Raw genomic sequence first — 72,089 nt, forward strand, 5'->3', positions numbered from 1 at the left:
TGGTGGGACTTTGTATTCATTTCCACTTCTCATGCTAGGATTTTGTCTGCCTTGAACTTGTGTAGACCTTGAGTGCTGTCATAGATTCTGTGAGTTCATATGTGTATCAGTTTTACTGTCTAAAATCCACTGTTTCCTTGGAATCATGCACCATCTCTGGCTCTTACAATCTTTCCGTCCCCTCTTCTGTATAAATCCTGAAACTTGAGAGGAGGGGTTTGATAAAGACATCCCATAAATCATAGCCATTACTTAGATACCCGATATAACTATGCCACAGTTCCCAAATACGGAATTTTTATTACCATGTTAAATTTTTTTCTTCTGCAAAACTTGAAGTGATTCTTCTTCTCCAAGTTTGTACAGAATGGTCTGTTTCAACTCAAAAATACTTACTTTTTTTTTGGAGTGTGACTAAATTCAAGATGAAAAAATGAAAGGAAGTTAAACTACAATGATTGCATATAGACATTAAAAGGTTATTTGTAATTTCTGCAAATGGACAGCCATAAGAAAGCATGTGCTGATCTGAAGCTGCAGCATTTGATTGGGTGATTAAACTCAGCAATTCTAATCTCATCTTGCATTCTGATGTTGATTGCTGTTCTTTGTGTTATGGCTACAGAGTCCCAGAATAGCAGTTGCAGGATGAAGATGCCATCAGAGATTATAAAAATGAATGTGACTTTATATAGTATCTTCATGTGTCCCATGTTTTAAAAATGGAAAAATGAACTCATGAATGATATTTCAATGACAGTGATGAAAATGAACACCAGTGCTTTCAGAACTGGTACAGTCCAGTTGAGTAGCAATGGAAACAGTCTGTCATAGAGGCATTTCTAAGTGTTGAATGACCTCTACCTTTACATAGCTTTGGACTGCATTCTCAAACTGCTAATACAAATGCTGAGTCTCCTGCCTGACTTCGTTTTTAGCTAGCAGATGAAAACATCAGTGCTGTTGCCCACCCTCCTTTAGAATTCACAATCTGAAAAAAGGAACCAGATGACAGGCCCCACCTTAGTAATCTTTATGACATTCTTCAGGAGAAAAAATGTAATATTTTGCCATTTGGCTAATCGTGTCAATATTTGATAACAACAAATCAAAATATATTTAATTCAACTGGAAGCTAAAGGACTAGAGAGTTTCAGGGTCATTAAGCACTTGCTATTAAGCCTATTTTAGAACATGCCCAGAAACAAAGAAAAGCGTGGTTAGATAGTAAAATGTCTTATCCTAAAAAATGATGGGATAATATTAATTAACTCTTACATCTATGTTTTGGGTATGTCTTTTAAACCACCACCAATCTTCACTGAGGTCAGGGTACCTGCTGTTTTCTCCCATAATGCTATGCTTCTGCATGGCATGGAAATGATTTTTACATTACATCTGATGGAAGTCTATCTTGCTACCAGACCATATAACCTCCACGCTCTGCTTTGCTATTGTGCTGTAAGTAATTAGTACAGAGTACATTCAGTTAATATTTATTGAAATGATGAATAAATTATTCTAGAGGAAAAGCAACCTTATCTCCTGAAAACCACAAGCACCATGTGACTCCCAATCCTTAAGTATTATCCATTTCAGAAATAAATTATCTCCATTTCAGATACCAGACTTTAATCATGCTAATTGGAGCAAATTCTGTGAACAAAGGTGTTTAAGGCTTTAAGAGACTGGATTTTTAGGCAGCTCATTTCCCTTTAAGATCTTCATTGGCACTTTCTGAATACCAAACTCAGAAAGGTCAAGTGCCCTAATCCAGCTGCTTCCCAAGGGGAGACACTGCTTTGCTGAGAGACCATTTGCAGATCATTTAAAACACTCCTGGACAGAGGGGGAGAATCAGCGTAGCCAGAGGGGGCTCACCTACAAAAAGATTTCCCTGTAAGTAGGGAAAATGTGAGGATAGTACTGCAGTAATAATATTTTAAAGATGTAATTATATGGTGCTTTTCTGCCTAGGGGTTCAAGACATTATTACATTTGTCGTTCCAGGAAGGTTCCTGAAAATTACAAATGGCTTGTCATATAAAAAGCCAAAGACAAAAAGCACAATATTAACACTGAGGGGACATTTCCTTGATTCATGGTTATTATTTATCCTCCCATTAAAGCGTCATCATTCAAAAGATTTCAATAGAAAAACCACAATTATTCCCACTGTTTTTCAAATAAAAATAATAAGAATCTGTAGTTAATTTTTACTGGTGATTTTTCATCATTTTTTGTTTATAGGATGCACATCTAAGAAAAAAGTGATATTGACAGTAATCATCTAGAAATTTAAGATCATTTAGAGGGAAGGGTTGATAAGAGATTTTTTAGAATTAGAATTTGGTACACCTTCAGAAAGGCTTGTGGGAGCAACACAGAAAAGACCCCATTTTTCTGTTCTTTTGTGGTGTGCTTTCTATGAGCGACAAAAGGATTACTTGGGGGTGCTGCTGCAATTTACAAAGGAAACAAATTAGAAGAAGATTTTTCCTTGCTTGAGTCTTTACCCAGGAGGGTACTTAGCACCTTTCCTTATTATTTAAGTCCTAAACTCCAGTGCTTTCCCAAACTCATCATTTTCTTCCAATGCATGAGAGAAAATATTTTTTCCAGTTATTTTATACATGTACCTTGCTCTATTGTCTGATTCTTTAACTTGTGTAGACTCTGAATGCTTTATCCAAAACTATGAAATCTAAAGGAGACTCATGATGGCACCATCAGGAACACAACGTCAAGCTATCCACCTGAATATATAAGACCTACTACACTCACTATGGCAAAAAACCTTTGTCATGACATTAAAAATAACCATATTGTTACCTTCTTCTCTGTAAAATTTGTACATAGTTTGTATTCATAGTTTTTCTGTTTATCCAAATCATCAATGCACAAACAACTTGTTTTTATACAAATGAAGAGACAAGAAAATGTGGTCTAAGTTGAGTAATAGGCAAAGTTCATCTTTTTCCTCCCTCGTGCCCTCCCCATTTGTTTTGGCTCTTTTCTCGGAATTATCATCAAGTGCTCTTAATTACATCCATCCTGTGTTATAGCATGTTCTTTATAATCAGCATCAGCTCTGAGAAATAAAAAAAAAATCATCTCCTTGCTAAAAATTAACCAAATGCATTTGAATCTATAACATTCAACTGTGAAATAAAAGGCAAAAAAGTAAAAATGAAGGAAAACAAATGTGAACTTTAATTAAGATTGATATAGTAATCTTCTTTGGAGAAGACATTGTTATAAAATTGACATCCATGATCACAGTAAATACTTATGATGATCACGGGTAGTGGCTATGACATTTTGAATTTTTCAGATAAAACAAAACCCCTAAAATTCAGTGAAAGTAATTCCCAAGGGTAGCATGCTAGAGCAATGGTTCTCATCCTGTGACTTGCAACTCACCTGATGGGTTACATATCAAATATCCTGCATATCAAATATTTACAATATGATTCATAAAAGCAGAATATTACAAATATGAAGTAGCAGCAAAAATAATTTTAAGTTGGGGGTCACCCCAACACATAGAACTGTATTGGACGGTTAAAACATTAGGAAGATTGAGAAACATTATGCTAGAGGATTATAGTATATGGGAGCGAGTGAAGAAAACTTGGCAGCATTACTCAAGTCTGTACTTTTAGACACTGGTTCATGCTAAATGTGTCAAGGGAAACAAGCATTCCTCGTTTATTTAGCCTTTCACTTTCAGTTGCCATCCCTTCTAAAGAGCAAAATGTTGTCTTCTGGGTAGAACCACAAGAGGCAACCAGGACCACACAGCAGTTGTATTGTGCACTGGGTCTGTAAAAGACTGAACCCCCCCCATTAGACAGGCATGGGTGGGGAATAGCTTCAGAGGGGCCCTATGCCTCACGGCTGAGCCATTGGCTACTGACAGATTCCATGAGAGTGGGAGTCATTTCCTTTAATTGTTTATTCTCTGGTGAGCCCAACAGGTGTCAATGCATAATTCAAATCATTGGTCAGAAGGATGGAAATGGTTAAATTCCATGGGTCCCAAAGCAAAACAAAAAAGGCTTGGATCTGGGAGGCAAGCATCTAGTAGAGGGGAAGGGGTTTGGTTGTGATGAGAGGGGAGCAAGAGAAAATGCGAGGGAGAGTAATCAGAATTCATATACATATATGAAAATGTCGAAGCCCTGTATTCCACCTGAGCAGCACAAAAGTGCTGACCCTGTTGTAGGGGGTGCAAATGAGACAGCCATGAAGGCATGAGAGGAAGAGAACTATCCTCATCCCTGTTGTATTCCCCCTACAGCAATCAGGAGAGAGGGCCCTGTACATTGCCTGAGCAAAACAGTAGAACTGGTCCTAGTGATGTAAGTATGGGGGACTTGGATCTGTGGGTCTAGAGCAGGGGAACTGTCCCTGCTCCTTGATGCAGGATACCTTGGGTAAGCTAACCTAGGCAGTGCTGGAGAGCTCACGTGGGTAGTGACCATGAGTGAAAACTGGCAGGCTGACCAACCCAGCTACCACCAGGCCCAGAACCTGAGTTATGAGTTGGTCCACCTAACATCCAGTGAATCTAAGAACTGTTGGAGCATGTGAATGAGACAAACCTACAAATGCAAAATAGCAAGATCTCCAAACAGAGGACAACGGGACATCCAAGAGAAGCCTGGGTAAGAGTTCATATTTGATAATGTAGTAGAAATCAGAGGTCTTTAGACACACCAATTGCTTGTCCAATGAACGCTTGCAAATAATGATGAATGGACCATAGGGTAAACTTTGTGACACTACAGCTCCAATACCAAGATTATAATTCTTCTTCTTCTTCTTCTTCTTCTTCTTCTTCTTCTTCTTCTTCTTCTTCTTCTTCTTCTTCTTCTTCTTCTTCTGTTTCTTTTTTTCATTTTTCTTTTAATTTTGGTTTTGATTTTGGGGGAGGTTGCAAGACCAGAGGGTAGAGTGAGGGTTCAGGGAGATAAATGGAATCCACATGCTTAATGTGAAATCCTGCTTGATGTGAAATCCACAAAGAATCAATGAAAGGTTTTTTAAAGAAACTGTCAAAGAGCATTCTTAATGAAAACACAGTCTTACGATTGAGAGGCCTGACCTGCTACAAGACAAAAGAAGCTCCAGATAAGAGTTGAAGACTAGACAAGCAGTAGGCTTCCTGCAATGGCGTCTCCTCTGGGCCTAGCCTACTTAACTCTTTGGATTGCACTGAAATGCATCAACACTACTCAGTCAACATCTTTATTACCCATCATAGTAAAAAATGTAGGGAAATGAAACTGGTTTAAAAAGGATTGAAAAGTAAACAATCATCTTTGTATTTCAAAATCAGAGTGAATGCTTTTCATAAAATGGATCTCAGTTTGCTGGAGCCTGATCTTCATTCAGATTCTAGCACTAATGACAGGATAGTTTGTGGACAGCAAGAAGGAGTCCCAAATTATCAGAATGTGTCAGGGGTCAAACTCAGTTCAAATTCATCTCTCTTCAACTTTAAAGCCAACATTAAAGTGGCTATACATAAATAAATATTCGGGAAACAGTATATTGGAAGCTTGGCAGGATACTTGATGTAATATGCAGTCTTTTGCTGTCAAAATTGAATGATAGTGGATGTTAAAGAAAAAAATTAAATAAGTACGTAGGTGAAATAGTGATTGTATGTCATTTGAAAAAAAATGTCACCTGGAAGTTCTCCTGACTCTTGTTAGGCACAGGCATTACAAAAATGATCTGAGTTTTTATTTAGAAGGCTGAAGACATATCTATCAAATTTATCAGAGAAATAATAGCAAGGTGGCTATTAAATAAACTGAAGAAGAGGTAATCTTATAGATTATATTGATTAGAGAATTCCAATAGAATCAGGATAACAAGAATAAAAGTAGGTCTACAAATTGAATGCTATAATTGTAGGATTGTTAGACTGTGCCTAAATGGTGGCATCTGGAAAACACAAGTAAATTTTGTCTCTACGCACTCAGTAATTTGAGTGAAGAATAAGGAAGGGTTACAAAGTATCTAAATGACCACAAGATCCATTAAAAAAAGCCAGATATCTAGAGTATTGTGTGTGAGGGCTCCAGTGTTTCCTGTGCCATTCCAGCACTTCATGGAACTATGAAGTTAGTTTAGAGTACTACACTTTAAACAAGACTTGACTTAACACGGAAATCAAAAAGAGAGTATATTGTGGAGAAACAAATATTGCTAAGGAATTTGCAAAATCAAGTTGCTAAGCTGGGAGAGAAAATATACAAACTGTCTTCTCACCACTTGATGATGTGTTGAATAGAAGAGGAATCTGTGAAGAAATAGGAAATGGTGTGCATAAGTTATAGAGCTAAACAGAGTGAGAAAAGGGGTGCTGATGCTTAGGGAACACATGTCTACCTGACCATTTTCTCTGCTCTGTGGTTGTAACCGAAAGAGTTGAAAAGCCAGCAGTCTATCAGGAGGAATACTTCCGTCTAATGTAGGGGGCCACTACAGGGTATTTATAACAGGTAATAATTAAAACCAAAGATGCAATGGTATTGTTTACATATTTTTCAACAGGAGCATTATTGGCTTTTTGAGAGAGCAATCTTTGTTTCAAAAGACTGTCCTATAGTTCATACTTTGGTGCCATCAGGTTCTAGAGCTTTAAATATCAGTAGTATTCTTCCGCTTAGGCTAGCATCCAAGAATGTAAATGCTCATTTGCAAATTTGCCCCACAGGAGAATTTGCTTATGCTTCAGTACTATTATTGTTTCTGATTCCAAACCTGATTACAAGCAGATAATCCACTGATATTCCAAAAACATAAGTTCTTATAAGTACTTCCTAATATGCTTACGTCAATGTGCTTTTAGTTATGCCCTTTCATGCCTCAGGTACCTGTGAAGTATTTGTTTTGTGAAATCACTGCCCCCAATGATGGTGACAATCACAGTCAACAAAGCAGAAAATAAAAGCTTCCTATTAGAATATATAGTCTAGTCACCTATATGACAGCATTTATCTCAATGTATACACACTACAAGTGCTGAAAAACTAGCCTTGAAACTCACTAAAATAAAATGGTCATGTGTGAAGATCTGGAGCCTGTGAGGGTAGTTGCTTTGATAGATAGCAGTAGACTGAAGAAGCATGGTTGACAGGAGGTGGATGTGCCCAAATCTGAATGAATGGAAATGATAGGGGCCATGGGAACTGGTGTACACAGATTGTATACTAACTGTTCAGTCTTTGGGAGATTCAGGTTCCTTTGTATTTAGGAAAGACCTAGTTTATCCCTAGTGCTAGGAAAGACATGGCTGTTTCCAGAAGGAGCTTGCCCATCTAAACCACATGTAAGAGTCCAGACAACATGTGTAGTTCCTTAACACCAAAAGCAGTTTTCCATTTCTTGAACTGTGTAAATTTTGTTTCTTTATTTCCTCAAGACTATGAGGACAACCTGTTCCCTGATTAACACTGGACTTAATGTTTACCAGGAGAAATGGCACTATGCCAGATTTTATTTTAATTGAAATGCAGCACTTACATACTTGCGTATCTTGAAGGTATTGACTATCATTTCATTCCATTTATTAACTATTTAAAATTTTATTAGGCTTTTGAGATTACACCTTTTATAATGTATGTTTTGATCAAATTCAGACATCTCTACCAACTCTTCCCTCTTCTCCACTTACCCAGATTTGTGTCTTTTTTATATCCTCTTCAAAGACAGTTTGCAGCGCTCAAATACTCTTGCTGTGTAGCCTTTCACTAGCCCAGTTGACTTAGTAGGGGATAAACTCTTGAGAAAACCGACCCCTCTTTTATCAACTAACACTCACCAATAGCTCCACTAGATCTCCTCTCCATGGATTTAATATTTTCCAGCTGTGTCTGCCTCCAGAATGCTGTGACTAAAAACATGTGCCATCATTCTTGTTTTGACTGTCATTGTAAACTCTAATTTTTAGCATGTATTTCTTCTTAGCAAATGAATTTCAATCAGTAGAGATCAATGAGGAAGAAATTATCTTTTCTTTCTCTTTAAATTTTATGATGCTTAAAACTGGGCATGGAAGCTCATTTGTCTTCTTAACTAATGGCTTTATTTTCTCAAAGGATGTATATTGTGGGTTTAGGATTAACTCAACTGCTTTGTTAACTTATTACATTTTAAGTATTTTAAATAAAGATAGGCATATATGTGTGTTCAAGATGAGGGGAGGTAAAAACATCAATGTAATAAAGGCAGAAAAGCAGTCATGTTGGAAATTCTTAATTAAATTATCATTGTTAAACACTAAATTTAGTTCCATTGACTGTCACTCAGAATTGGTAAGAAGATAAAGATAACAAAGATGACAGAAAAATTTTTGGTTGTTTCTCTTGTTGGTTTTATATATGTTTGGAATAGATGATGACAAAAACAAGAGAGTAATTTCATAAAACTACATTTAATAGCATTTCAACATTTTTTACAAGTTTTATGATATATTTCCTGAATTACTTCAACCTAGTCATTCTACACAGGATGTTTGCCAGTCATAGTTGGGTATTTTAATGCATTATCTTTTTATTGTAAGGTTTATAGTGACTCTCTTTCTTATTTAAAATTCTGGATTTAGAACTAAAAAGTAACAAAAATGAAAACCTAGTGACTGATGTTGAGGTTTGATATAGAAATGAATACTTTTATTGGTGTGGATTTTCATTTATTGATACAAATTTAAGATCAATTTTGTTCTATGTATATTTCTCTTCTTGTTTGGGTATTGTGTTTATGTAGCTCATTTAAAAATGTAATGTATAATTAAGTACAGATCAAAGATAGTTACTTATAATAGTCAAAACTTATAGTTAAGTTAGTTAGGTTTTCTAGATTTATAGAGATATATTTCAAATGGATAAGCATTCTTAGACCCTTCAAAGACCTACAGAATATGGCATGTAAAAGGGTTTAGGGCTTTTCAAGAAAGTGAGACATAACTGCTCCTGGCAACACCAACTGCATCAGAAAGGAAGATGGGCATTGAAGAAACTTGTTAGGAGTTTGCTTTCAATATGGCAAGACTAGCCATTTGGGCAAGAAACCACTCTTGCCTGAATTGTTTGGCTGTATGCTGTATAAACTGGACATGCAGGAACCACAGGAAAGTGGCTGCTGAAACAAGGTGGGCCATTGCTGCTGGGTTCCTGCTTCATGGAAGAGTCTGGCAGACATTCTGCAGGGCACAGAAAAAAGTGATTTACAAACTGCCAGTGCAGGCAGACAGTTTCAAATTTCCTGCTTCCCTGGGAAGTCAGTCACACACTAGGCCTGTAGGCTAAAGATGGATACACCAACATTACAGAAAAACTTTGGATGACTATCCAGGTAGTGAGATGTCTCTGTCAATTCTAGAGTTTATATATGACCCTACTGTGGTTTTTGATGGAGTTAAAGACAGATAGTTATGATTATAGTTTTCCTTAGTTATGATAAAAGATAAGTTACATATAAGACTTTAGACTCACAAAGATAGCATAGATGATAGGATATTTTCTATAAATTTTGCCAAATCTTAGTGAACTAAATATTGTTAACTGTAGTTCTTGATTAATAACTGTTTTGTTATATGTAATATTACTTTGTTAAAGTTAAAACCTTTCTTTCTATTTTGATGGAAATGGGGAGACGATGGGGATGTCTTCTGCACATATGTTTCTCTTATTGGCCAATGAACAAAGCACTATGGCCAATAGGGCAGAAAGATAGATGGGTCTAGGATATGTGGAGGATTCTGGGAAGTGTAAGCAGAGCAGAATCATCATGTGAGCCAGGGGAAGAGAAGATGTGAGTGAGGCGTTCTCTGGTAAGATAAGACCATGTGGAACTGCACAGATTAATAGAAATGGGCAAATAATTAAAACAGAGCTAGCCGATAAGAAGCCATAACTATTGGCCAACAGTTTCATAATTAATATAGCATCTGTGTGTTCATTTTGGGGCAACATGGCTACAGGACCAGCCTGGCAGGAAGAACCATTCTGTAACAGGGGTTCAAACTTCAAGGTGAAGATCAGAGAAGCAAAGCAACCAGCCACTAACTCTTACCTCCATCAAAGCAGTGATCCTCAGACTGCCCCTGACATCATTGCTCCTCAGATTTACTCAGTTCTCAATGTCTCTAGAGACTAATTCTAATACTGACTTTGCTTCTTCTTTATATACTTCTCTCTGCCCAGTCATACCACTCCTGTCCCTACCTTCCATGTGATTGGATTAAAGGTGTGATTCCAAGTGCTGAGATCACCTTTGTGTGAGCTATTACTCTTTTAGACTAGATCAATTTTCTGTAGCCTTGAACTAACAGAAGTCTATTTACCTCTGCCTCCTGAGTACTAGGATTAAAGGTGTGTATCACCACTGCCTAGGTTCTATAGATAACTAGTGTGGCTGGCTTTGCATTCTGATACTTCAGGCAATCTTTATTAAATCATGAATAATATACAACCACATTAAAAAAAGTAAAACTCACACTGAATTGCCAATCTGGTCAGCCACATCTTTATTAACTTTCAACTTTACGTCTAGACAACAGAGGATACTTCTTGGGGTTGTTTATTATTATTATTATTAAGCACTGGAAAAATAGCCTGCATTAATTATTTATGTCTCTAAATATTTTATTTCATTTTCCTTCTTACATAATTTTGGAGTTTTCAAGAACAGAATCTCCTCAAGGAACTCTTTATTTGTTTTTTGTCTTCCATTAAAAACTGGGTTCAAAGCTACCTCTTCATGCTAACTCCCTTAACACACAACTCATTTAAGAGCATAACTGCTTAGCTTGTATGTCCTTTACCTCAGTAAGGATGGTGTTGTGTGTTTGGTAAACATGATAGCTCTAAACATTCAGGGCATATTGCATTGCCTTATTTCATAATCTCTTTCACCTGCAGACATGAACAAAAGTTAGCTGACTAGTTCAAATGTATACCAAGCATTTTTTTTTATACTACAAAAATAAACTTCCCATTTCTATTCTATGAAATTATCCAACAAGGATAGTAAGATCTCTTCATAAGGAAGATAATTCTTTTTTTTGTATTGCAAATCTATGGAGAAATAATTACAAGTGAGTGAACAAAGCATATTGACAATAAGTCAAAATTAGATCTAGATGAAACCCATATCCCTTGAAGCAACATGTTATCTTAGCATGAGGCTGAAAAAGAAATGCTAATGAATTAACTGTATTGATAACCGTAAACTAGCACAAAATTTTAAAATGGTCAATACTCTTTTCACATTACCTAGAGAAATTATTCTTTCAATACCAGACAGTTAACTCTTACTTCACTACATTTTGCTACCCTGATGATCTGAAGAGCTGATCTCAAGTTTCTCATTTTATGGCAATGGAAAATAAGTTAGAGTTTTGAGCTTGGAATTTAATTTTGGAAGTTCTTATGAAGTGTTGAAGCTAATTCTGTGTTAAATGTAATTGGAATATAGGAAATTACAGTGCATGGTACCACGTTTATAAGCTCTCAAAGGAATAAGATCTGCTTAAAGTAATTACACATAAACTGATAGGACATATGGAAAAATCTGATACCAGGAATATTTTAGAAAATCTAAACTTCATGAAACAAGGCAGTCTCAAAGGGATGTCATCATGCTCATAAGTAGAAACAAGAACCAAAACAGCCAGTACTTCAGGTGTAGAAAGGTTTGGAAGGTCGGGGGGGGGCGGGGGAAGCAGTAGTGATACATGGTAGGAAAATACAGGAAATTATAAAGGTCTGAATTATATTAAAATAACCGAAAAAGAGTTAGAATCTGATCTGGGAACAGGTGTCATTCTGGAAAGGTGATGGCTTGTCTGTGTCAGGATATTCAGCATCTGGATTCAAGCCCATGTCTAGGCCACAGAGCCTGGAGTAGTGAGATCCAACTAGAAAGAGTAATCCCCCGGCTCCCTATCTCTCCAAATAGACTTTACATGATGTCTACAAAATATGTTGTCAAAGCTTTATCAAATGATTTATGCAACAGAAGGAGACCCATAAATATACTTATGGTTCTGGGCATTTTTACTCTCATAGACTTAAGGGAGAAGATGAGGTCAGAGGGCGGGGATAAGAGAGAAGTTAACTACTTTTTGGCAATAATAATATATGGACACACCATTTTTAAGACAGAACCTTCAGACAATAATAAAATCTGTATGAAAAGACTTGTACTCCTTACTTGTACTCTATATTGCATAATAACTGTGTGTTTACATGTATGCCTTCATGTGTGTGCCCATATGCTTGCACTTATGGGAATGTTAATTGGGTGCATTTGTATGTGTATACAGATAGAAACAGAGAATAGAGAGGAAGTTTAGAAACTGAAGTATGCATTAAGGAAGAGCTATAAAATTTTCTTCTCTTTTTCTGTATTGGGGTTAACTCATTATGTCAAAAACCATCTTTTCCCAATGGTATCATGGTGGCTGAATAAAATTTGTCAAGTAGGATTATTTGTTTTACAAAAACTGATAAATTGTGCAAATTGTAGTTACTTTATTTGGAAGTTAATGTGAACATCTACATTCTGTAGGCAGACTTCCCTTTCTCGCCAGCCAGTTCCCAAATAACCACATGGAAATTTAGCATTAATTATAAATGCTTGGCCAAAAACTCAGGCTTATTGCTAAGTAACTCTTACAACTTATTAACCCATTTGTATTAATCTATGTTTTGCCATGTGGCTTGTGGCTTTACCTGTCCTCCAGCATCTCTTGCTCCTTCTGTGTCCCCCTGGCAGTTCCACTGACTCTGCTGTTCTTTGTCCCAGCATTCTCATTTTGTCTGTTCCACCTATACTTCCTGTCTGGCTATTGGCCAATCAACTTCTTATTGCACCAATCCAAATGACAATTCTTCACAGTGTACAAAAGGGTTATTCCACATTATTTTCACCTCTTGTCTAATTGAAAAGGAAGATTTTAACCTTAACATAGTAAAACTATATATAACAAACAGAGTTATCAAGTAAGTATTGCAGTTACAATATATAATCCCTTTGTATTCAGCAAAATTAGAGAAAATACTCTATTATCTATTCTATCTTAGTGAGTCTGAAGTTTCATATTGATTTTGTCTTTCTGTAATAATTACGGAAACTATAATTATAACTATCTGGTCTTCAATTCCATCAAAGACCCCAGAATGATGTAATATCGCCTGAATAATCAGGAAGTGCATAGCAAATGACCTATAAAAATTGAAATGATAGAAACAGATGACTGTCTGGACAATCACCCAAGTTTCCCCTAGAATGCTGGGGCATCATTCATTGGCCAACAGGCTTAGAGTAACTGACAGACTCTTTTGAGAAACAGGGAATCCTTGTTTTGGCAAAGTTTGGCCTCTGTATGTGTGTGTGTGTGTGTGTGTGTGTGTGTGTGTGTGTGTGTTTGTGTGTTTGTGTGTGTGTGTGTGTTTGTGTGTGACCTAATGGTCCAATTTGTAACTGTTAGCAATTGAGGCAGGGCCACAATGGCTAGCTTTTGCCATAATGAAAACAAACTCCCTACAGAGTTTCTTCAATGTTCTTCATCCTCTCTGAAGTAGATTGGTGTTACCAGGAACAGACATGTCTCACTGTCATGAAGAGCCTTAGGTTATTAAACGTATAATTGCCATTTTCTGTGGGTCTTTGAAGTGCTTGAAGTCCATCTAAATATCTGTGAATGATCTTGAAATTGAAAACTACATAACATGACTATATGTTTGACTATTATGGATGACTATTAATCTATATTTCCTAATTATATATTACATTCTTTTTTGACAATATAATCCATACTTTATTCCCATCAATCATAAAATCTCTTACAAGATCAGTTTTTTTTTCAAGTCTCAAGTTCTAAACAATTAGCCACCCATTCTGAAAAACAGAATGAAAAACTATGACCTAAAGAAGACAAATGAAGTTTTAGCATGTTATCAAACTGAATGGTCTTTTGTTAAAAGCCATACCATTTCTGTCAGTAATAACCATAGGGAGGCCAATGGTTGTGACCATATTGTCTATACTGTTGTTGATAGTAAGGCTATTGTCACTGCTGTGGAATAATGTCACCCCATGACAATCCATGCCACTGATTTGCTCTATTGTCACTTGGCCACCCTTGTCTGTTATCCCTACCTCTAAACTGTCCGTTATCTGTAGCCAGTTGCCTCTATTTCTTTGGTTACCACCAGCTCTGCTATTCCATTCCTCAACAACTGGAGGGGATTCAGGTGGACGTTTCAATTATTCCTGGTACTCTTTGCCATCTTGTGTGAATCTGCTTGCAAACATCTCTTCAAAATTTGGAATCACTTTGGAAGTGGAACACACAAACAAAAACACTACATCTCACACACATACTACACAAACAATACAAACACCACACAGTACACACAGACACTACACATACACATACAACGCACCGCCCACATACCATGCACATATCTAACACAGCATACACACATTACACCACCCACACACAGAAAGCACAACACACACACACCACACCTCATATACACCACACACACACAAAATATAACACAGCATACACATACACACCATACACTACACACACACTACACACCCACTATACCACACACGTCACAAACACTCACACCACAAACACACACACACACCACATACACCTTACATACACACACACTGCACACACATACTACACACAAAGGTCACACACATACAACACACTACAAACACATACACACCACACACACATTGAAACTCTGTCTCAGCTTAGTGAAAATGGCTGTCATCAAGAAAATAAAAAACAACAAATGTTGGAAAGAATGGGAGAGAGGGAAGAGCCCTTACACAGCTGCTAGGAAAATAAAATCAATTCAGCCACTATGTAATCAGTATGGAGCATTCTCAAAAATTAAAGCAGAACTACTATTCAGCCATACCACATCTTTGTATGTACCCAAAAGAATAAAAGCCAACTTACCCAATATACAGAAAGATATAGACACACCCCTGTTTACCATTGCACTGGTCAAAGTAGTCAAGAAGCAGAATCAGCAAGGGGTGAACAGATAAAGAAAATAAACATAATGGAGTTTTGTACAGCCATAAACAACAAAAAAACTATGTCATTATAGGTAAAGAGGGACAAATCTGGAGATGACCATGTTAAGCAAAATAAGTCAGATTCACAAAGACAAATGTTATCTCTCAGACTACAATGCAGTGGAGAGAGGGAACAAAACTAAAAATGGGACTATTAAGGTTGAAGAAGGGAGGGTTGTAATTCCATGCTTCTACAGTGACATAAAAATATAATCTAGTACATTATATAGCTAATATATATGTACACATTGTAAAATATAAAAATGATGGAAATGGACAATTATCACAAGCAGAGCAATTCTGAGAACTCTAACAATGTAATATGACAGCAAACATAAAAATCAGAAGTGAGGTACGGAGACAATTAAAGGGTCAAATGACAACAAAATCTCTGCAGTCAGGTACACTTGGGTTACCAGAACTAAATTCCATGTTGATTTTATAAGCAGACTGTACTCAGGATCCCAGTTCAAATCAACAGCTGCCAACAATTTATCTATCATCAATAATAAAGGAATGAAGGAAAATGTTTATGGATCGTGTTCACTGTGTCATCTCACCTATGCTCCGAATGCCAGCATAACTAAGTAAACCCTTAGGCTGTTCACATAGTTCATTCCTCATGTGCTACCTCTCCCACCTGCTGTCAGTGTCTGCTGCTTCCTCGGGGCACAAAAGGAGCAGACACATATAGAAAAGGGAGCGAACTTATTTTTTATGTGCCTTGGAGCTCCTGGTCGTGCAAACCGAAGCTGTCATTGTGTAGGTCCCTTTTTGCAATTTCTCAGGGTCTTCGCATTTTCCTGTCCCCGTGAAATTAGGAGTAGGAGACACGACTGGCGCAGTGTGCCTGGCCACTGAGGTATGAGCAGAAACTTCATGTTTTACCTTTATCTCGATGCACTTCACTGCTAGTAGGAAACTTTCTGGAGATCTCATCACTCTAACCGTGTTCGAGACCGCTGACTCGCAGGTCCTCTGAAGCTGAGATGCTGTGTGGTATGTAGAATCCTACGATGAATGAATGAAGTGCAGCTCAGAAATGAAACAGTGAGCCACTGAAATTTTAAAATACTTTATTATTGCCTCTTAATCCATTTTTTAACTTACTGTTGTTTATTTCATGGGATAAGATATGTGGTTCACGATCTGTTTCCTCTAGTCACTGCTTGAACACCACACAGTCTATGTTGAAAAAAGTTAGCCAGGAATAGCCTGGTATTAGATGTAATCGTGAGTTCCACTTATTCATGTATGAAACTTCAATATTACCTTTTATGGAACTGGTTATTTTATTACATAAAGTTTCTTTAGCACTTAAAACGTTTTAAATTTTCTGACATTTTGTTTGTAATATATCACTTGAGTATAGAAAATTAAGTATGCATAAGTATCTTTGAGAGAAAAATTGTAAACACTAGTGCTTCACCAACACCCCTCTCGAATACCCTCACCAAACAAAAGCAGACAGTGAAATTTAGTTTCAGTTTCACGGCCAGTGCTGATTGTTGCATTTAATAAAAGCAAATACAAAGTAGTAATTTAGAATAAGTGGAAATACATTAGCATATGAACATTAGTGAAAAGGAAAGGAGTGGATGGAAATAAGCATTCAGTATAAAAGATGGCATCAAGGCCTACTTAGGCATTTTATGACAATAGGTATTTCTTCTGTTGTTTGGGAGTAGATGACCCTAGTCATAAAACGACAAAGTTATTTTGAAAAATACTGGCATTTTAAATACAAGAAACAAAATCATTATTTCAGTCACTTATAAAATATTTAGGCCTGGAAGATTTTCCAAGAATGAAAATATTTAGGTTTGTAGAAACTTAGCAGAAATCACAGCTTAAATAATCGATTTTTGAAAGAAAAATTAGTTCTAAGTACATAATAAAAAATTCAAAGCTGTTCAGTTACCTAAAAATTATTCTGATAATAGCTGATATTTGCAATTTCACATGAAAACATTTGTTAGTAAGAATTGCTTTCTTAGTGTTTAAAAAATCAAAACAAAAACAAAAGACATCGCAGGATGACTGCCAATGAACTTGTTAGGTTTTGGAAACTAAACTAAAAGGTATGGCAAAAAAAGAGGTAAAGAATTTAAGGGCTCCTAACTCTGAACTTCAATTTTGTAGAACATAATTAAGAAAACATTAAATAATTAGGTAACTTCAGCTTTTTAGGACAAAATTACTTCTTTTCGTTTTCTTTTAAATGAACTGATTGATGTAGCTGGCAGAAATGCACATGGGCACGTATATGTGTAAATATGCTATGCCTGTAAATACATAGAGATGAAGGAATAATTGATTCTCACGTGGTTGCTGGACTTATATAGCAGATAAGCTACTTTTATCCTTACTGTACATGAAACAGAGACAAAGAGGTAATATTTGCCTCAGATCAAACAATAACCTTTGATCACAGAGCTGAGTTAAATGCTCTGTTCCCAGAGTAAAATGAAGGTTTTCACATGCTCAGAGGAGGGAGTAGTGACAGGGAGAAAAGCTGTGCCTGACCAATGGGTTTAGAATACCTCTGTTGTTTTAACTTCAGCACAGTGGCTGAGCCTTAATCTACTGCTATTGCAACTCCTCAGGAACTCTAGCAGCGGCCAGGCCACTCAGGACAAAGCCTGGAGGGAATTCTGTTCCTGTAGGCACTGCTCTGTGACTGCTGCTAAAGGTGGTGTTAACTAAATCTCTATTGTTCTATTTATAAATAACACTCAAGCTCATAAAGGCTGGGTCACAATTAGCTAAACTGCTCTGCTTCCTGGAGTCATCAAAAGACCTGTGCTTCTGCTTTCCCAAATCAGAAAAATCTCACCACTAAAACCCCTCCCTACTACTTTCAATGCTTCCCTTTATCTCTTCCAGATGCAAATACTAATTCTGTGTTGACAGTGTTATTGAATATCCCCAACAAATCTCATTAAGAAAAGAGGCTGATGATAGACTGTGGAGATGATTGTAAAACACCAAGAAAGTATTTGGTCCCACTTTACTATACATTAGAAAAAAAATGACTAAGTTCTGTGTTCCATATATCTTACTCAAATTAAAATAGATAAGCACATGCTTGAATGCAGACACTAACACACATTGTCTTTCTTCCATTCAGTGATTTTCACATTGTATTTTGCAGAGAATTACAAGAATTTTAATTTGTTTCAAATTTAAACAAAAAGATAAATGCTGGTCTACAAATTGCCCCCTTACTCATAGGGATGACTCACTTGCCCTTAACCTTTGTGGAGAACAGTCAGATCAGAGTCATTAAAATCCAATAAATCCAATGGGACTTGAGCACAGTTCCTGCCTACATTCCATGTCCATAGTTTCTTTTTATTACACATGTTAATCAACTTCCCAGTGCAGTAACAGAATATTTGAGATCACCAATTTGAAAAGAGGAATGATTTATTTTGACTCAGTTTTCTGTACACAATTTCTTGGGCCTGGTTCTTTGGGCTTCTGGTAGCCCAGCACATCATAGAAGGTACACTGATGAAAACTGTTGAATTCACAGCCAAGTGGAAAGCAGGGGGACAAAAGATACAGGGATCCCAACATCCCCTTCAAGGGAATGGCTCCAGTGACCTAACTACCTTAACTACCTTCTTAAAACTTACAAAGTTGCCACCTCCCAGGAGCACTACAGGCTTGTGACCAAGAGCTTTCTGTATGCCATGCAATGACATTTGCGATCTAAACTATAACAATGAGGAATGAAGTGCATGTGCTCTGTATTAGAGTTTAAGATACATGAAGTATATGACTTGCTTAGAAAACAGTAAGTAAAGTTAAGGAGTTTCTCTCTCTCTCTCTGTCTCTGTCTCTGTCTCTATCTCTGTCTCTCTCTCTGTCTGTCTGTCTGTCTGTCTGTCTGTCTCTCTCCATGATCTTGCTATGTAGCCCTAGATGGGACTCACTAAGTACACAAGCTGTACTCAGATTTTTGGTGAATCGCCTGTCATTGCCTCCTGACTGCTGGAATTATGAGTATACATCATCATACCTGGCAAGAAGGCTTTTTTCCCCCAGGAAAACGTCACCAAAATTTTAAAACCAATTCAACTTTGAGTGGAAAAATAAATGAGATATCAAAAAGTTTAAGGTCCATGACCACTGGAAGTGACTTTCTAAATTATAATTTTTTAACTATAAGGACAGTATATATTTTATCTGAAGATATTTTAATGCGTATATTGTACCTTATTATATGAAAGAATACATATTTTGTACATCATCAGGGATTTATTTTTCAATTCATGGACAGTTACAACTGGCTTTTAAAAACTATTTCTTTTATTTTTGAGATTATATTACAGCTTACTTTTAAAATCTAATGACAAAGTATGTTTCGATAAAAGTATATATAGCCTCCTATCCATCCTCATGGCAGGGAAATATTGATCATTATGCATTATATGAAGTCATAGTATGAGTTGGTTACAATTTATTTACACCTTTCAATTGTGATGCTCATTTAAAATATTTTAAAATTTCCAACAAAGGAAAGTCTAAAACAGTTTGCCTGATCTATGTATACAAAACAAGCAAGTTCTCAGAGCCAGGTGAATCTGTGAAGAACCCTGCAAAGGCCAATGTGAGTGGAGCATAAAGCAAAGAGCAGGTAGGTGGCTTAAGAAAAAAAGGGAAACTTAAGCATGAATGTGATGACCTCTCAGGACATCACCAGAAGGCACACTTACAAACTAACATATTATTCCAAGGGAAAGATAGACCTATAGAAACTGACCTATAAAAAAAGAAAAGTAGATTTTATGAAACTTTGTATGTATTGTAGTTTAGATCTGGGCCACATCCTAAGGGACAGAATACTGGAACCTTCTAATTTTCATCTCATTGGTGGCATGCACTAGAAAGAATTATGAGACTCCAGCTCTACCCTCATTCTTTCTTGCTTCACTTGCTGGCAATGTGGCAATTGTTTTTACTCTGTTATGAGCTCCCACCATAATGAACTACTTTCCTAGCTAAAAGCAATGGGGCCATTTGATTTTCAACTAAAACTCCCGAACTGTAAACTCTGATCAACCCCCAAAGTAACCTCTTCTGTCTATAAGCTGATCATTAGGGGTATTTTTTGTAGCAGTAGATTTACATGAATGGCCCCACTATAGAGAAAGAGCTTGCAAGGGGCCGTGATATTGAAAATGAAAAACCATTAAGAATCTCTTTCATGACCTTAGGTGAAGGCTGGACTCAGGCAGCCAGGCAGTCTCAGTGGAGTCAGGAACAGATTGAACATGCATGTCTTGAAGGTTCAGCTACCATCAATAGATCAAAAGTGAAGGGCTAAGGAAGTGGAAAGGTCAAGAGCCATTCTCAGATTCCTAACGTTTGCACTGGTTAGTGATGGTGCCATTTATTTAAAATACAGAAACAATGATATAACTCTTCCTGTGGAGAATGGATGGATCTTGTTTCCAGAATGCAAATTTCAGGAATTCCTCTGACACATTCAAATAAGCAAGTTGGATATATAAATTTAGAGCCCAGAAGAGAAAGCTGAGAAAGAAATATGAATGTGAGTCGCTAGAATACAAATGATTTTCAAAGTCATAGAAATAAATGAGAACACCTAAGCAAAAGTACAGTCAGAAAAGAAAAGGTAGTTTGGGTCTGAACTCAGAGCAACTTTGACAGAAATAGTCCATAGAGAAGAAGCCATGGGACCAAAGAGCATGTCAGTGCTAAGAATTAAAAATGAGAGCGTGTGGTCCTTGATATGGAGAGACAAGGACACCAGTCAGGAACAGCTCATCTCTGTAGGTCATTACTAAAAACCTAGAAAGGAGGTATAAAAAATGAACCAAAGAGCTGGAAAGATGGCACAGTGGTTAAGAGCATGGCTGATTTTGCAGAGATCCTGTGCTCAATTCCAGAACCCACATGGTAGCTCATGACCATCTATAAATCCAGTTCAAAGCAATCCAGTGCCCTCTTCTGGATTTCATGGGTAGCAGGCATGCATATGTTATAGACATAGACACAAGCAAATCACTCTAACTGTGGTGGTTTGAAAGAAAACAGTCCCTCAAGGAGTAACACCATTAGGAGATGTAACTTTGTTGTAGTAGGTGTGGTTTTGTTGAAGGAAGTATGCAGGTGGGTTTTGGAGGTTCATATATGCTCAAACCATGACTAGTGAGACAGTCTACTTCTTGTTGCTTGTATATCAACATGTAGCAGCTCCTTCACCAGGACCATGTCTGCTTACCCACAGTGATAGTGGATTCTGAAACTGTAAGCTGCCATCTCCCTTAAGTGTTTTCCTTCATAAGAGTTGCTAAGACCATAGTGTCTCTTCACAACAATGGAAACCCTAACTACAACACATACATATAAAATAAGAATAATTTTTGAAAAGAAAAATTAACCAGGTAACTCACAGAAAGGCTATCCAGTCAGAGTATTCAGGTAACTCACAGAAAGGCTATCCAGTCAGAGTATTCAGGTAACTCACAGAAAGGCTATCCAGTCAGAGTATTCAGGTAACTCACAGAAAGGCTATCCAGTCAGAGTATTCAGGTAACTCACAGAAAGGCTATCCAGTCAGAGTATTCAGGTAAACCAGTTTTGCTCTTACTGGCATGAATGAATCTGCTAGGCTGGCATGCATTGTGGATCTTCCATTATTAACCAGTGTCTAAGCATCAGTTTGATTTCTGTTATTAGCCATGATTTTCCGTCTGTACTTGTTTGTTAAATTTCTAGAAATGGAATTGCATTTGGAGGGTTTAAAGGGACAAGAGAAGATTGTTTTTCAAAATAGGAAATATTTTCAAGTACACACTTAAAATGCTAAGAGTGGTATGGTAAAGGGACAAGATTGTGAGGTAGAGGAGGAACTGACGTATTTACTGAGAAGGAATGACATGGAAGAAGGATGCCCTGTGCTGTGTTCACTGTAAGTTTCCATTTCCTTTCCCTGAACTGGCTTTGTTAATACCATCTCCTCAAGTCCCATGCATGGTCATAATGGACAGCATTCTCTAGCATATAGGAAGGCAATAAATAGAAAGTAATTACAGAATGAGGTAGGTCACAGATTTAATGGTAAGGAGATAAAAATGTCCCAATGACTGATAAGCAATAAAAGCTGAATTTGAAATCCAACTTCCCAGTCTACACAACTCCATGGACTCTGTGGACTTACAAAAAATAATTTTAAAAAAGCAAGGGAGGTCAAGATCATGATGGAAAAATCTACGGAGACAGCCAAAGCAAGCTTGTGGAAACCCATGAACTCTAGACCTACAACTGTGGAGACTCCAGGGTACTGAACTAGGCTCTCCATATGTGGGAGACAAATGTGAAGCTTGGGCTATCAGAGGGACTCCTGGCATGATGCAAACCTGGTACATGAGCTAGCCTGTTGGAGCCCATTCCTTAGGGTGGGATGCCATGCTCAGTCTTAATACCTGGCCCTGCCCCAACCAATTATGCCAGACTATGCTGACTCCTCATTGGAGCACTTACCAGTGAGGAGGAGTGGACTGGGTTTGGGCTAGGAGGGAGGTGAGGGGGAAGGAAAGGAGAGAGTAAGGAGGGGTGGGAGGGAGAACAATTGTTTCAATGTAAAGTGAAATGAAAAAATAAAAAAATGAAAAAGCAACATGTTCCTGATAAGTCTCTTCACTCTAGTTTGAGTAGGAACAAATTTTATTACTGGTTGACAGTTTATTTCTAAAAGTATGAAGTGATATGAGTGTAGCCATCCACAAACCATTAAAATTTTATAGAATATCCATCTGAATATTGAGTCATGTCATGAAGTTCTGCCCATATAACATTCCTTTGGCATTCAACATGCCATCCATAAGTTCCAAATTCCACTATGGAACATATAGTATAGCTCATTGGAATAGGAAGCATCCCATTTTAAGGCTGTTGCTTCCACTTATAAAAATAATATCTAAAATGCAGTGATGACTTAGAAAACAAGAATTTCAAAATTACCAACAAGGCTATCAATTGTCTTACAGTAGTACATCAGTATTTATCCCTGGCATACAAATGGATTTTGGGTGCCCATTCCACAATGAGGGAAGTTCTCTCAGCCTGGACTCTTGGGGGAGGGCCTAGGCCTTGCCCTGAATGAATGACAGACTCTGGAGATCCCCCATGGATGGCCTCACCCACCCTGAGGAAGGGAGTGGGAACTGGGGGGGGGAGAGGGAAGGGGGGGAGAGGGAGCTGGGATTGACATATGAAGCAAACTTGTTTCTAATTTAAATAAAAAAACTAAAAGAAAGAAGTAAAAAAAGAAAGATTCAGGAAACTATCATATGTTTTAGTTATCCATTACTATGAAATGGAACCACCCAAAGCCTAGTAAAGTAACAATATCATAGAATCTGTCTTAGCTTTGAGGGCCAACTTAAGTGCTTTCTTCTATTTGCTCCTGATGCAGTAGCTGTCAGACAGTAGTCAGGACCAGTGCTAAAAGAAGACTATTGGGTAGCACGTCTCAGATGACTTGCCTAGTGTGCCAGTTACAAATTTGTTGACATTCCGCAAACTTACCCTTTTGCCTGCTTTGTAAACTTGCATAAGGATCCTGTAAGTGACTTTTATTTGCCAGCTGGCATTAAAGTTTTGTTATTAGAAGTCATTTGAGAGAGTTTGCAGGAGGAAATGATTGCCCCCTGGATGCTTCCACCATCTACATATAGTGTTTCCAACACTGATCCCTATGATACATCATCATCATGTTCTCCAAAACTCTTCTTGCATGGTTTTGTAGGAAGAATCTTTGATAAGATGTCTCACTATAAACAGCTTCTCCAAAGAAGTCATATTTCTGTAAGTTTGCAGAAATTATCAACACTGAATATCTATGCATGCTCCAGCAAGATTTAAGAGGTCTGGAAGTAGAGATCTGGTTATACTTTTGAACTTGATCTTAAGCTTAGTGATAATGATTACTATGCAGCAGACTATGTAGTATTTACTGTTTTATTATATGTAGTCTCTTCCATTTATATTCCATTTACACTCCTGTCAACTTGATACAAGCTTGTCTTATCTGTACAGAGGGAACCTCAAATGAGAAAATGCCTCAATAAACTCCAGTGTAAAGATTTTCTTAATTAATGATTGATGTATGAAGTACCAGTCTATGGTAGTGGATACCAAGCTTGGGCTGGTGGTCCCAGGTTCTACAAGAAAAGCGATGAGCAAGCCAGTAAGTAGCACTCATCCATGGCCTCTGCCTCCAGATTTTCCTGCTTGAGTTCATGTCCCAACTTCATTCAGTGATGGAATGTGGTGTGAAAGTAAAAGTCAAACAAGCTCTTTCATCCCCCAAATTACTTTTGACCATAATGTTCATAGCAGTATGAACCATAACTAAGAGAATTCTTTATATTTTGGGGGGATATTAATCAAATACATTGACAATCTCCAATTTTGGTTATAGTTGCTATATGTATATAGCATAATTCTTCATGCTAAGCTTTTCAAGATCAGACAATTAGGCAACAATATATTTGATGCTACCACAGCATGTAAGATTGCACACAGTAGATTTTCAAAATTTGCTCATTTATCTGTCATGTTTCTGTCACTCTGGCTTCCTTTTACACATTTACTCATTAGACAGTCTTAATTGACTATCTTCCTTATGCCCAGAGCTGTAGAAATCATTATAAATGTGCAAATGCATTAAAGGGCATGATCTGCTGTCAGTGAACACTCATCATTGTTGGGACATCTGTATAGTTAGAGATAAAAACAGAAAAAACTGTACTAATTTAAACATAACTGGACAAAACAATATTGTAAATGCATAGATCCTCATGGAGCTCAAGAACAAACCAAAAGAGGTTGGCTTACAGCTAAGACTTAGGTTTACAAAAACTACAATATCTAATTGAAAATAAAAAGTCTGGTTGCTGAGCTATTTCAGAATATGCATCTATCATTTTTATATGTAAAAACTCTTGAGATACATATTATTTTTGTAAAAGCTGATTTCCTTTTCCTTATTAAAAATTTTACTACTAGCATCTCAATCAACAAAGAAATGTACTGTGATTAGAAGGTTTTCCTGTATAGCTGTTTACAAACTCTGTCTATTTTGTCCTAGGCTATACTTTACTGGTTTTAACATCTTCAACTCAAAGCCCAAAGGACTAAGGTTAGCGTAGTAGATATCAGCAACCTTTGAGATAAGGAGAAGCAAACTGTAATGCAAACCCAAAAGCAGAATACCAAGCCCCAACAGGCATATTTTAACAACGGGATAGGACTAAAACTGACAAAGGGGCTATTTGACTTGCACAGGCCACTATTTCTTTACACATATTCTAGAGAATAATTAAATTCTGAGCAGCATTAGAGTTCTTTTTCATATCAGCAAAAAAGAGGCTGGAAAAAATACCCTATCATATGATCTGCCACTAAGTGAGAAGATAAAAGTAAATTGTAAAAGGAGAGTCTCGCCTGGGACTTCTGCTGAAGTAAGCCTTCCCTGAATGAAGATCAGGAAATCATCTTTTGCTAAGGAGGCAACCTGGATTCTACTCTGGGATTTGGTCCTAGGAAACAGTGGTAAGGAAGATGCATTGGCATTTAAGGAAGCCCCATTGAGTCAGAGTACAGAACGTTACCAGGGAATGATTAATTTTTCAGCTATACAATAATGTGAGTCTGTAAGCCTTTCCCAATAAAGGAAGGTAACACACTTAGAACCCAAATGTGCACACCAACACTAACCAGTCTCATACTGTCTCACATGACAGTTGGTTTTCTTCCCTGCTTTCATTTCTAACCACTCCCTACCCCATGACTGCCTTAATTTCAAATCATGTCTTTCATTTCAAATCATTGTGCATTTTCCTTCGTCATTAAGGATGGCACCACTTCGAGAAATAAAGTTTAAGTTCTGGCTTCAGATAAGCATTCATTCAAATTCTAATTAAATGACTTTGCTGAAACCTATTTGAAACAATTAGTTTTTGGAGCCGGTAGTAATCAGAGATTACATACATCGAATGTTCCTGCAGTCCAGAATTTTTAATAGAGTGTGCCAATTACAAGATGGCTGCTTAAGAGATATTAAGGAGTACTTTCCACTTAAAATATAATTTGTAGAAAATGTTACTTCAAATGTCTTCAGAGAAGTGGGGGAGGGAGCGCGTGTCTTGAAAGAAGTTTGCATAAGAATGGTGACGATCATGCTTGTGAGAAAATGAAAAGTGTATGACATACAGGAAACAAGAATGTGATTACAGCAACTGGCACCTGTCAAGAGGAAGTCCCTAGCAGGAAAGTGTCCCCATCACAGTTGAAATCAGATCATTCTGATCACGCAAGATCTATATCAGTGTGCTTATAGGAATTAATTGTTAATCAAACTTTATTTTGGTGATGGATATGAGTAGCTCATCAATTCCCGCCTTCATTCTTTGGACTTTCTACTATTTGCATCAAGTTTAGTTTTCTTTGCCACATCAGTTAATGTGGGCCAAAACAACTGTCTGTGTATTAAGGGAACGAGGAAGCATTTTCTTAATAATAATTTAAATATGCAGTATTCCTGGCAAGGATGAGTTTTTGAGCTGTATTGTTGAAGGAATAAAGGAAAACAGATGAAAAATTGAGAGTTCATTCGAGGAAGGGCATTAAATATGAGTGAAGATGCAAACCACAGGACATTTGCCCAACTGTTATGACATAATTAGTCCTTACATAAAAGATTTTATAGTCTTATTGTCAAGCGTGTTCTCTTCTAAATCTAACCTGTTCATTAGTAGAGTAATTCATGTGTGGTTGGCTTGCATCACTAATAGCTCAGTGCTTAATTTGAAAAGATCCTCTCATCTGGCTCATGTTTATAGTGGCTGTATTCCTCTGCTACTAGACAATTTCCTACAGCTTGGAAAAACCTCCTAAATGATCTAGAAAGTTGCGCATCTAATTAGTACACATTCTGGACCATTTCTGGCCTTCAATAATATTTATAATCATCAGATATTATAGTAGTATGGAATTTCACTATGGAGTTTTCATCTAGTGTTGGTTACATTTTGTAAGAGTAGTATATGAAAGCTAGTCAGTGTTTTGTCCATTCTCTCTATTGACAGAGTAATAGTGAGAAAAAAGGGAGATTGAGAGAAAGAGAGAATTTTTCTTTACAGGAGAACATATTTCTTGTATCTTAATTTCTCATTATTTGTCAATTGGTTAAATATTCCTTTGCTTGAGCAAGTCCCTTTCCTTAGATAACCCTCACTCATATGTGTGTCCTCAGGATTGAACTCAGGGACCTCTAAGCAAGTGTACCACTGAGCTATGTCCCATACCTCTCAGACATTTTGAATATCCGATACAGTTTACTTATGATAGATTTGGGGATTTGTGTACCCCATTTCTACAAATTGTTCTTCAATTATAGAAACTCCTAGACTTTCTGATTATTGTTCTTTCTGAACTTCTTAAATTAAATTCTCCAACTGAAATGCTTGCCTACAATATAAACTGACAAACATAAGAAAAAAAGTATCATTGATAGATTGATAGATGTAATTCACCATATTAACAAACTGCAAAAGAAAAACCACATGATCATCTCACTAGATGCTGAAAAAGCCTTTGACAAAATCCAGCACCCCTTCATGATAAAGGTCCTAGAGAGATCAGGGATAACAGGAACGTACCTGAATATAATAAAAGCAATATACAGTAAACCTACAGCTAACATCAAACTAAATGGAGAGAAACTCAAAGCAATTCCTCTAAAATCAGGAACAAGACAAGGCTGTCCATTCTCTCCATATCTCTTCAATATTGTACTTGAAGTTCTAGCTACAGCAATAAGACAACAAAAGGAGATAAAGGGGATACAAATAGGAAAAGAAGAAGTCAAACTTTCACTATTTGCAGATGATATGATAGTTTACATATGTGACCCAAAAAAAACTCCGCAAGGTTACTCCTAGAGCTGATAAACACCTTCAGCAATGTAGCAGGATACAAGGTAAACTCAAAAAAATCAGTGGCCCTATTATATACAGATGATGAAGTGACTGAGAAAGAAATCAGAGAAACATCACCCTTTACAATAGCCAAAAACAGCATCAAATATCTGGAGATAATGTTAACCAAGGAAGTGAAAGACCTGTATATCAAGAACTTTGTGTCTTTAAAGAAAGAAATCAAAGAAGATACCAGAAAATGGAAAGATCTCCCATGATCTTGGATTAGTAGGATCAACATAATAAAAATGGCAATCTTGCCAAAAGCAGTCTACAGATTCAATGCAATCCCTATCAAAATTCCATCACAATTCTTCAAGGACCTGGAAAGAACATTAATCAACTTTATATGGAAAAACAAAAGGCCCAGGATAGTGAAAACAACCCTATACAATAAAGGAACTTCAGGAGGCATCACCATACCTGACTTCAAGCTCTATTATAGAGCTATAGTCCTGAAAAAAAGCTTGGTATTGGCACATAAATAGGCAGGTAGACCAATGGAACTGAATCGAAAGCCCTAATTTTAACCCACACACCTATGAACACTTGATTTTTGACAAAGAAGCTAAAACTGTACAATGGAAAAAAGAAAGCATCTTCAACAAATGGTGCTGGCATAACTGGGTACTGGTATGCAGAAGACTGCAGATAGATCCATGTTTATCGCCTTGTACAAAACTTAAGTCCAAATGGATCAAAGATCTCAACATAAATCCAGCCACACTGAAACTTTTAGAAGAGAAAGTGGGAGATACTCTTCAACGAGTTGGTACAGGAGACCACTTCCTAAACATAATGCCAGAGACACAGGCACTGAGATCGACAATTAACAAATGGGACCTTCTGAAACTAAAAAGCTTCTGTAAGGCAAAGGACACAGTCAAAAAGACAAAAAGGCAGGCCACAGAATGGTAAAAGATATTCACTAACCCTACATCTGATCTCCAAAATTTACAAAGAACTCAAGAAACAAGTCTCCAAAACACCAAAGGATCCAATTAAAAGGTGGGGTACAGAACTAAATAGAGAATTCTCAATAGAGGAGGCTAAAATGGCCAAGAAACACTTAAGAAAGTGCTCAACATCCTTAGCCATCAGGGAAATGCAAATCAAAACAACTCTGAGATACTATCTTACTCCTGTCAGAATGGCTAAAATCAAAAACACCGAAGACAATTTATGCTGGAGAGGATGTGCAGAGAGGGGAACACTCCACTGCTGGTGGGAGTGCTGACTCATACAGCCTCTTTGGAAATCAGTATGGAGATTCCTCAGGAAAATGGGAATTAATCTACCACTAGACCCAGCAATTCCACTCTTAGGCATATATCCAAATGAGGCAAGTTCATACAACAAGGGCATCTGCTCCACTATGTTCATAGCAGCATTATTTGTAATAGCCAGAAACTGGAAGCAACCTAGATGCCCCTCAATTGAAGAGTGGATAGAGAAAATGTGGTACATTTACACAATGGAGTATTATTCAGCAGAAAAAAAACATTGGAATCTTGAAATTCGCAGGTAAATGGATAGCACTGGAAGAAACCATCCTGAGTGAGGTAACCCAGTTACAAAAAGACAAACATGGTATGTACTCACTCCTATATGGATTTTAGACATGGATCAGGATAGTGCCAGTCTGCACTTCCACTGATAGAGAGTCTGGGAAACAGGAAAGAACCTAAAAGATATGCATATATGCATAGTACCCAAGAGAAGAGGATTGACACAAGATCCTCTGAATGGATGGGGAACATGGCGAGGGGTGGGAGGGAGTGGGAGCTGGGAAGAAGAGAGGGGGGTGAAGAAGAGGAAGAGAGTTGGTCATGGGGGAACAGGAAGTTGAGTGGTTAGGGTAGGATAGGGGGAAGAGGGAATCATAGGATAGAAGACAGATCAGGCACCAGAGTGACCTCGAGTGATCTAAAGGGATAACACCAATTGGCAAGCTAAGCAATAGTGGAGAGACCACCTCGAATGCCCATTCCTGATAATGAACTTGATGCCTATAACCATCCGGGAGCCTTCATCCTGTGACTGATGGAAGCAGAGGCAAATGCACAATTAATCACTGAACTGAACCCAAGGAACCCAGTGACAGAGAGAGAGAGGAGTGATGAGCAAATTGGCAAAGAATGGGCTGGCAAAACCAGCAGAGACAGCTGATCTGAACAGGGGAGAGCTCTTGGATCCCAGACTGACAGCGGGGAGGCTAACATGGGACTGATCTGGACCCCCCAAATGTGAGTGTCAGTGAGAAGGCCTGGGCAACCTATGGGGCCCTGAGCTGTGGATCAGTGTCTATCCCTGGAATACAAACAGTCATCGTGTGCCTATAGCACAAAGAGGGATGCTCTCTCAGCCTGGACTCTTAGGGGCGTGCCTGGACCCTACCCAGAGTGAAATGACAGACTCTAGATATCCCCTATGTGGAAGGATTTGGCAATAGGGTAGGAGGGTGGGGGGGAAGGGGAGTGCAGGAGGAGGGGAGGGAGAGGGAACTGAGATTGACATGTAAAACAAGTTATTTAAAATTAAAATAAAAATGATAAAAAAGAAAAAAGGTATCATTGGCTAACACAAAACTCACAATGAATGTGTCACTAGAATGCTTTACATCATAAACTTTTATACTTAAGTTATCTTCAAATTTGATAGAGACGAATGTTATCCACTTGGAGAAGCATATTCCTCTATTAGCACACTTTCAGACTGACCTTTCCTGTTTTCAACCAAAACATTTTGATGAAAGCTGAGCATTCTCATAAGTGTTTCTATCCATCATTTTAACTTTCAAGTATGTGATTGGTTACACTGAGCTAATCATGCCCCCCCCCACCCAATGTGTCTGCCAGCTTTCCTTCTTGAACCATGGATCCAAACTGAGTATTGTCACAAGCATACCTCTTAACTGAGCATGCTAATGAAGGAGCCTGTCTCTAAAATGTTTTATACTCTTGCCGTGGTGTGAATGAGAATGGTCCAAATCTACACATTCATTTGAAGGCTTGGTCAATAGTTGGTGGAACTGTTTGAAGGATTAGGTGGTATGGCCTTGTTGGAGGAGGTGTGTTGGGGATTCAAATGTCCACACCATTTCAGATCAGCTCTCTCTCTCTTTCTCTCTCTCTCTCATTCTTTCACTCTCTCTCTCTGCTTCTTTTCATTAATCAGATGTAAGCTCTCATCTACTGCTTCGGCACCATGCCTGCCTGATTACTGCCATGGTCTCTACCATAATGTTTATGGACTCTAACCTTCTGAAACTGTAAGCAACCACCCAATAAATCCCTTCTTTCTACATTGCCTTGATCGTGGTGTCTCCTCATAGCAATGGAAAAGTGTACAAGACCCTTCCCAAATCAAAATCCCATGTTTCTTGTATTTGAGGAAGGTGCTATTTGTGAATATTACCCCTGCTCTCCCAGTGGGGTGCAGGTGATAAATCTTTCTTCTCTGTTATTTCTTGGATGAACTTGTGATGGCTTTGTATTAAACAAAAGGCAAATCAACTGTGCTGTATTACATAGTGATTTGGGGGAACGCTGACACCCACAAACAACTATTTCCACTTTAACTTAATCAGTGAGTTCTCACCATGTTTTTCTCCTCATTGCCTGTTTCTTGCTTTCATTCCTGCAGGCCTGAGAACTTACAGAGCATAGCTGACGCTAAAGCTAGACTTTCCAAGGCTCAATATCATGAAAATGCACTGAGTCAGCAATTAGTAAGCAGATTATGTAAATAGAATTCCTGAATAAAGTGCTGACATTTAAGTATCAAAGCTTACCTAGCCCGGGGCTCTCCAATTAATTGCAGCATACTGGAAGGTAGACTGCTAAATCACTCGTTTTCAGGGAGTATCGTGGTTTTATCCAGTGACTGTATTAATTAGTTCATGAAAATATTTGTGCCATTGCCATAGTGCCAGACAGAGAAGAAATAAAGAGGAAAAGAAAACGGGGGAGTAAAAGTGAAGTCTTTAATTCAAACATTAAAATCAAAGACTTCCTGTAGATGCTGAAAACAAGCAGTAGGCCGCGATTTGGAGGTGACCTATACTTAAAACACTTGCTTTGCACGTTTCACACACATTTCGGCTTTTGGAACCTTACTTTCACTGGGGTTAGAGTTCTCGGGTGCCATGTGTCATATGGAGCATGACAATTTCATTTCTTAAAGCCATTTTGGTTCATGAATAATTATAAATCATCCACGGGAGCTTGCATATTGGAGGTGAAAAGCACGCCATTGCACTACTAGCAGAGTGTCCCACCCTTCTCTCTTGGAAAGCCAGGTTTTGAGCTTTGTCTTCAGCTTCAGAAACAGTAACTTTGTTCTTTATCATTTTAGAATAAAAGCTGCAAATCCATACAAGTAGCTGAATGTATAAACATTCCGCCTGGCAATTATATGTGTGACAGATTCATTTATCTACATGTGGAGTCTTAATTTATACCTGCACTTTGCCATTAATTGCTAAAGTGTTCTTTTCTGCAACAAGAGTGGGGCTCTTTTTAGGGTAGTTTAGAAGAGAAATCACTTTAAAATAAACAGCTATGCCATTCATTATCCTATCAAAACAGTACCAACGAAGGCAAAGAGAAAAGATAACAGTGAAAAAAAGGTAAAACATCATTTGTGTAAAGAAATTAAAACATCAATTACTGAAAGTTTGAATGATAGATATCACCCTCTTATTGCTAAGTCAATTCTTGCTAAAGTTTACAAAGAGTGCTTGCAGGAAACTTTAAAGAAAACATTTTATAGTGGTGGTATTATTTTTACTGGCTTGTAATAACTTAGAATTGAAACGTTGCTAAAAATGTAACCAAAATCCTTCCACTATGTGAAACATTTCACATTCTTCTCACCTTCATTTTCTCATCTTATTTTTGTATTGTTATACCTTCCATTTATTTTGCATTTTCTCTTCAGTTCCTCTATATACATTTTATTTACTTCTGAAAACTAAACTAACACACTGACTTCTAATTGCAAAATTTTGAAGCCAAAAATTATTGTAATTATTAATGCTAAATTTATATCAAAGTATCTTCTTTAGATTCTTCAAGATACTATATTGTATTATATTATATTAACACTCTAAATCATGTGGGACTAATCAAGTCTCCCTGGCACTTCTTTGGGTTAACTAAATTTTAAAAAGCCAGAAGTATATTAAAGTGGCTCACATACATTTAAGCTATACAGAATCCTGTTAAATAATCAGAAACAAGATAATAAGATAGTCCCAGGAAGGAGCTAGCATAGGAGGGAAATCACAAAATTCAAACAATCATGATTATCATGCATAGGTTATTCAAAGTTTTTGCTAGTTTTCCCTAGTGCAAGGCAGCTCTTTCAAATTGCTGCATTAAATTACCAGCAGGAGAAAAGAACACAGTGGATGGTCTATGCTTAAACCCACTCTTTGCCACAATCATTCCATACTCTAGCCTTCTGTGAAGATCTTGTCTATAATATCGACAGAAACTATAGGCACATGGGATGGCACAACTCCATTCACACTCTAATCAGCCTGCATATCAGTGTTCCTTAGTGGTTCCCTTTTAAGTCAGGAAAATATGCACTTTAGGAAATATATAGATTATGCTAGCCATTCTCCTGTTTACCTGTCCAGACTCCTGTCCTGGAAGGAGAGCCAGCTCTGTTCTCCCATACCATTTAGCTTCTGTTCTCTGCTTGGGGTTAGTCTTACAGTGGGTGGCATGAATAGTAGCTTGCTTCCAGAGTTAGCAGGCAAGTTGTGAAGCTACTTTGTTAAAAGTTCTAGGTGTGAGCCTGCTGAGTTTTCAAGGTGGAGGGAGCTTTCTCAACAGTGCATCTCTGAAAAGACTTGACAGGAGTCGGGCAGGATTAACTATTTGTGAGGGATCCATTAGCGATGTCCTGAAACCTTAAAGAGTTGTTCCTAAGTATCCCAGAAAAATATAATGAAGTCCCCAAAGACACTAAACCCTATATAACACATGGTGATGACAGAAGACTTACTGCTCCGGAAAACTCTCTTACAAGAATGAATTAGTGATAACAATGGTGATTACAACACAATTTCACAAATAGTGATAGTTCTTAGACTGTGTAACTCATGAACACAAAAATGGATGGCAATAATTTGGTTAATCTTTAACACACACACAAAAACACACACACTCACAGAGAGAGAGAGAGAGAGAGAGAGAGAGAGAGAGAGAGAGATTCAATATAAAACAACAATAATTTGGATAAGATAAATTCATCTATAGAAATTTTTCGTATTTAGAAGATTTGTTAAGTTTTGTGAATGTTGTTCAAGACCAGGTTTTTAGATCATGGGCAAGTTCCTTCTCTCTGATAAATGCCTATTGTTCCGCATTTCAGAGATAACATTCCCCCTGAATGTGTAGTTATAGAGTACAAAGAAAGAAAATGAGAAGTTGTCAAAAAAAATCTATGAAGGGATTGCTGGAAAACCTAAGGGCGAAAAATTTGAATACTGAGTGTTCACGTCAATTTGCTTTCTGCATCATCACAGGTGAACAGCTTAGCCTGTCTCCTATTGTCTAAGCTTTAAGCCATGGAGAAGTGCTCCCCTGACAGGCTTCACACCTGTGTGCATATGTGTTCGCACACCTGCTGTTCTTGAGCTGCTATTCATTACGGGCAATCAGCACTCCCCTCTCTCTCTAGGCATCTCTCAAGACTCTCTTCCTCTGCCACTTTAAAAATTCAACTACCAAAATGACTTTTATGAGCTCAGAGTTTAAGTCCTATAAAGGGGAGTAACTGTTATCTCTATTCCCAAAGGCATTCAGATTACCCCATATCTATCTTGTTCTTCTTTTAACATTTCACATCTGAATGTATTCTGAGGTCTTCCTGGAAGTGCCGGTTATGTCATCCAACTTGGCTGTGGGTAGGCAGTAGCCTCTTTGCTTCCTCAGATGCTCTGGGACCCTTTCTCTTGATCCAGGACTTTACAAATAGTTTTGCTCTACCATACTGTCCCTGGCCTTCCTGAGTCAAGCTTAGCTCTGATCCCTCCTCTTCCTTCAGGGGCATACAAATGTACCAAGTGCCCCAAGGATCAGATACGAATTTTCCCTGCCCAGAGCCATTATATCAAAAGCAAAACCCAAAGTCATATCTACTAAAGGTAAAGAAACTGGATGGTAATGTTCACTCAGGGATTTAAAACAATGTTAAACGGTCCTTCTATTGAAGATATCTCTCCTTCTAAAGCCAACCGCTGCTAAAATAAGTTGTTCTATATAGCATAGATTCATAGAGCCAACTAGCTCTGGTACCTTAATGATTTTATTCAAAATTCTCTTGAGCTCTGATTGCATTTCTTTGAAAAAGAAGCATATTGTATTGGGCTGAAGCTTACATATAACAGATAACATACCCATCTTATGGCTTTGTTACATAATATATAAAACTAAGGATGATAGTGTTTGTGACTTCACTGAGTTCATAAAAGACAATGAGCTACTAAGTTGAAAAAGTGACATAAAACAAAGTTCCAATGCTAAATAATTGGGTGGATATAGGTGCTGGATTTTTTGAAACAAAGTCTGGCTATGTAGACCTGGCTGAGAAGAATAACCTCGAATGTGCAATGATTCTCTTATCTCTGCCTCCTGAGTGCTAAGTTTACACATGTGCTCCATCAAATCAGAATCTAGGACTAAATCTTTCAGCTTGGTATATCTCTGGTGTCCACCCACTTTGATATTTCTTATTACGAGTTTAAGGAAAAGTTGTGTGCAGAGGCATGGATAATGATTTACAGGACCAGGCTCAAATATAGGTTAAATATAATTTATTTTGGGGAAAAGTCACTTATAGAAGAAGCAGATGGCTGTTCCTGCCCGACCAGACACAAGACAGAGCCACTTGCCCAGACCCCAGACCTAAGCTCACTCCCAGTCCTGACCTCACCTGTGACCTTGCCCAAATGGGTGCAGGCGGGGTGTATATCTCACTACAGTTGTGGGAGAATGCCTTTAATCCCAGCAATCGAAAGGCAGAGATAGGCAGATCTCTGTGAGTTTGAGACCAGCCTGGTCTAAAAGAACAAGTTCCAGGACAGCATCCAAAGCCACAGAAAAATCCTGTCTTGAAAAACCAAAACAAAAGAAAAAAGAGGACAAGGATCTGGAAGTATTTACGGTGTAGGAGGTAAGTATGATCGAAATACAATGTATTAAATATATTTAAATACAAGCATATTTAAATGCAAAAAAGTTAAAAGGTGGTATGTGTTTCCTTACTGGTCCACACACAGATTTTCGTATAACATTTGCCATAGTCACATAATGTTAAATGCATAGTTTAGTCTTCACAACTCCAAATGTCATCTAATATCATTGTGTTGCATTTGGTGAACTGCGTCAAAAATCGGTTGTGATATATTTAAGTTTCTGGAAACTATTAATTTGTATCCTTTTTTACTTTCTTTTCTGTTTATCCCCTGTGTCTTTCACATAATGCATCTGCATCCCATTCATTTTCCTGTCCCTTTGTATCTACCCTCTGCCCTTGCAACTTCTCCCCAAATAAAATATAGAAGAAAAAATCAGTCACATCATGGAAGCTGTAGTGTGTCACAGTGAGTCTCACAGTAAGCCCTTTTATCCATCTATCTTTACTTGCGTGGGTTCATGGTAAAGAGTCATTGGTGTGGTTCAAGGCCTCTGATTTCTACTACACTATAGATTCTGGGCTCTCAAAGAAACTCCTTTTGGTTATCCTGTTGTTGCTCTGTATTGTGGAGGTCCTACGGTTTTGGGTCTGCAAGATGGGCCCCTTCATATCCTCCAGCAGACCACTGATGGAGTGGATGTTGGGGTGGGTGAACTCATCACCTTGGGTCTGGGCCCGGGTAGTTGCAGGGTTGGTCAGCCCACCAGCTCTCCCTTGTCCTCACCACCAGGGTGAGATCTTCTGTATTGTCCTGGACAGTTCACCCCTTGCAATGATGAATAAAGTGCAAGACCGTTTCTCCTGCTTTCATGTCCTCGGGATCGATTTTCTCACACCTACACCATCAGGGCAAGCTCTGCTGTGTTGCCCAGGGGTGGCGCTGATGAGGAGCAGGAGTGGCTCTCTCATTCTTAGGACCTCTGGGCCAGCTCTCCCACCTGCCTTGGGTGTTGACTGGAGGCCTGAGGTGGGGGTGGGCATCTGTCTCCTGCCTATGCCATGACAGATGAGCAATCAGGATAGCAGGACTGGCTCACCCACACTTTGCCCAATGGTATGAACTCTATTGTGCTGCTGAGGAGAGTACAGCGCCTGCTCTCCCAAGTGTTGTAGATAGTGGTGGGCAAGAGTAGCTTTCTTGTTCTTATGGCCTGAGGGCCAGTTCTCCTAAAAGCTTCAGGCATTGGCAGGGGCAGGAGGAGTGGAAAACACTTCTAAAACATGATCATTTCAAACCATTCTTTTCTAAGTAGTAAAGTGATGACTCATCCATTTACTGTGTATTCAAATACTAGGTTTTTAGTAAGATCTGACTTGACTTTGCCTAAGGTGATGTTTACTTAGTCAAACGGTCGTACAAATAAGAACTACACCTTGTTTGGTTAGGCTTTGCATGAGTCTAAGTTCTACAGAATCAGCTTCCTTATGCAGTGGCAATCTCCTAACCCTTGGCCATTTTCCTTTTCACACATTACCCTCTCTACAGTTTGAATGTGGTTATCTTTGAACAGAGCCCTGAAAACTAATACATGAGTCATGCAGCAGATGAGAAGGTGAAATACTCAGAATCTGGTCCCCCAAGTGCTTCATAAAGTAGAGATGGCATACCAACTTTTACATTCACATGAAGGAAAGAAAAAAAGTTTTGTTTCCACCATACATTTTAATTTTTGTGTATGTTTTATGTATTACTTGAAGTTAAATTAACTTTCATTAAAGTCCTCCTGTACTCCTTTATACATAAATTATATTGTCTTTGCTATTACCTTCATATAGAAGGTACGGTACATTACAGTGAATAGTCTCATTTCGTTCCAATATAATAGCACGGTGGTGCTTCAGTGTTAGAATAGTATCCCTAGAAGTGATCCCCAGAGGTAGAACTGTCAGGTCACACAACATATGGTGTCACAGAATGTGGGATTTCTGTCCTTCAGTGGATGGTATCAAGTTCCATCCCAGATTAACCCTTTCCTACAGAATTTCTTTTGAAACATAGAAAGTATCCTAACTTGTTTTCATTCTTGGTAACAAACATATAAAAAAATGATTCTCATTTACTCTTGGAAAATATATTTTTCTAATTTCCTGTGAAGCGTAATACATTTTGCAAGCTGTCTGCTGACCTCTTTTGCTTACCCTCACAGATAGTGGCCAGAACTCTTTGTGTGTGTGTGTATGTGTGTGTGTGTGTGTGCACGCACGAGCTTGAGCACTAGAGCAATATGTATGAACATGACTGTGGGCATGCATTTGACATAGTGCCTGGGGAGGTTAGAGGACACAGCATTTTGGAGTTGGGTCTTTCTTTCCATCTTGCTGAACCCTTGGCTTCTGGACAAGGCTCTCTCTACCTCCTATTTTACCTCAGAAGGCCAGAGGTTAGAGATATTCACCTCCACATCCAGATTTTTAAAATATGGGCTTCAGAGATCCAGCTCCAATCGCTAGGCTTGTGCATCAAGCACTGTACCCACTAATTCATCTTTCTAGGCCAACAGCTTCTTGGAAATAAAGCTGTTAATTCTTTAATTTTCAATGACATAAGAAATTTTCAGAAGATTGCAAGCCTTCTATATTTAGTGTGATCTAAGTTTAAAATTATCTTTTTCTTATAGTTTTATATGTAGTAAGAATTTTAAAATAATACTTTATCCCATTTTTCAGTAAATTCAATTTGTTTTCAAATGTGTATGTGTACATACATATGTACATGTAGGGAGTAAGACAATGAAATACATTTTATTTTCAGATGGTTTAAAAGATTTCCAGGACAGTTTGATTACACTTATATAAATGTATATTTATATAATATTCATAGATATAAATTATATACAATGTATTAATTCAATACTTACCTATATTCTACACAAATTTAATATTTCATTTTATTACACATAGTTTTGTAGAATGGTTTATTTTTCTGAAAAATGCCTTATTTCTGTAAATTTATATCTAGCAAAAAAGCACTGTCACCATTATAGCCTTAACATATATTCTGGGTAATGATTAAAAATAATGAAATTTGAAGTAATTAGCTATTTTGCCTTTTTCTAAGTGAATTTTTAAATAAAAAGTCACAATGAAACAATATGTAATTAAAATTTATTAGCTTTTTGAAGTGTCATTAAAAAATGAAACCCAAGTTTCTGTGATAACTGGTACACGTTGGTGGATTCCAATAGCAAAGGTGGAAAACAAACATGGGTCAAACATCAGATACTGTTTGCAGCATTCCCAGAATCTACTGCTAACTTCTGTGTTTTAAGATGTTGGGCTTGTAGGGTATCCTATGGATGACTAGGTACATTGTCTGGATATGCCAAAATCACTGTCACGAGACTCCTTTCCCTTTCACCTCTTGATCTGACCCCAGAAGACCTATCAAGAACCGAAGTCTAATAAAGAAGCACTGGAGATATTTGGTGGATCTGTGCCCTTTTGCTCAGCATCTAGCTCTATCACCCTTACTTACAAGCAATTTCTCTGAGAAAAATCACTGCTTTCCTTGGATAATCCATACAGGCAGGGTGTGATCAGCCTGACCTGCTAAAGCTCCAGGTCACTCAATAACAGAGTGGGTCATATTTCATACTGTGTTAGAGCCATATCTGGGATTCATTTCTAATTCTGCCATCTTCTCCTTGAACAAACCTAACTTAATCTTGACCGTCAATACAACAAGAATGCTAACGTCTGCATTGTCAGGCTATTGAATGTATTAAGAAAAGGAAAAGCATACAGGCCCTTGGTAGTTCCTCACCTTTATAACAGGCTCTACATAAGGGACATACTGGTTTAGATGTCAATGGCTATATATTCCCCATCATAACTTTGCCCATAGAACTCTAGTACTAACTTCAAGTACAACTTGAAGGAGTTGCTTTTTTTCTTCTGCATTTATGAATGAACTCAAATTGTCAGACCTGCCAGCAAAAGCCTTTCCTGCTGAGACATCTTGCTGGACATAAACATGTCACACTTAATAACTGTTCATACTGAATAACACTCACTCACATTACTGATACTACAAGTATCAGAAACTTGGATTAAGATGAAGACAGCATGTGATCCTACATTTAAAATTTTACATTTAATTAAAAATGTACAGGGAAAAAGCTAGAAGCAATTGAACCATTTTGACATTTGGAAAGAAAAATTGGGGTGATTTATTTTCTGACATGTCAATTTCCCTCTAAATATTTAGAAGGAGCAGTATAGGAACTTATAGCCAACTGTACATATGTTATGACAGTCATCACAATTCCAGGATGCACACTGGGAACGACCAAGTAGAAAATGTGACTCTGTGTAAGCTCACAGAGACTAACCTAAATCCCAGATGGAATTTCCCCATATTCATTAAAATGAGATAAACCTAGGAAAGATACGATACAGATGGTAAGGAATGGGTTAAACACATTTTCTGTGTATAACAGCAGAATTGGACACGTTTTGTGTACAGTTTGGGTTTTCAGATTTTTTGCAGAAAAGGGAAACATAGTCACAAACAAAACAACCTTGAGAGAAAGCATCAAGGCTTGTACTTTTTCTTTTTGCTCCAGCATAATATAAATAATTAGTGTATTCCTGAGGAAATAGGATTTTGTTTCTTCTTGCCTTTTTCATATCGTACAATTTTCTAGCTGAATAAAAAGCCTTCAAAAATCCTTTCATTTTAACCACTTACAAAATAATAATCACCTATAATTTTTGCCCCTGTTCTTATAATAAGGTGAAATTCAGTTCAAACTACTAATACAAGCAAAGTCAATATTTCATTGTCCAGATTTTGCCTATAAAATCGACCTGTGTAAGCCCCTTTTGTGATTCATGTCAGAAGAAAAACACTGAACATCCTGCGGATACTGTGCCTGGTTCTCCACTTTCCATGAGCAGACTGTACAACAAATGTCATTGTGCTTTGCAAAATTTGAATTTATAGTTAGATTGTTTCTATGTGGAGGGGAATTACATTATGAACATCTTATTTGGTCCTTACACTCCCTACAATGTTCCCCTTCTCTCTGTAATTGCTGTCTTTTGTTTTAGGGTTGCAGTAAGCTCTGCTCAGGCTGTGCAATAAAGCAACAAAAGGACCCTTTGCCTTAAACATTCCCCGTTCCCCTCGCCTTTCACCTTCTCTGCTGCCAGTAATCCGAAGACCTAGGTTGTTGCTTCCAGATCTTTCCAAATCCCAGTTCAAACCTCATTGTAGTGTACCTTACAAACTCCAGATTCCTCTAACACACACACACTCACACACACACACACACAAATTCTCTCTCTCTCTCACACACACACAAACACGTGTGCTGCACACACTCTCTTTGTCCAATACACACAGATACACTGTCTGATGCACACATTCTCTCTCTGTCACACACACACACACACACACACAGAGAGAGAGAGAGAGAGAGAGAGAGAGAGAGAGAGAGAGAGAGAGAGAGAGAGAGAGAGAGAGAGAAGAGAGAACACCACTGGGTACAAATGTTTTAGTAAAGCAGGAAAAGCACTTTCAGTCTTGTCTCCTAACCCTACCTTTACACTCTACACAAGCTGATTTGTCCCTTTGTCCCCACACATTGCTGATGTCATCACAATACTGTTTTCTCCTGTTGTTCTCAATTCCTGGAAGGCTCTTTTATTTTTATGAACCTCACTTGCTCCATGAAAACTTTGCAGCCTCCAACAGACAATAGAATATGCCATTAATTGCATTAGTCATATGCCTCGGGTGAATTCGTATCAGAAATTTCCTGTCTTTTCCTGATGAGGTCGCTCGTGGGTCATCAGTGTTCCAGTGATAACAAGTTTGACCATGGCATCTGCTTAATATGACAAAAAAGGAATGACATTGGCCCTTAGCTCTTCCAAACAAAATCTTTGGCAGAAATATATAATTTTCTATTTATTTTCCTGTCAGTGACACAGGGAAAACCATAAATGATAATTTAAAGAATTTAATGCAGTTTTTAGAATACTGTAGATGTTTAATAAACTTGTAAAAACATTGTTAGTCATGTTGCAAGGATACAACCATAGTAGGGCTGTTAGAACATAGAAGGATGCTGCTAGTACATTCAGATAAAGTCATAGACACATCTTTGTGAAAGAAATTTTATGCATCTAATAGTTAATGCAGTGCCAGAGTTTGTAGACATTATTGACCAGAGGAATAGTAGCCTGCGTGCCTATTAATTCTGTTAAATAGTAACATAGAAATATTGGTTTATTTCCCATAAACTTACTGTATTCAAGTATTGTACATAGAAACACGCATCTGAAAAATCACCCTGGAATAACAACAAAATCTGGTTTTTAGTTTAGTATTAATGGGATTTGTTCATTGAATGCCAACGCTAGATAACAGAAAAAAAATAGACCCCAACTGATTGACTCACAAATCCACTGTTAAATTTGTCTTCAGCAAGACCTGGAAGGAAACTCAGATAATGACCTCACACATCCAACATCTCTTACCAAGTATGCAATATCTGCCCCTCGTGAAGCAAAACATGGAAGAAAAGGAGACACAAGCAGAGACATGTTCAGTTTCTGTTCTGAATCAATTTGTGCTTTGAACCAATGTTGCACTTGAAAAGAACAATCGTCCAGAGAACAATAAAGACAACTTGAGAAAAGTGTACTTGAGACATAGAGAAACACTTCCTGAAAATTCGTATTTGTAAAGTATCCAATTTATTGTGGAGTTCTACGTGATAATAGTCAATAACAGAAAGAGTTGCTCGAGAGGCCAATCCATTTCAGCACTAAGAGATACGTTTTTAAATGTAAGGGTCACTGAGAGGTTTTATTTATGCTACTATTTTATAAGATGAATATACATATTTTTGTTTTTCATATGATAAATAGAATCTATTTCTTGCATTCAAATATGTTTGGAGCTGACTGGAATCTCGATTGAAACATTAGTTTGGGTTTAATTAGTTTTTCTTTTCCTCATGTAGGAAGTATTCTCGGGTCTAACAATAAATTTAATGAAAATCTGTTAATACTCTAAATTCAGTACAGTATGCCAAAATTGTGGGAATATTTCCATTTAAATTCATCCTTCATAAGCAGTAAGCAATACATGCTATTCTGTTTTATATATTTTTGTATTAACAATATCTATAATTTATTTGCTAAAATACCAAGGGTATGGATCAACGTAATTAAAACTAATCTCTTTTTCTTCCACCCTTTCCTCCCCAATTTTCTCCCTCCCTCCCTCTCTTCCTCCCTCCCTCCCTCTCTCCCTCCCTGTCTCTCTCTCTCTCTCTCTCTCTCTCTCTCTCTCTCTCTCTCTCTCTCTCTCTCTCTCTCTCTCAAGTATTCGATGGGCATGGGTAGAAAATTAGGCCATCTGAACAGAATAATTTAGGAACAAATAAAATTGGGTGGCTGTGTTTGCAATAAGAGAGCCTTTCTAATGATATTACTCTGAAGATGCCATCAGAATACGATTATACAAGACAAGATAACCAATACTAAGCCATCAGCATCCACTCTCTGCCCTCTTGTGGTGGGTACTGCCAGCTGGTAAATATAAGATGAAATTATGAATCAATCAGCAATATCGATCAGCTAAAATAATTCTCACATTGTGTCTATTATTATGAATATGTGTACAAAGATACTTTTTCTTTTAGTGGTATTTTAAGTATACTGATTATAATTTTGCAATTGTATTATTCAAATCACTAACATAAAAGTGTCTGATTGGAAATAAACCAGGGGATCTAATTACAGCCCCCAGATGCAGAAGCACTTTTCCACTTTTTCATATTCTGCTCACTGTAATCAGGTGGCTTTGTTGTGCTTATTTAGAAATACAAAGAATTTGGGGAAATCAGTGCATTGCATAATTGCTGCATTTATCTACATTTAACTGTTGTATTTGGGACTACTTAATGCTGGACAATTCTGCTTGGAAGCATTGATTTACTCTTCAGATGCTGCATTTATTCAAACATTAATTGAATGTCTGCATTTCTTTGTATACAACACATGCCAATAGCAGCATTTCATCATCCTTTTGTAAGAAAGGTCTTATACTAAAGCTTTAAGAAGCCCCTTTTGTGATATGAGTAGAGGACCAGGGATGGCAGTATTATGAAGCTCTTGTCATAAAACACATTTCCTAGATGTTTGTTGCGATACCACCTTTTCAGCTTACTAATTTACCTAATATCCCTGCATCATTTTAGTGTTTGGTTTGTTAGAAATGCCAGGGAAAAAGTTGAGAGCACACATAACCTCTCTTGTTCTGCCTTTTTCTCTCAACCTCCCAGGTCCTCTTCGACTTTTTGCTTTCTCCCTGTAGACACGTAGAATTCGATTTGTATTCACCATGTATGAAATGACTTCTCTCTGGAATAGATAGGGCAATCTAGGGCCTGAGAATACAGTCGTGTGTGGACTTTCCTGATTCAAGGGATAAAGAAGCACTCTTTAATGGCGCCAGGAAGAGCTAATGATGCTTGTAATATTTCTAATATGCATACAATTATAATGTGATTGACTAATTTTTTACTAATTATAAAGCTTACTGACTTAAGTTAAGTCTGAGATTTAGTTCACATCTTACTCTCTGTTGTTTTAAAAATTTATTATTTATAGTCTCTATTCATTTGGCTTCAATCAGAAGAAACCATATTTGTGAGGTTAAGTATATAACAAATAAGTATAAAGAGCAATCACTCACTGCCTGTTGTAACACGCGTGTGCATGTCTGCTAATGATAGTCATTCAGCTAATAAAGGTATTTTTCATTACCAGTGCTAGAATGAGTGAGAGCTCTTGAGGCTGCTCAGCCTTCAAATTAAATGCCCTAATATAGAAGTGCCTTCTGAAATTCTCCTTACAAATTATTGGTGCAATCCTCAAGATGCTAGGAAGTACATGTCTTTTACGAGTGAGAGAAAACAGTTTAGATATATTTGGTAAACAGTGGTAATGACCACAACTACCCACAGGCATCTCTAGAATACAATTGCTAAGGTTACTGCATTCCTTGAGCACGTTGGTCTCTATATTCTATCATGTTCTCTCTACTGATTATCCATGCACTACTGAACTGAGTTCACAACTTATTCCATACCTTTGCACTTCTGTTCCTCCCTGCCTTCAAATGGTTAACTTTCCAGGAAAGGATGTAAACATTAACTAGATGTAACACAGAGGACGAAATACATTGATGGTACAAATAGTGTCTCTGTGTCAAGGTGGTAGAGTATAGGAAGCATCCAAATGAATGGTATTTGAACTGAAGAAAGTTCAAATGCAGAGACATGATTAATGCAAGGACATTCTGGTGGTTTCAAGCAACCATCAAAAACCCAAGTTCTTAGAGAAACTGGTTCTATGTATATCCATGGCTTAGGGAGAACTCAACTATTTTAAATCACCAAGAGCCTCAATATGATAGCGAATGCCTTTGGAATCAGGAAGAAAGAAAGAGGCAAGAAAGAAGGAGAATAAAGAAGAGGGGAGAGAGGAAGAAGGAGGGGAAGAATAAAGAGGAAGGGGAAGGGAGGAGGAGAAGGAAGGAGTGGAAGGGGGAATCACTGAACATTTGTCTATGAGACCATCATTTCATAATAATGTGTGTTAGATCAGTTTTCAAAAAAAAACAATTAGGAGATTGGATTGGGGGGAGAAGGGGAGGGTAGAAAGAGATGTGAGAAAGAGAGAGAAAGAGGAGGGGAGAGGAGGACATGGGAGAGCAGAAAAGGATGGGAGATACCATAAAAGAGGGAACCAGTATAAGTTGGAGGAGAGATCTGACACTAGGGAGATCTTCACAGATCTACAAGATGACACCAACTGGCATTAAGGCTACCTCAAATGCCCTCCCATGATAATGAAAATGATGACTACCTTATATGCCATCCTAGAACTCTCATTCAATGGCTGATGGAGGCAGAGGCACACACCCACAGCTGTGAACCATATTGAATTCCTGGAACCTAGTTGCAACGAAAAGTGATGACCAAAGGAATCAAGATCGGGATGGCATACCCACAGAGGAAGCTGACCTAAACAAGGGGGAACACATGGACACCAGACTGATCCAGCATGGTACTGATCCAGACACCTTCCCACAGAACCTAGATGACAGAGAGGAGGCCTTGGCAATCTGTGGGACCTGGGAGAGTGGAGCAGTATTTATTCCTGGCATACAGAAGGACTCTGGGAAACCATGCTACGTGGAGGGATGCTCTCTTAGCCTGGACACATGAGGAAGAACCTCGGCCCTTCCTGGGATGATGTTACAGACCCTGAAAATCCCTCATGGAGGCCCTTGCCCTCCCTGGGGAGCGGAAGGGGGGTCGAGTGGGGGTGATGGGTTGGGAGGATTGGGAACTGCGGGAGGGGGGGAGGGAGAGGGAGCTGAAAGTGACATGCGTGTAAAGGTAAATAAAAAAAACCCACCTTGCATGCATTATAAAATTTAAGGGACGCTTTCAAGGACATTGTTTAAGGTAATTAAAATATTGAATGTTGATATAAACAGAATTTGGATTTGTTAAATGCATAAGTTTTAAAACTGAAAAGAAAACCATCCTTCCAGGTAGATTCCTACCCAAAGGCAGGGCTGGAATCCTGTCATTACAGTAGTCTTGCAGAGAACCTCCAGCTTTCTTTACTTTCAAATACTTTTATTCTTCCACATAACCTATTCCATAAATTAACATAAATCTCACTTTACAGGGTTTCTGAGATTTTACAACCAGTCTTCACCTTTCTCTTTTGCAGTCATATTTTCTTTCATGGAAACTCATTTTTTATGCAATGTGGACATTTATATTTCTTTATTATAGTCCATTTAGAAATGTGAGAGTCTATATCTTATATTTCTAGGTCCTTCAGTATGCACTGCTCAACAATAGGTATTTTGTTACCTAACTTAAGTAGAATGATCAAAGACAGGCTAAAAATTGGTACAATAACATTATCTGAAATTCTCCTCATATTAACTTTCTAGCTATTTTAATGATGCCTCAGGCTTTTTAGTTTTTCTGTTCAAGGATTAAATTAAGATTCTTGAATCGAATTAGCCTGTCATATTTCTGTACTTTATTTAACATAGAGTATTTTGTGGAAAGATGGCTGGCCTTAACATATTTTTAAACATTCATTTTATTTGTATTTGTATGTATGAGTATAGGTCAGTGTGTGTGTGTGTGTGTGTGTGTGTGTGTGTATGTGTGCTTGTCCACATATTTAGAGTTGCTCATGAAGGCCAAAAATAGATGTTAGATTCCCTGTAGCTGGAGTTATTACTTGTAAACTAAACTGTGGTTTTCTGCTAAAGTAGCAACTCTCTCTTAACTGCTGAGCCATCTATCTATCTCCTGGACTTGATAATTTTGAAGTACAATGAGGACAATAACACAGCATTTTGGAGACTAGATAGCATGCTATAGAAATTATATTGTGTCTCCTTGAGCTCCTTGCATTGGGTCGCTTATTGTCAACCTTCTCAATGCTGATGATGAGTATACTTGTATTAGCAAAGTAACTACTACCAGGTTTTCTCAATAATTCTTTTTCACATTTTTAAAAATATTAATGAAACAAATTGAGCCTGCTAATTAGCAGAATATTGATTTTGATTTTGAATTACTTAAGGAAGATTTTAAGTTTTATTTTAATACACAGCCTGTACATTGCCACTGACAGCAGCTTTCTTCATGATTACCAAAACTCAAAGTGATCAGTAGCAGAATGAACTATGGTACATCCAAACACTGAAGTATTATGCAGTGTTAAAAAAGAATGAGATTTCAAACAATGAGAACAATGGAGGAACAATGGGTATTTCTAAGTGAAAGAAGTTGTTTTATGAAGATTAAACATGCATACTGTATTCTGGACTAGGAAAAGGGCCAATGGTTGGAAGGCTTAGGGTCAGAGACAGAGAGAAGGAGTGAGCAGACCTGGAAAAACACAAAGTATTGTTACAGTGGTGGAAATGGTTTTATATAATATAATATGAGGCACTTGCATGTCAGTTTACAGTTACTCAATTCTATAGAAATTAAAAAAACATCTGGAATAAATTCTTATGCATACTCTTTACTCTTGACATTGGGGTCTATCATGCATCCATTAGGCTTCTCGGTGATAGAAAGTGTTGAGGAAAGGAGAACAAACAGCAGACAACTTCTGTTGGGATATGCATAGTTTGGGTTAACAACATTAGAGTTTCCTTATTGCAAAGACTGAGTTGTTCTGTAGCAGTTTTGCATTCACAGCAAATTGAAAACAAGATATGGAAGCAACTTTATTGTCGTTTCCTCAACACTTTCTATCACTGAGAAGCCTAATTACACAAATCATTACTGAATGCAGCTCCATAACGACTACAACTGCTTATAAGAATGCTACAAACAGGTTCCAATATGACAGGGAACAAAATAGTTGCATGAGTATCTTTTTTGTCTCATGTGGTACTAAATTCCTGGGAGATAAGAAAGAGATATTTTGTCACTTTAGAATAAAATCAAGTCATTAAAAATATGAGGCTTTGGAGAAAACTATTTCCAATGGAAAAGTAAAAACAAATGTACAAATGTGTATCTATATCTATATGTAGATATAGCTAGATAGATGATAAATAGATTGATAGTAGATAATACATAGATTTAAAAGACTTTTAACATATTTAGGTATGAAGTAATCTTGTTTGGAAAACATGTTTGATATATTCAATAATAGATCTGGAGTTTTATTTTAATACATTGCCACTGACAACAGCTTTCTTCATGATTACCAAAACTCAAAATGATCAGTAGCAGAATAAACTATGGTACATCCAAACACTGAAGTATTATGCAGTGTTAAAAAAGATATGAAACTCTGAGTAGTGAAAAATACAAGCGTGTGCTGTTTCCTCTAAGAAGGAAGAGCCATTGAAGCAAGACTTTGAACAGGCAAGAGTTGTAAGGGTTTTTTTTTAGCATGAGAGGTGGGTTTAGAAGTTTCAGGGACTGTGTACATAGTTTATTATCACATGATAGTAGCCTAGAGAGCTGTTTCAGAAACTTACATCAGGAAGGGCAGTGAAGGGTCCCCATGGAAATCCTACAGCTGTAAAGTTTTCTTTCTATTTCTGATAGTCTACTCTTAATTTATTTTGTCTTTGATCAAATAAACTATCTTAGGTCTAGCTGCTATGATAAAATATCAAAAATTAAGTGTCCTATTAATAATCAAAATTTATTTCTCACAGTTGGGGAGAATAGAAAATCCTAGATCAAGGTAGAGATCAAGGTATGTGCTCCAAGAAGTCTATTTTATAGGGGGAACCAATCCCATTTCCAAGGGCTTCACTATCAGGATCCAATCACCTCTCTAAGTTCTCACTTCTATATTCTCTTCTGTTAGGAATTATATTCAAGTATATGAGTCTGGGAAATGGAAGACACACACATCTGTCTATAACAAGAATCTAAATGGAGACAGTATGGAAATGCCATATAATCACTATGTCCTAAATCCCTCATGAATTCAAATTTCCTTCCTTTTTTCCCTTCAAATCCCTATAGTCCTCTCTAAATTAAGACTAAGTGAGCAAAAATGATTCACTTTAAAGGATGTTGAAGCATTAAAACTTAATCTCCTCCAGGTACTAAGTTCTACTCACTGGGTCATTTTAAAAGGCCAAAACCATAATAGCAAACTGTTAAACCTCAGCAGCAAGACAAAGGCTTTCCCAAATGGGTATTTTGGACAAACACTTCAAACTTCTCTACAACATAGAGATGTAAATGTTTCTACCCTAGATTTCTATTTCAAAATAACTCATCTTCCTTTATCTCCTACATAAATACCTTTGCTGTGTTTGTGACTCAGGGTTGTTAACAGCTTTAGCATGACTCTTAAATACCTATTTATTACATACAAATTGCTGACATCTTCATCAATACCAGTTTCTTTGTCTGAATGATTATGGTAGCAATATAAACCAAGCCTTATCTTCTTAGTTTAACAGTAACTTATTACTATAATGTACTAGACTGGCAGGTCTTATGGCAGGAGTTTAGTCTATACCAGGATATTTCACTAATTTCCATGGAGATGGACAAAAAGCATATGGCTGTCTGAAAATCTGAATTTAGTCTCCATTACAAACTAACACTAGTTGTTAAAAAGACCTTGTTCACTCTGCAAAAAGAGCACAGTTAGTTATATTTCTCAAAGAATCAATACTAATCATGCTATGAAAGTAACTCAGAGCACTTTGTAAGAAACAGAGATGTGAACTCAATTCCATTTTTGTGAGAGAGGTACAAGTCAATATGTTTTGAAGACAAATTTTTAAAAAAATAATTTTAGGCAAAATTATAGTGAGAAGACATGTATCACTTTCAATATTAATGCAAAGCTATTATATGAATCTTGTCAATATTAATTATCACTGACTAGTGGAATGTCTCTCTCAGACAGGAGTTATCACTATCTGGTGTATTATTTCCAAATGTGTTTCCAATGCCTTTCACTGTGGGGAGAGTGCTGGAGTTTTGAGAGGTTAAAGGGCTGCAAGATTTCTGAGTGAAAACAGCAAGGTCACATGTAGTTGGCAAATGCAGTTTAGAGAACAGTAGGGAAATGTTGGAGGTGGGAAGAAATGGAATCCAACATAGTGAGGCAGGCCCGGCGCAGGAGTGCAGAGAGTGAACACCAAATTGATTTTACAGAGGACCACAGGTCAGCTCCCACTGCACTCTTCCAGCATCAATGGACTTGGTATTTATTGCTTTGCGTCCCCCATGGAATGTAGAAGACACACTCATTAAACTGCATGAGATTTCAGGAGAATTTTAGCCATACAACCTCAGACAGAAAACAATGAGTACTGTGCATCCTACAGAAATAGTATCGATCCTTTTAATTTTCAGCCAATGTATTTAAAATAGGTATAAACAGTATTCCAATTTTCCCATTATTTAATGGATTTTTTCTTCAAGTAATTTCTTTTTTATTTGAGTATGTAATCACTGGTCAGATACATTATACAGAATCAAGAGGGAAGATAAATATGTCTCAGATCAATTGAAAATAGTCTTACAAGCCAGGCGGTGTTGGTAAACACTTTTAATCCCAGCACTTGGGAGGCAGAGACAAGAGGATCTCCGCAAGTTTTAGGAGAGCCTGGTCTACAGACTGAGTTCCAGGATAGGCTCCAAAGCTACAGAGAAACTCTGTCTCAAAAAAGAGAGAAAGAAAAAGAAAAGAAAATAGCCATACAACAGATTATCACAGTACTGAGATGAAGAGCAAAATGCATCACTTTTGAAAGCTGCTTCAGCACCTGATATACCACCACCTTTGGTGCTAGCCTCAAGATCACCTTTGCTAAGTTGTCTCAATATTGAATGAACATAGAATTTTAGTATCACAATATAAGTCAGCTCCCTGCCACTACATCAAAATATTGGAGGGAGCGTATTTAAAAAATCTGCTTTTTATTTTAATCACAGTTTTTCGAGGTTCATTCTATAGGACTGGACCCATTGCTCTTATGTCTGTGTATATCAGGTGGGTGGAAGAATATGAAGGCTGTTCACCTCATCATAACATCACACTGTCCCCTTGAAGACTATGTCTTCGGTGTCCTGCAGCCATAAACCAGGCCTGACTCCTCAACGGCCTCATCACATGCAATGGCACTGCTACATACACAGGTCTTTTCTTAGATAAATATTGTCTAAATTGTTGAAAAGTGTGAATGCAAAGCTAGTGCATAGAGAGGAATGCACTAAAGAAATGCAAACAGAGAGAGATTTGGAGGAAGATATGCTGCTACTTTTAAAACATTGGCATAATTTATAAATATTGTGAAATCTATGCCAAATCGGATGTCCTTTGCAAGGAAGTATCACACTGTATTGCATACATTAAGAACTCTTAATTTCTATGTTCCATGACTTTAAAGACAAATTATCTTTGATATGTTCATAGTTACAACCAATAGTCACAAGCCACTTGATGATATCATAACATTTTTTTGGAAAAATTGGCTCAACTCTTTTCTTAGAAGAGTCTCAAAAACTAAGAGTAACATATCTATTTACTCTGAATTGCAATCTAGCTTGAATTCATATCCCACCGAAATGTGTATCCCACATGTGTACCCTATCACATCACAATGAAAAATAGGGATAAATTATGTTCATTCTGCTCCATTCACTGAAATAAGAAGGTAGATGTATCCATTTCCTGAGCTTGCCAACAATAAAGAAAGAAAAAGAGGGTTTTGATTTACTATGATTTAACTAGAAAATAAACATAATCACAGCACCTGTTACATGAGCGCCACAGTTTGTAGGGAGTGGAGCTGCCGATGGCAGGAACCTCAGAAAGCATGACAGAGCTTGCAGATTCATTCTTGTTCTCAAGGTTAAGTATTTCAATCAGTGAGTTCACTTTTGAATAACAATTTCCCCTATTATTCAAAAAGGTTATTTTTTGTGTGTTTTAGAACTTTACAAAACACACACACACACACACACACACACACACACACACACACACACAAAATCCCAGAGTGAAACATTCTTTAGGAAGGTCACCAATCGTCAATAACCATTTACAGTTACAATTAACAATACTCAACAGAGGTTTTATTAAATTTATTCTTTGACAGTTTCATGCATGTATATGAAGCATTCTGATTACTATTATGTCCCAACCACTCTTATCTTCCTACCACTCCATCAATCTTCAACTTTACAATCCTACAAGCACCCTTTCCTTGTTCATGTCTTGTGAACCACTAATTATAAAAAGGGATCTCTGAATGTCCATGGGTGTGTAACTTTCCATTGGCACTCACTTGCGGGTTCAAAATTGAAGAAAATAACTCTTCCTTTTCCAACATCCATCAGTAGCCAATAGTTGCTCATATGAAGGTGGAGCTCCTTGAGGCTTCCACTCTCCATGGCTAACTGCTGACAGGCCCAACCTTGCAAAGTCCCACTGACTCCATGTACCCACTGTAATTCTTACATTGGGGTTCTGCAATAGCACATTACGTTGATCTCTTTGATCTCTTTTATGGCTATGAGTTCATAGATATGAACTTGGCCCCAGGCTCCCATATGGTTTCCTGATTAGCCCTTCAAAGCAGAAGAAGCACTGTCCATGGTGGAGCTTACTTGATAACCCTTCCAGTTACTCTCTCTTCTCTAACAACAATTTCTTTCCAGCCTTCTTATCATTTAAGCTCATGTCTTTACCTTCTTCGACCAATCTCTACAAAAATTTTCATTATGTACTATCTCCTATTTCTATTTCTTTGTTAAATTAAATTCCATTTCTATTCTCTTCTGGACTTTGTATTTCTGTTATGCAAATTATCCAAACTTTGCTGTTTATAATAGAACACATTCGTTATCTCATACTTGTATAAAGTAGATATTCAGGAGAAGCTCAAGTAGATGCTTTGATTACTTGGAAATCAAGGTGCCAACCATCTGGACTCTTTTAAGTGAACTCTGAAAAAGAAGAAGACTTCATTCACTTCCAAACTGATACAAGTGATCAGCAGAAGCCAATTTCTTGCTGTTATTGTGTCCAGTTCTCTATTTTTAAAAATTTGTCTGTTTGCTTTCTGACTGTAATCCAGAAGGCATTCTCATCTTTAGAGACTATTAACATTCCTTGACTTATGCCCCCCCTCTATTTTCCAAACTGTAAGGAATTCTGCTTATAGATAATAGAGGGACCTTGCACTCACACCAAATCCTCAGGATGGTTATTTAAAGGACTGCCTGAACCATGTGATTCCTTGGAACTGCACACCATCTTTGTCCAAGGATAGTCATATGGCAGAATTCTGATGCTATTCCATCCACTGGATAAGGAACAAGTAATGCAACAGTGAACTAAATTGTGAAATCTGACCCGGACGGTTTGCTGTGCAAGAATCATGAGAGCTAGAGCCCTATGTTAATCAAGTGGGTGAAACAGTTATGGGATAAAAGACAAGCAGAGATAGCAGTCTTCTGATAATCTGTCCCTTAGTTTATGGACCTAGGATAAGCTCCTCAAGTCTCACCAGATGATGCTGGGAAGCTTAGCATTTGTAACTCTTGAATTTAGGACATAGCTTGCACGAATAAAGAAAAACACAAAGGAGACAAGGAAACAGGTTGAAGTTTGTCCTTTGGTAACTCTGGTGGTTTTGTGGCACATGTGATGGTTCAGAATAAGGCTGGGGCTCATTAGAGAGAAGATCCAAGGTTACTGGCACATTCGCTCTATGGTCCATTAGTTTAGGTGAATTAAGTCATACACTGTTGCCTGGGAAGGGGGAGGGAGAAAAAAAGGAAGAAAATTATCAGATATTTCCAGTTACTCCTTTATGGGTGTTTGGTTCTTGGTGAGTGTAAGGTTCATCATTTGCCTTCTCATGTATGGTGTGATTTGAATACTCTAAATACAAATTTTTAATGCAGCAGGATGCTTAATTTAAAACTAACAAAGGTGAAACCACCACTGATTCTTTATAAGTGGATGCTGAGGCTCTATAGAAAATATTGATCTTTGTTAGTGTGCCTTTCTAAGTCATCCTTTAGGGTATGTAGAACAATGGTAGTCTTTCCTTTATTTGCTGCTCGTACAGTCCACATGAAATCCAAATGTTGATTTTTGTTCTTATCCTAGTCAGGACATCAATGACATTAACTCTTCACTTCTGTGGTTTTGTTTGTTTGTTTTTCTGATTTTTTTTGGTTTTTACTATGTTTTTCTGATTTTTTTAAATTTAGAAACTTATTCTGCTTAATCCACAAGTCTTTTATTTTTTAAATTTAAATTAGAAACAAACTTGCTTCACATGTCAATCCCAGCTCCCTCTCCCTCCCCTCCTCTCCTGCCTGCCCAGCCTCCCAGCCCCCCACCCAATCCCCACTCCCCTCCTCAGGGAGGGTGAGGCCCTCCATAGGGGATCTCCAGAGTCTGTCATTTCATCCAGGGCAGGACCTAAGCCCTCCCCCATGTGTCCAGGTTGAGAGAGCATCCCTCAATGTGGGATGGGCACCCAAAGCCCATTTGTATGCCAGGGATAAATACTGATCTACTACCCAAGGCTCCGTAGATTGCCCAGGCTTCCTCACTGACACCCACATTCAGGGGGTCTGGATCAGTCCCATGCTGGCCTCTCAGCCATCAGTCTGGGGTCCAAGATCTCCCCCTTGTTCAGGTCCATTCTTGACCCCTTTGCTCATCACTCTTCCCTCTCTGGAACTGGGTTCCAGTAGTTCAGTTCAGTGTTTAGCTGTGGGTGTCTGCCTCTGCTTCCATCAGCCACTGGATGAAGTCTCTAGGATGGAATATAATGTAGTCCTCAATCTCATTAGCAGGGAAGGGCATTTAAGTTAGCCTCTCCACTATTGCTTAGTTTGCCAGTTGGTGTTATCATTGTAGATCTCTGGAAATCTCACTAGTGCCTGATCTCTCCTCAAACCTATAATGACTCCCTCTGTTATGGTATCACCTCTATGTTTTTAAAGCACCAGGAACATTGGGTTATGGCGTTTACAAGAAGTCCTATTTCACTAATCCTGTTAATTGCCTAGATCAGATCCTCTATAGTCTCATTGATTTTTTTATCTGCTCGATCTATTTATGAATACAAGGTATGTTAAAATCAAACTTTTGAGAGTCTCCTATTTACTTCAAATTTACTTGCTGTGTTTTAAAGCTATATTACGGGATACATAGAACATTTGGATTAGAATATCATCCTGATAAATTGAATCCTTATCAAAATAAAGTAGACTTCTTTGTCTCCATTAATGTCATTCTTCCTCAACAAACTACTTGTTCTGGTATAACACAGATACAATTAGCTTGAGTTTTTGGCTATTTGGCTATTTATCTCAAAAATTCTGTTTCCTTTCGATTGTGTTTCTCTTAAAGAAATACACACAATTGTCTTTAGTCCTATCCTTTTACCTGCATAATTTTTATCATTTAATTAGAGTGTTAACTTCATTAAGATTATTCCATTAAGGAACACATTCTATGAGATCCTGGACATTTACTGTTTTCTTGTTGAGGACTCCCACAGTAGTACCTGAGACAAAATAAGGGTTTGAGATATGTTTCTTGAATAAGTGAGTGAGTGAATGGCTTTGGTTCCCTTGCTTTGATTTCTACAATATCTTTTTTCCACCCAGACACAATGATGTTCAGTGGTTAAGAGTTTCAGTGTTCAGCTAGAGATATGGCTCAGCAATAGAGAGAATTCACTGACATTGCAAAAGACCTGAGTTTGTTTCCCAGCATTCATATCAGGCAGCTCACAGCTGCCTGTAACTCCAGCTTCAAAGAATCTGGGGGCCTCCTCCAGCCTCTGGACACCATACACACATGCAGACCGAATGTACATGCACAAGAAAAAGTACGAATAAAATAAATCTAAAGAGTTTTCAGTCTGATGAGTGAAAGAAGAGTTCAAAACCCAGCTTCAGCACATACCAATTCTAAGACTCTCAGGAACTTGCTTTACTCTTCATGTACCTGAGTTACTTCTGCAAGAATTTAGATGACAGGGTAGTCTCCTAAGATGGTTGTGAGAATTAAGTAAGCAGAATCTTATATACAGCGCATACCACGTCAGTGCTACCTGATGTCCCCTCTCTCATTAAATTGAAGTGTATACTTCTTACTTTTCCAAACATTATCCTGATTAGTTAACTATACAAACTTCAAAATTAGTTAATGTCAATTGAACTCTGATTATATCTAACATGTCTGCAGTTTAGCATAAGATTATACTTGTAGATATGTTTAAACCTTAACTTAGACAGGAGTTCATTTGTACCACCAATGCTTATGTACAAAATTCATCCTCATTAATATGCAGGGATCATTTCTTCTCTTTTTCTCTCCAACCTGAGTTTGAAACTTCTTTCAATTATTTTGAGCCTACAAGTTTTTGATGTGTCTAACTATGAATATATATATATGTATATATATGTATATATGGCTATACTTTCAATATTTTTTTGAAAATTCCATCTTTAATCTGATTTGAAAAAATTCTAAGTCATTATCAATTTAAATATTGCTGGTCCTTCCCTTTATTCTTTTTTCAGAACTTCAATTAATTGCACGTTTTACTTTTTCACTCAGCATTCCAATTTCCTTTGCTCATCTCTAACACATTCTGCCTTTTGTAAATTCAACTTTCCCTTTTATTTCAGGTTCACTAGTACAAGTGCTTCCTTCAGCTATGCACAATGCAGCTTTCCTATTTACTTCTAGGTACTATATCTTTTGTTTGAAAGATATTCTATCTTAAAGTCTATATCTGGTTCCCTCTGTATATACATGTGTCTGTCTATGTGGTGTAGAAGTAGTGTATATGCATGTGTATACTGTGATGCACATGTCGTGGCCTGAGGAGGACATACATGTCTGGATGTGTCCCTGTCTACCATATTCCCTTGAGACAAAGTCTCTCACTGAATCTGGAGCTAGCCTGGTGATCAGAAAGCAACCTCCCACTACAGGGCAGCACTTTTTCCTCTGGTTTACTCAATGACTGTTGTCTTATAATATTTTTAGTTCTGTTTCCTACAATTTCTCTCCTCTACTATGCATATAGTCATGCAATTCCAGGCGCTCCAAGAGAACGTCAACTCCACATCTCGTGTACTGCTCTGGAGCTGACCTGGCTTATAAGAAAAAATTTCAGATACATTTTTGTTGTAATTTTAGGTATTTTAGACTGTAGCATTTCCCTAGGTATTTTGTTCACATATTTTCAGAAATATATATATATATATACATATCTACATATATATCAAATATTGTCTTCTTGGAGTTCCTAACTTTACACTGTAGGCCTCTGACTCTGTTACTCTCTGAGGATCCAGGGGTGGCAGCAACCACATTACCCTCTGTCCGATGGAGCCACCTACCTCTGCCTCTGCATCTGCATCTGCATCTCAAATTACTGCCTGTGGGCCAATGGCTTTGGCCCCTTCACCAAAGGCTCTGCTCTGGCAGTAATTTCACTCCTTTTCTTGGAGAGTAACACACCTTGCTGAGTAACAAGCTCTGTCAGCTGTCTAGTCCTGGGAATTTGACAACTTTCATTTACTTCCTTCAGTCTCCACTCTGCTCAGTCTATGCTTTTAAAATTCCCAAATATATGGAGTTCCATTGTATCACGGTGTGAATCTACATCATTGGAATGTACATCTTTCACATTTTTTCTTGTATAACCCTGGATTTGCTGAGAAAACCCAGCAGATCCAAGGGTACCCTAACTTTTATCTCTTCAGCAGAAGAGTTGTTCAGCAATGACCTTATACCTCTCTCCAGGTCACGTTTTCCCAAAACTGTATTTCCCAATTTTGAATTCTAGATAGATTAGGATGTTCCCAAACATCATGTCCTGGTTCCTTATTGTAGGAAAGTTTTTCCCCAATATATCATTTTTATATCCCACATCCTTACAAGCAGCAAAGAGAAGGTTGGCTCCGACTTAGCAGCTCGATGGAAAAGTCCTCAGATGAACAGTCAAGTGCATCACCTGTACACCCACCTTCCATCCAGCAGAACTTGATTCAGCCAAATGCTACTGTAAACTTTCACCACAGTTTTCTGTAACAAGCTTCTTATTTACTTCCAAGACCTCGCCAGGGAAGAATATGAACCTCTCCTGCTCCATCTTCTACCAGCAGCAGTCTGTCCACAGCAATTCACATATTCTCTAAAGCAGCAGAAGCCGTCTCTGCTCCATCTTCCTCATCATTCCCAGAGTGGACACCAATCCTGTATTTTCATCAATGGTAGCAGCAGTACTCAATCTCCCATAATCAAATCTGAACTTCTGTCATATGCCTACCAAACCAGACACTTGTCACCTGCATAGCAGAACATAAAAGAATGTAAATCTCTTAGAAATCTGGACTCAAAAGTCTAAAATTAAGGTATGAGCAGAGCCACTATTCCTTCAAAGGCTCTAGAGAAGAGTCATTTCTACCTGTTGGGTGATAGTGGGCATTGTGCCTGTATTAGCATAACTCTAGCACCAGCCCCCTTTTATGCATGGTCATTTTGTCTGAGTCTATATTCTCCTTTTTGTTCACTTGCGCAGACAATAATCTTTGGACTTGGGGCCCAACTTCATCCAAAGGATTTTTCAAAGTCTTTTCTTTTATATAAGATAATATTCTAAGTTCTGGAGCAGTCATTCTCAACCTGTAGGTTACAATTCATTTGTCAAACCCCTGTCTCCAAAAATATTTGCATTATGATTCAGAATAGTCACAAAATTATAGTTATAAAGTTGCAAAAAATAATTTTATGGTTGGGGGTCACCACAATATGAGGAACTGTAATAAACAGTCACGGCATTAGGAAAGTTGGGAACCACTGATCTAGATAGACACATCTTTGGGGTGATTTCAAAGACTGTTAAGCAATTCATCTGTTTTTGGTAAATATAAACCTTGTATTTGTATGAATAAAATCAAAATTACCTTTGTTTCTTATCTTTTCTTCTAGTAAGAGAGAGAGAGAGACCAAGGATTAAAATTTAATAACAACTAATACATGAAAATTCATGGTTGAAAACGGAAGCTGGATAAAACAAAATGCAAGGGAATATTATGATTTCTGCTGCCTTTCCTGTGTTGTAATAACAATTTTAATTATACACCTTGGGGCACCGATAGAAAAGTATTCTAACAATATGACAAGGCACAGTAAACACAATGATTAAGGTTTAAGAGTGTGACCGCTCAAAGACAACACCAACCAACCCCATGTCACCTCTTCACACAGCGTTCTTGAGAATAACATTTTTTTTTAAACTTCTACTGCTTCAAGGTACTCTGAAGATTTCACAGCTGGGATCAAAAAGGATGTTTCACTTGTCTTTTCCTTGAAATAATGAAAAGTTAAACAAAGTAATATTTTACTGAAGTTCCAGGATCCATTTCACGTGACTGCAAAGTGACTATGATATGTGGCTATGGCATGGATTTTCAAGCTTGGCACATGTCCGTGGAACTCCTGCACTGTGCACTGAAAACACACACTGCAAATAACTATGTTGTGACTGATCCAAGAGGGAGACAGAAGAGAAGGCAGGCCAGAAGACCCCATGCAGACATCCACTGTTTTCATCCTGTGACAAGCTCTGAAACACAGCAGGAGAGTTGCACTGAGAATACATCTTGATAGATGTTTCTCAGTGGGGATAATTATCAGTAATGGTGATCACAAAAATGTATATAGTTGAAGTCAGAATCAATTCTTTGGAAATGAGGAGCTTGTTCTAGATGGCAAGTCATAACTTGTCCATTACCATGTCTATTTCATAATACCCATCACCTTAAGCTAGTCCCCTCATGCTGCATCTTGGCCATCTATGTTAACTAACACTGTGCAATCCAATACATCCTCTCATGACCTACCTGCTTTCAGTATTCTCACAGCTATCTATCTTACGCTTACAATCAAGAAAGCTTAGATCAGTTAATATCCCACAATTAATTGCCCCTATACACATATAAAACTGGATGACATAATTATAGTGAAAAACTGGTTTTCTTTCCTATGGTGGGGAGACACAGGAAGAAAGAATTCCAGGGCACAAGGGAAGTTTGTACCAGGCATTTTCCTAGGCTCTTTCACAAAGGTTATCTTATTTGACCCTTATTATGAGGTGCACATTAAGGTCATTGTTTTTATATGATAAACTGAGGTTTTTATCAAGTCACAGCTATTTTAGGAGGGCATAATAGCACAAAAAGATGTTATGTTGGGTTAGTTCAGATCGTTCATGATAATAGTTAAAAGGTCTACAGATTATAGACAATTTAAGCCAGTAAACTTTAGGAATACAATCCACTTGTCTATCAGTTATTATTAGTTTGATTTTAAGTTTTAAACCATGAAAGTGTGATCATTACCACAAAGCTTTATATTATTTGAGAGTAGTACCTGTATATTTTCTTCAAAACTCTCAAAGCATCTAGTTTACTGGGGGATAAGAGGAGGAGAGAAGAAGGTATGGGGGAGCTGGGAGGTTGAGTCGAGGTTAAGAATAGAGGAGAGCAGGATGAGAGATACCATAATAGATGGAGTCATTATAGGTTTGAGGAGAGAGGTGACCCTAGTGAGATTTCCTGAGGTCTACAAGGATAATGCCAACTGGCAAACTAAGCAATAGCAGAGAGACTACATTAATAACCCCTCCCTGATGATAAGGTTGATGACTACCTTATATGCCATCCTAGAACCTTCATCCAGTGACTTATGGAAGCAGAGACAGATATCCACAGCTAGACACTGAACTGAACTCCTGGAACCCAGTGACAGAGATGGAAGAGTGATGAGCAAAGGCATCAGGACCATGTTGGTGAAACCCACAGAGACAGCTGACCAGACAAGGGGGAGCTCTTGAACCCCAGACTAATGACTGAGAGGCCAACAGGGGACTGATCCAGAATCCATGAATGTAGTGTCAGTGAGGAATCCTCAGAGATCGCTGGGGCCTTGGGTAGTAGATAAGTGTTTACCATGATGTACGAATGAACTTTTGGAGCCCATTCCACATGGAAGGATGCTCTCTCAGCCTGGACACAAAGGAAGGGGCCTAGATCCTGCCCTGGATGAAATGACAGGCTCTGAAGATGCCCCCAAGGAGGGTCTAACCCTCCCTGGAGAATGATGTGGGGATTAGGTCGGGGGCTGGGGGAGGGACAAGGGAGGAGGGGTGGGAGAGGGAGCTGGGACTGACATGTGAAGCATGCGTGTATGTTTCTAAGACATAGAAAATTTTTTAAATTTTTAAAAATTTAAAAAAAGGAAAAAATACAATCTGTAACTACCCTGCTGGTTTGGATAAGAGAATAATTTATTATAATAAATATTCAGCCTGTAAAAAAAAGAAAAATTTCAATAGAGGAATCTAAAATGGCTGAAAGACAATTAAGAATATGCTCAACATCCTTAGCCATCAGGTAAATGCAACTCAAAACAACTCTGAAATACCATCTTACACTGGCCAGAATGGCTACAATCAAAAACACAAATGACAGTCTGTGCTGGAGAGGATATGGAGAAAGGCAAACAGTCCTCCATTGCTGGTGGGAGTGCAAACTTGTTCAGTCACTTTGGCAATCAGTATGGTGGTTCCTCAGGACAATGGGAATCAGTCTACCTCAAGATCCAGCAACTTCACTCTTGGGTTTATACCCAAAGAATGCACATTCATACAACAAGGGCATATCTTCAACTATGTTCATAGCAGCATTGTTTATAATAGCCAGAACCTGGAAGCAACCTAGATGCCCCTCAACTGAAGAATGGATGGAGAAAAGGTGGTACATTTACACAATGGAGTATTACTCAGCAGAAAAAAAAAACAGCGAAGCCTTGAAATTCCCAGGCAAATAGATGGAAATGGAAGAAAAGATCCTGAGTGAGTTAAACCAATCACAAAAAGAGAAGCATGGTAGGTACTCACTGATATATGGATATTAGACACAGAGCAAAAGACTTCTAGCCTACAATCCACACCACCGCAGAAACTAGAAAACCAGGAGGACCCCCAAGAGAAAAACATGCGGTCCCCTGAAGAAGGGGAAAGGGAGAAGAAACCGTGAGCAAATTGGGAACTTGGGGGGGGGGCGAGATAGGAAATAGAGAAGGGGAGAAGAGGAGGAGGGAGGAGAACAAGAGAGGTCAGGAAGACTGAGACAGGGGAGGAATAGAGGAGAGCAAGAAAAGAGACACTTTTATAGAGGGAGCCATTATAGGTTTACAGAGAGGTCTGGCACTAGGGAAATGTTCAGGGATCCACAGGGATAACCCCAACTAAGAATCTAGGCAGTAGTGTAGATGCTGCTTTTGATGCCCTTTCCCTATAATGAGATTGATGACTACATTGCTTGCCATTCTAGAGCCTTCATCCAGAAGTTGATCAAAGCAGAAGCAGGCACCCACAGCTAAACACTGAGCCATACTCCTGAAATCCAGTTGCAGAGAGGTAGGAGTGATGAGCAAAGGAGCCAAGAGCATGCTAGAGAAACCTGAAGAAACAGTTGACCTGGCCTAGTGAGAGTACAGAGACCCTAGTAGTAAAGCTGGGGAATCAGCATTGACTGAACCAAGCCCTCTGAATGTGGATGCCAGCTAGGAGGCTTGGGTAGTCTATGTGACCTCTAACAGCAGAGCCAGTGTTTATCCATAGTGCACAAATAAACTTTGTTTACCCATTCCCTATGGAGGAATACTATTGCAGCCCACATACATGAAAGGGGGCCTAAGCCCTCCCCCAAATGATGTGACAGACTTTAATGATCCCCATGGAAGACATCACTATCCTTGGGGAGTGGGTGGGATGTGGTCTAGGGTAGTTGGTGGGATGCATGGGAGGATGGGAGGGCAAGGGAATGGGGTGATTGATATGTAAAATAAGATTGTTTCTAAAACTAAAATAAAAATAAACAAAAGATACTGTTTCATTGAAGGAAAAAGAAAATTACATGGCCATCAAAGGACGCTGGTAAAAAAAAAAACTAAGAAAAGACATAGTCCTGTATAGAAATTAGAGATTTTAAATTTGCTGACACACAGTGGACTTGGGAGCAAAATTTCTTCCATAGTGGTAGTCAAAGCTTGAAAAGGGTATCGAGGTGGCATTGGCTACTGGCTGTTATAACTGAGAGAATCATAACTAAGTCCAATTCCATGAGCCTTAGGTACAACAAAGGACAGTTTTCCATCTAAGATGACAACTAGAACAGTTCAGAATCAACAGGCACAGTTTCAAATCCAAAGGCTCACTTCAGATACCTACAAGATCGCAGCAGTGGTGGGGTCCTTGTCTTAAACAGTGCTAGCAATTTTAATTATATTTTCAGTGAGCCATATTTTGGATGCATCAGTTATTTATTTTTATTTCATTGTTCTTTTTTCATTTTTGTTATTAACCTTCAATTGGCAAATTTAACATAGATTTGCAGTATGCAATTTATATTTTGATCTCTCTGTCCCTCCTCCTTCCCTCCCCCATGTTTATGCATATATATACATATATTGAAATGATTAAATCTAGTCAAACAATATTTTCATCACTTCATGTCTATATCATTTTTATGATAACATTGTTCACCTCACCTAACAACTTTTAAACATTATTTTAACATTTTTGTTTCTGCATTTATAATGAGAAATTTTTGTAAGTTCTTAAAATAGACACTTCACTGAATTGCTAGGCTCTGAAATACATATTATACAGTTAGCATATTCAAAAGCCTGTGTAGAGAGATGGATCAATTAGCAAACTGCTTGCTACATGAGGGCCTGAGTTTGAAACCCCAACACCCACACAAAAAGTACGGCATGGATCAAGCTTCAAATCCTCTTGCTGGGGTGGTAGAGACAGGGAGAACCTCGGAGCTTTTGTTAGCCAGCTAGTCCTTTTTAATTTAAATTAGAAACAATCTTATTTTATATATCAATCCCAGTTCCCTCTTCCTCCCATCCTCCCATGTCCCCCACAGGCTCCCCATCCCATCCCTCTCCAGTTGCAGAGAGGAAGGAGTGATGAGCAAAGGGGTCAAGACCAGACTGGAGAAACTCACAGAAACAGCTGACCTGAAGAAGAGGGAGCTCATGGACCACAGACTGATAGTCAGTTAGTCTTGCTGATGCTCAGTAAAGTCCAGTTTCAGTGACAGATCCTGTCTCAAATTATAACGTGGAGAGAAGTAGAAGGCACCTAATATTAATCACTGGCTTCCACAATCATATATATAACCATCCTTATACAGCCATATAGACTCATGAATGTACACCACCATAGAAGCGCGAGCGCGCGCACACACACACACACACACACACACACACACACAGAGATGCATGCATATTCCACACACCTACATACATGGATTCATACACCACATTTATACACATATGCTTATATACAAAGCCTATCAAATACATTTTGCATATATAATTTCTCACAAATAGAACTTTAATATGAATCATTTTCATTATTATTTACTATTAATATTTTCTACTTTTAATTGTAGTATCTTTTTTTTTTTTTTTTTTTTAATCATTTTTTATTTTAATTTTAAATAGCTTGTTTCGCATGTCAATCCCAGTTCCCTCTCCCTCCCCTCCTCCCGCACTCCCCTTCCACCCTCCCTCCCACCCTATTGCCAAATCCCTCCACATAGGGGATGTCTAGAGTCTATCATTTCACTCTTGGTAGGGTCAAGGCACTCCCCTAAGAGTCCAGGCTGAGAGAGCATCTCTCTTTGTGCCATAGGCACATGAAGACAGATTGTATACCAGGGATAGACACTGATCCACAGCTCAGAGCCCCATAGGTTGCCCAGGCCTTCTCACTGACACTCACATTTGGGGGGACCAGATCAGTCCCATTCTGGCCTCCCCACTGTCGGTCTGGGGTCCAAGAGCACTCCCCTGTTCAGATCAGCCGTCTCTGCTGGTTTTGCCAGCCCATTCCTTGCCAATTTGCTCATCACTCCTCTCTCTCTGTCACTGGGTTCCTTGGGTTCAGTTCAGTGCTTAGTTGTGTGTTTGCCTCTGCTTCCATCAGTCCCAGGATGAAGGCTCCCGGATAGTTATAGACATCAAGTTCATTATCAGGAATGGGCATTCGAGGTGGTCCTTCCACTATTGCTTAGCTTGCCAATTGATGTTATACCTTTAGATCACTCGAGGTCACTCTGGTGCCTGATCTGTCTTCGATCCTATGATTCCCTCTTCCCCCTATTTTACCCCCACCCCCTCAACTTCCTGTTCCCCCATGACCCACTCCCTTCCTCTTTACCCCCTCTACTCTTCCCAGGTCCCACTACCCCCCCTCGCCCTGTTCCCCATCCATTCAGAGGATCTTGTCTCCATCCTCTTCTCTTGGGTACTATGCATATATGCATATCTTTTAGGTTCTTTCCTGTTTCCCAGACTCTCTATCTGTGGAAGTGCAGACTGGCACTATCCTGATCCATATTTAAAATCCATATATGAGTGAGTACATACCATGTTTGTCTTTTTGCGACTGGGTTACCTCACTCAGGATGGTTTCTTCCAGTGCTATCCATTTCCCTGCGAATTTCAAGATTCCATTGTTTTTTTCTGCTGAGTAATACTCCATTGTGTAAATGTACCACATTTTCTCTATCCACTCTTCAGTTGAGGGGCATCTAGGTTGCTTCCAGGTTCTGGCTATTACAAACAATGCTGCTATGAACATAGTGGAGCAGATGCCCTTGTTGTATGAACCTGCCTCATTTGGATAAATGCCTAAGAGTGGAATTGCTGGGTCTAGTGGTAGATTAATTCCCATTTTCCTGAGGAATCTCCATACTGATTTCCAAAGAGGCTGTATGAGTCGGCATTCCCACCAGCAATGGAGGAGTGATCCTCTCTCTCCACATCCTCTCCAGCATAAATTGTCTTCGGTGTTTTTGATTCTAGCCATTCTGACAGGAGTAAGATGGTATCTCAGAGTTGTTTTGATTTGCATTTCCCTGATGGCTAAGGATGTTGAGCACTTTCTTAAGTGTCTCTTGGCCATTTTAGCCTCCTCTACTGAGAATTCTCTATTTAGCTCTGTACCCCACCTTTCAAGTGGATCCTTTGGTGTTTTGGAGACTTGTTTCTTGAGTTCTTTGTAAATTTTGGAGATTAGCCCTCTGTCAGATGTAGGGTTAGTGAATATCTTTTCCCATTCTGTGGCCTGCCTTTTTGTCTTTTTGATTGTGTCCTTTGCCTTACAAAAGCTTTTTAGTTTCAGAAGGTCCCATTTGTTAATTGTTGATCTCAGTGCCTGTGCCACTGGTGTTATGTTTAGGAAGTGGTCTCCTGTACCAACTCGTTGAAGAGTATCTCCCACTTTCTCTTCTAAAAGTTTCAGTGTGGCTGGATGTATGTTGAGATCTTTGATCCATTTGGACTTAAGTTTTGTACAAGGCGATAAACATGGATCTATCTGCAGTCTTCTGCATACCATTACCCAGTTATGCCAGCACCATTTGTTGAAGATGCTTTCTTTTTTCCACTGTACAGTTTTAGCTTCTTTGTCAAAAATCAGGTGTTCATAGGTGTGTGGGTTAAAATTAGGGCTTTCGATTCGGTTCCATTGGTCTACCTGCCTATTTTTGTGCCAATACCAAGCTGTTTTCAGGACTATAGCTCTATAATAGAGCTTGAAATCAGGTATGGTGATGCCTCCTGAAGTTCCTTTATTGTATAGGGATGTTTTGGCTATCCTGGGCCTTTTGTTTTTCCATATAAAGTTGATTAATGATCTTTCCAGGTCCTTGAAGAATTGTGATGGAATTTTGATAGGGATTGCATTGAATCTATAGACTGCTTTTGGCAAGATTGCCATTTTTATTATGTTGATCCTACCAATCCAAGAGCATGGGAGAGCTTTCCATTTTCTGGTATCTTCTTTGATTTCTTTCTTCAAAGACACAAAGTTTTTGATATACAGGTCTTTCACTTCCTTGGTTAACATTATCCCCAGATATTTGATGCTGTTTTTGGCTATTGTAAAAGGTGATGTTTCTCTGATTTCTTTCTCAGTCACTTCATCATCTGTATATAATAGGGCCACTGATTTTTTGAGTTTACCTTGTATCCTGCCACTTTGCTGAAGCTGTTTATCAGCTCTAGGAGTAACCTTGCGGAGTTTTTTGGGTCACATATGTAAACTATCATATCATCTGCAAATAATGAAAGCTTGACTTCTTCTTTTCCTATTTGTATCCCCTTTATCTCCTTTTGTTGTCTTATTGCTGTAGCTAGAACTTCAAGTACAATATTGAAGAGATATGGAGAGAGTGGACAGCCTTGTCTTGTTCCTGATTTTAGAGGAATTGCTTTGAGTTTCTCTCCATTTAGTTTGATGTTAGCTGTTGGTTTACTGTATATTGCTTTTATTATGTTCAGGTACGTTCCTGTTATCCCTGATCTCTCTAGGACCTTTATCATGAAGGGGTGCTGGATTTTGTCAAAGGCTTTTTCAGCATCTAGTGAGATGATCATGTGGTTTTTCTTTCGCAGATTGTTAATATGGTGGATTACATTGATAGATTTTCTAATGTTGAACCATCCCTGCATTCCTGGAATGAAGCCTACTTGATCATGGTGGATGATTTTTCTGATGTGTTCTTGAATCCGGTTTGCAAGTATTTTATTGAGTATTTTTGCATCAATGTTCATGAGGGAAATTGGTCTATAGTTCTCTTTCTTAGTTGTGTCTTTGTGTGGCTTGGGTATCAAGGTAATTGTAGCCTCGTAGAAAGAGTTTGGCAGTGAGCCTCCTGCTTCTATAGTGTGGAATACTTTGACGAGTATTGGAATGAGCTCTTCTTTGAATTTCTGGTAGAATTCTGCACTGAAGCCATCTGGGCCTGGGCTTTTTTTGTTTGGGAGACTTTTGATGACTGCTTCTATTTCATTAGGGGTTATAGGTCTGTTTAGATTATTTATCTGTTCTTGATTTAGTTTTGGCAAGTGATATCTATCCAGGAAATTGTCCATTTCCTTTAAATTTTCAAATTTTGTGGAGTACAGATTTTCAAAGTATGCCCTGATGATTCTCTTGATTTCCTCAGAGTCCGTTGTTATGTCCCCTTTCTCATCCCTGATTTTGTTAATTAGCATGTTCTCTCTCTGTCTTTTGGTTAGTTTGGACAGAGGTTTGTCTATTTTGTTGATTTTCTCAAAGAACCAACTCTTTGTTTCATTGATTCTTCTCAATGTTTTCCTGGTTTCTACTTGATTGATTTCAGCCCTCAATTTGATTATTTCCTGGCGTCTGCTCCTCCTGGGGGAGTTTGCTTCTTTTTGTTCTAGAACATTCAGCTGTGCTATTAATTCTCTAGTATGACTGTTCTCCAGTTTTTTCATGTGGGCACTTAGTGCTATAAACTTTCCTCTCAGCACTGCTTTCAAAGTGTCCCATAAGTTTGTGTATGTTGTGTCTTCATTCTCATTGAAATCGAGGAAGTCTTTAATTTCTTTTTTTATTTGTTCCTTTACCCAGGGATGGTGCAATTGTGCATTGTTCAATCTCCATGAGTTTGTAGGGTTTCTGCGATTTGTGTTATTGTTGAATTCTAATGTTAATGCATGGTGGTCTGATAAGATGCAGGGGGTTATTCCAATTTTTTTGTATCTGTGGAGATTTGCTATGTTTCCTATTATGTGGTCAATTTTAGAGAAGGTTCCATGTGGTGCCGAGAAGAAGGTATATCCCTTTGTATTTGGGTGGAATGTTCTATAGATGTCTGTTAAACCCAGTTGGGTCATAACTTCTATTAATTCTTTTGTTTCTTTGTTAAGTTTCTGTCTGGAGGTCCTATCTAGCGGTGAGAGCGGAGTGTTGAAGTCTCCTACTATTAGTGTGTGAGATTTTATGTGCATTTTGAGCTTTAGTAATGTTTCTTTCACGAATGTAGGTGCCTTTGTATTTGGGGCGTAGATATTTAAAATCGAGACTTCGTCTTGATGTATTTTTCCTTTGATGAATATGAAGTGCCCTTCTTCATCTCTTTTGATTGATTTTAATTTGAAGTCTAATTTGTTAGATATTAGGATTGCTACGCCCGCTTGTTTCTTGGGGCCGTTTGATTGGAAGATCTTTTCCCAGCCCTTTACTCTGAGATAACGTCTGTCTTTGGTGTTGAGATGTGTTTCTTGTATGCAGCAGAAGGAAGGGTTCTGTCTTCGTATCCATTCTGCTAGTCTGTGTCTTTTTATAGGTGAGTTGAGGCCATTGACATTGAGGGATATTAATGACCATTGATTGGTGATCCTTGTTTGCGCTTGATTTATTGTTAGTGAAGTTATTTTGTGTAGTTTCTCCTCCCTTTTTCTTTTAGTGTTTTGTAAAGTATGATTCTATATTGCCTGTGTCTTTGTGAATGTAGTTATCTTCCTTGGCTCTAGGTTTTCCTTCTAGCATTTTCTGTAGAGCTGGATTCATGGATACGTATTGTTTAAATCTGGCTTTGTCATGGAATATTTTGTTTTCTCCATCTATGGTAATTGAGAGCTTTGCTGGATATAGTAGTCTGGGCTGGCATCCTTGTTCCCTTAGCGTTTGTAGGACATCTGACCAGGATCTTCTGGCTTTCATCGTTTCCATTGAGAAGTCAGGTGTAATTCGGATAGGTCTGCCTTTGTATGTTACTTGGCCTTTTTCTTTAGCTGCTCTTAATATTTTCTCTTTGCTCTGTAGGTTTGATGTTTTGATTATTATATGGCGAGGTGACTTCTTCTTCTGGTCAAGCCTATTTGGTGTTCTGTAAGATTCTTGTACTTTCATAGGCATATCTTTCTTTAGGTTAGGGAAGTTTTCTTCTATGATTTTGTTGAATATGTTTTCTGTACCTTTAAGTTGAAGTTCTTCACCTTCTTCTATACCTATTATTCTCAGGTTTGGCTTCTTCACGGTGTCCCATATTTCCTGGATATTTTGTGTTAAGGATTTGTTGGTTTTGAGATTTTCTTTGGTTGACGATGCTATGTCCTCTAATGAGTCTTCAACACCTGAGATTCTCTCTTCTATCTCTTGTATTCTATTGGTGATGCTTGCATCTGTGATTCCAGACCGTTTACCGAGCTTTTCTATTTCCAGCATCCCTTCATTCTGTGTTTTCTTTATCGTTTCTATTTCAGCTTTCAATCCTTCAACTGTTTGAGCTGTTTCCTTAATTTTCTTGGTTGTTTTTTCTTGGTGCTCTTTAGATTCTTTGAGAGATTTGTTTATTTCTTGAATTTTTCCCCCATTTCATGGATTTTTTTGTTTGTTTTTTCTTCTATTTCTTTAAGGGATTTCCTCGTTTCTTCCTTGAGGCTCTCCATCATCTTCATGAAATAATTTTTAAGGTCTGTCTCCTCTTCTTCATCTATGTAGTGCTTTTCAGGTCTTGCTGGTGTTGGATCCCTGGATTCTGGTGGGGTCGTGTTGGTGTTTCTATTGCTGAGTGATCTCTTATTCTGTCTTCTTCCCATCTCTTCTTCCAGTGGGTGCTGGTGGGGGCTTTCTGTCTCCACTGGTCTCCTTCTTTACTGCAGCTGAAGCTGAAGCTGGCCTCGCTGGGGTTGGGGTCTTGGAGGGGCTGATCTCTTTCCTGTGTGGGTGGCTCTTCTGAAGCTGGGCTCGCTGGGTTGGGGTCTTGGAGGAGCTGATCTCTTTCCTGTGTGGGCGGCTCTTCTGGAAGCCGGGAGCGGCCCCGAAGATGGAGGGGATGGGTGATGGGCAGGTGGTCCCAGCCAGAGACCCAATCTCACCTGAAGCTGGGCTCGCTGGGTTGGGGTCTTGGAGGAGCTGATCTCTTTCCTGTGTGGGCGGCTCTTCTGGAAGCCAGGAGCGGCCCCGAAGATGGAGGGGATGGGTGATGGGCGGGTGGTCCCAGCCAGAGACCCAATCTCACCTGAAGCTGGACTCGCTGGGTTGGGGTCTTGGGGAGCTGATCTCTTTCCTGTGTGGGCGGCTCTTCTGGAAGCCCGGAGCGGCCCCGAAGATGGAGGGGATGGGTGATGGGCGGGTGGTCCCAGCCGGGGACCCAATCTCACCTGAAGCTGGGCTTGCTGGGTTGGGGTCTTGGAGGAGCTGATCTCTTTCCTGTGTGGGCGGCTCTTCTGGAAGCCGGGAGCGGCCCCGAAGATGGAGGGGGATGG

At 38.3% G+C, this 72,089-nt stretch overlaps 1 pseudogene; it reads right to left on the reverse strand.

Moving 5' to 3' along the window:
• Window positions 1–14,023: 14,023 nt before the first annotated feature.
• Window positions 14,024–53,323, reverse strand: LOC101835756 (annotated as a pseudogene).
• Between the last annotated feature and the right edge of the window lie 18,766 nt (window positions 53,324–72,089).

This window comes from Mesocricetus auratus, unplaced genomic scaffold (genome assembly GCF_017639785.1).
Source record: "Mesocricetus auratus isolate SY011 unplaced genomic scaffold, BCM_Maur_2.0 Super-Scaffold_100010, whole genome shotgun sequence".
Taxonomy (NCBI): Eukaryota; Metazoa; Chordata; class Mammalia; order Rodentia; family Cricetidae; genus Mesocricetus; species Mesocricetus auratus.